The 60,948-nt window shown below is 42.7% G+C and overlaps 1 protein-coding gene and 1 pseudogene across 1 annotated transcript; both read left to right on the forward strand.

Annotated features, from left to right (window-relative positions):
* LOC8067372 (ripening-related protein 3) lies at window positions 23,525–24,427 on the forward strand. Its single transcript, XM_002464404.2, has one exon. The coding sequence runs from the start codon at window positions 23,564–23,566 to the stop codon at window positions 24,161–24,163; it is 600 nt and encodes a 199-aa protein (XP_002464449.1). The 5' UTR covers window positions 23,525–23,563; the 3' UTR covers window positions 24,164–24,427.
* LOC8067373 lies at window positions 36,835–59,139 on the forward strand (annotated as a pseudogene).

The raw sequence follows: 60,948 nt of genomic DNA on the forward strand, positions 1-60,948 counted from the left end.
AAACTTTTACATTTGTTTTACTACTGTTTGGTGTATTGCTCTAATTATATCTTGTTTGCTTCGTGTATGATTGTCTACATTGGAATGCGTGTTGTTGATTGATGATTGGGATTAGACGGTGAGCCGTACGTTGGTGACCAAGACCAAGCTTTTGAGGACCAGCAAGCTCAGGAGAGCTTTGAGCAAGGCAAGTATAGCATTTGGGTTTTATATTCTGTGACCATGATCCTGTGACTAGATTAATGTTAAGTAATAAATGATAAAAATGACTTTTTAGCCACTTGATGATTTATCTGTAAGTGATAACCGGGACAACAGTGCAACCATGAGGGCTATAATGGCTCTGGCTTTAGCTCAGTATGAAGACCTTTTCTAGCTTGTTAGAGGTTACCCGAAAGGGCGGAGGGGCTGAACCGTTTTGGGTATAGTGCGAGCCCCTGTCCTTATGTGTATAGGCTGCGCGTCATTGTGCCATTTGGAAGGGGGGTATCTATATCTGCGCGCAAAGGAAACCTTGCGGCCCTAACATGTTAGACGAACTTTTGAAAGACTTCATAGTGAACCCTGCCGGTTTTCCTTGGAAGTGAGCTAAGAGGTCGACGGGCCTCGGGCAAAAGGGTAAATCACGACTCATGGGTAAAGATGTACAACCTCTGCAGAGTGTTAAATCTGGTATACTAGCCGTGCCCACGGATACGGGCGGCCCGGAAAACTGACGGAATAAATGGACACTGATGAACGTGAATAATGATAATAAATGATGGCTTATTATGTTGTTTATATGTGTTATTCTTAATTCTTGTATACATTGATCATGTGGTTATGGGATTATTTATGCTACCTTGACAATTGCTATTTAATTATGAACATGCTATCCACTATTAAAAGCTAAATGCAGTCAAACCAGTGTCAGCTACTTGAGCCTCATGAACCCCTGGTTATACTTGTTGAGTACGATATGTGCTCACTCTTGCAATTTCCCAACACCTCAGGAAATGATAATGAAGATGACTGGAATGAGGATTATCGTTATGAGTACTAGGTTTGGAGTCAACCAGTCAACAGTGTCCCTGTGTGGAGCTTCCGTCGAGAGCGTTGTTTACTTTATGCTATCATTTATGTATAAGACTAGGTGGTTTTATTATATTCCGCTATGTAATAAACACTGCAATGGTACATTTGAGATTTGTCTACTTATGTGTGCGACTATTCCTGGGGCACATATGAGTCTTTTATGCATCCTATTTTGTTCTTAAAATATGGGTGTGACAAATTGGTATCAAAGCTTTGTTGACTGTAGGACGCAAACCTAGTTAGCAAAGGGTCAAAAATTTAGGTCCTTACTTTACTTACTTCATGCTTCCCACCATGGTCTTGTTATTTGCTAAAAGTTATGCTTCTCTATCTTGCTCTATTGTGAAATTATTGCATCCATCTGATCTATGTCTAAAAACTTTTTGTAGATGCCGCCTCGTACCCGCAGTGCTGCACGCATGGCTGCTGAGGAGTACCGTGCCATGTTCAACCTAGGAGGACAACGTGTGGATGGAGTTCCTGAGCTGGAGGATGAGGAATCAAGGGTGGAAGCTCAGGAGGAAGGACCTGAGGATGAGGAGATGCAAGATCTACCTCCACCACAGTCTGCTAATGCAAGGATGGGATGGACTACTGAGCTGTGGATTCCAGAAGCAGATCCCAAGGCCTTCTTCCATGAGAATTTGGTGTTAACATTGAAACACCATTACCCGGATTTGCAAGCCACACTGGAGTATAACTGCACTGAGCACAAACACCCGCTGAGGAGATCACTTTGGGATGCAGAGCTGATAGTCAAGACACTGGATGCCACCAAGGGGATTCGAAAGGTGGAATCAAAACACATCGCTCGAATCAGCCGGGACACGATGAGAGAGAGCATGGCAGATGCAGCTTACCAGGCCTTGGTCTTTTACCGTGGTAGACGTTTTGAGGATGTTCAGTATAATGCAACATACCACTATCCTCGCTTTGTACCAGAGAAGATGACTTGGGCCATAGAAGTTGCAGATGCTTCACAACCAAAGCTTCAAGCACAAGTGGAGTTGACTTATGAGCTGACACTCAAGGTGATAGAGTTGGAGAATGAACTACACCGTGAGAGGAAGCTGTTGGAGAAAGAGCAAAGGGAAGCGGATGACCTTCGAGCGGAGTTAGGCCGCCCCAAACTTCATAAGAGGCTGCATGTTGAACCCATCTTGAAGGATGCTGCACCCGAGGAATAGAAAAGAACCCATATGTAATAGGAACGTTAGTAGTTTACGAGTATTTCGAGTCTTTTGCTATTGTGGCGTGAACTTGGTGTGCTTGCTGATTTGTTATTATGAATATGTGTGATTTGGATTTTTGTAATGAGTGCTGGGACTTTGTGGGCATGTCCACAAGTTCCCTAGTTAAGAACCTTAAGTAAGAACATGAATAAATAGTGGGTTGGGGTCATATCCTGTTTCTGTCTTTTGCTGTTTTCTGGAGCAGTCTGCAATGATTCTGGAATAAATCAAATTCTGCTCGTGCAATGTTCATCAAATTTTTCTGGGAAAAAGTAGACTTTCATATATTTCCAATGCCGCAAGAATGACCATATTATCTATTATGAGCTGTGAGTTATGACTGTTTAAAGTTGAGGTTTCTGCGCAGTCTGGAATTCTGGAACAGTTTCGGTTGTACCCAGTTTTTGGTTAACCTCACGTTGGAATCTGGTAATATGATCTAAATGAAAGTTGTAGAAAATTTCTTTATCTTTCCAACGGTGTACAGCATGTATCCTTTTGAATTCTGGAACTCGAGATATTACTGATTTTCTGATCTGCTGATGTGGGATATTACCCAGAAAATTTCAGATTCGGTTAACTCTTGTAATTGTCATGTTGGACATTACTAAGATGTGTTTATATACCTTGGAATGCAGATGGCAGCAAGGGGAAGAGGCAGAGGCAGAGGCCGTGGCAATGGCAATGACAATGGCAATGGTGGCAATGCCCCAATCACCGTGGAGGAACTCATGCAAACCCAAAATCAGATGATGCACGTTTTCATGCAGCACCTGCAGCAACAACCTCCACCAACACCACCACCTGTTCATGTGAGGGACAAGCGTGGAGAGTTTATGAAGGGAAGACCTCCGGTATTTACACACTCAGCTGATCCCATGGAGGCAGATGATTGGTTACGTGCTGTGGAGAGGCAGCTAAACATAGCACAGTGCAATGACTTGGAGAAGGTGTTGTATGCTTCTGGACAGCTTCAAGGTGCAGCTCAGACATGGTGGGAGTCGTATCAAGCTGCTCGTCCCAACAATGCTCCTCCTGTCACATGGCTGGAATTCTGTAGGGACTTCAGAGCTCGACACATAAATGAGGGAATGATGGAGCTCAAACAGGAAGAATTCAGATCACTCCGGATGGGCTCCATGACAGTGGCAGAATATCATGACACGTTTGAACAGTTGGCTCGCTATGCCCCGAATGAAGTCAGGGAAGATGCTGATAAGCAGCGCTTGTTCATGAAAGGCTTGTACTATGAACTCAGGTTGCAGTTGGCAGGAAACACTTATCCTACCTTTCAAGCTCTTGTGAATCGTGCTATCGTGCTTGATAATATGCGGAAGAGTCAGGATAAGAAGAGAAGGATGCTGGTACAAGGATCTGGGAGCAACAACCGTCAGCGTTTCAGTTCTCATCAAGGCCATCAGCAGAGGTTCCAGGGACCAGTTAGTCAGTGGAACCGTAACCAGCAACCCCAGCGTTTCCAGAATCAGTCGCAGAGTGGGAACCAACGTCCTTCATTCCAACAACGTAACTACAATCAACAGCAGCATGGTCAGCAGACACCTCGCTCAGGAAACTCAAATGCCAACTCCACAAAAAGAAGTGCTTCTAACATTCCTACCAGGTGTTTCCGTTGTGGGAAAGAGGGACACATGTCATATGATTGCCCGGAGAAGCTCAACAAACCGAACAACAACCAGAAGACTGCTGCTTATGCGGCAACAGTGAATAATGTGGCTACAGAGACAGTTCAGGAGGGACCAGAGATCATGATGGGTACGTTCAGCATCAACTCTATCCCTGCTACAGTTTTATTTGATTCTGGAGCTTCGCATACATTCATATCACAAGCATTTGTTAGAGTTCATAGCCTTCCACTAGTTGCAATGAAAACTCCTATGCTAGTTAATTCACCGGGTGGGACTATACCAGTTTCTTTATGTTGCCCCTCCGCAAGTCTTTCTTTAAGGGGGGTAGATTTTCCTATCAGTCCCATGGTTATGAGAACTTCAGGCATAGATGTGATCTTGGGTTTGGATTGGATGAAGCAACATGCGACAAATATTAATTGCAAAGAGAGAGTAGTGGCTCTGACAACACCAAAGGGAGAAAGAATCAGTGTTGATGTAACAATGCAAGCACCACTCACAGCTAAAGTGAACCAACTGACTGATGATGTTGATCCTCCGAATCTGGTAGTGGATGAGTTTCCGGATGTCTTTCCAGATGAATTGCCAGGTATGCCACCTGACCGAGACATTGAATTTATTATTGAGTTACTACCTGGTACTGCACCCATAGCTAAAAGACCATATAGAATGGGGGTTAAAGAACTAGAAGAACTTAAGAAACAAATTAAGGAATTGCAAGATAAAGGGTTCATTCGTCCTAGTTCATCACCATGGGGTGCACCAGTTATCTTTGTTGATAAGAAGGATGGTAGTCAGAGGATGTGTGTTGATTATCGGTCACTTAATGAGGTCACTATCAAGAATAAATATCCATTGCCTAGGATTGATGACTTATTTGATCAGCTAAGAGGTGCTTGTGTGTTCTCTAAGATTGATCTGCGTTCTGGTTATCATCAATTGAAGATTCAGAATTCAGACATACCAAAGACAGCTTTCACAACAAGGTATGGGTTATATGAGTATACAGTTATGTCTTTTGGTTTGACCAATGCACCAGCTTACTTTATGTACATGATGAATAAAGTATTTATGGAGTATCTTGATAAGTTTGTGGTGGTCTTTATTGATGACATTCTGGTATTCTCTAAAACCAAGGAAGAACATGCTGAACATCTGAGATTGGTCTTACAAAAACTTAGAGAACATAAGTTGTATGCTAAGCGTAGTAAATGCGAGTTTTGGTTGGAGGAAGTTTCTTTTCTTGGCCATGTTGTCTCTAATGGTGGTATTGCAGTGGATCCTAGTAAGGTGAAAGATGTGTTGAATTGGAAACCACCTACAGATGTAAGCGAAATTCGCAGTTTTCTTGGTCTAGCTGGTTACTATCGTAGATTCATTGAAGGGTTCTCAAAACTTGCAAAGCCTATGACTGCTTTGTTGGAGAAGAATGCTAAGTTTGTATGGACTGATAAGTGTCAAGCTAGTTTTGAGGAGTTTAAGAAGAGATTGACTACTGCACCTGTGTTGGTATTGCCAGATCTGAGTAAGAGTTTCTCTATCTATTGTGATGCTTCTCGTCTGGGTTTGGGTTGTGTTCTTATGCAAGAAGGTAGAGTTGTTGCTTATGCATCCAGACAGTTGAGGAAACATGAACTGAATTATCCTACTCATGATTTGGAGTTAGCAGCTGTGGTTCATGCACTCAAGATTTGGAGACACTATTTGATTGGGCATAAAAGTGACATATATACTGATCATAAGAGTTTGAAGTATATCTTCACCCAGACCGACTTGAACTTGAGGCAACGAAGATGGTTGGAACTGATAAAGGATTATGATTTGGAAGTGCATTATCATCCTGGGAAGGCGAACGTCGTAGCCGATGCACTTAGCAGAAAGAAACATGCTAATGAGCTTCGGGCGACACCTGAATCTGAAGAGTTGTGTGCTGAATTTGCATATTTGAACTTGGGAATCGTAGTAAATGCTATGGAGATTGAGGTCACTCCTACTCTAGAGGAAGAGATATTGAAAGGACAGTTGGAAGATGAGAAACTGAAGGAGATAGCACAGAATGTGGTACTAGGCAAAGCACCAGGATTCAGAATAGATGACAATGGTGTACTATGGTTTGGAAAAAGGATATGCGTTCCAGAAGTGAAGGCTATTCGTGATATGATTCTGAGAGAGGCTCATGAGTCAGCATATTCCATTCATCCTGGTAGTACTAAGATGTATCTAGATCTGAAACAGAAGTACTGGTGGTATGGCTTAAAGAGAGATGTGGCCGAATATGTTGCTTTGTGTGATACTTGTCAGCGAGTGAAGGCTGAACACCAGAGGCCAGCTGGACTGTTGCAACCAATGAAGATTCCTGAGTGGAAGTGGGAAGAAGTAGGCATGGATTTCATAGTGGGTTTACCTCGTACACAGAGAGGATATGATTCAATATGGGTAATAGTGGATCGATTGACTAAAGTTGCTCACTTCTTGCCAGTCAAAACCACTGATTCAGGAGCTCGACTAGCAGAGTTGTACATGGAGCGGATAGTTTGTTTGCATGGAGTGCCTAAGAAGATTGTATCTGATAGAGGCACTCAGTTTACCTCTATTTTTTGGAAAGCAGTGCATGACTCATTGGGAACCAAGTTGAATTTCAGTACCGCGTATCATCCACAGACAGATGGACAGACTGAGAGGATCAATCAGATATTGGAAGATATGTTGAGAGCTTGTGCCTTGCAGTATGGGACTAGTTGGGATAAGAGTTTGCCATATGCAGAATTCTCCTACAATAACAGCTATCAACAAAGTCTTAAGATGGCACCGTTCGAGGCACTATATGGTCGGAAGTGCAGGACACCTTTGTTTTGGAATCAGACAGGAGAAACTCAGGTGTTTGGTACGGATGTGCTTAGACATGCAGAACAACAAGTGCGAACCATCCGGGATAATCTGAGAGTTGCTCAGTCTCGTCAGAAAAGTTATGCAGATACACGTAGGAGAGAACTAGCTTTCGAGGAAGGTGATTATGTCTATCTAAAAGTGTCACCTATGCGGAGTGTGAAGAGGTTTAATATGAAGGGAAAGCTAGCTCCAAGGTATGTTGGTCCGTTTAAAGTTTTGCAAAGGTGTGGAGAAGTAGCGTATCAGTTAGAGTTGCCTGAAAGTTTATCTGGCGTGCACGATGTGTTCCATGTGTCACAACTCAAGAAGTGTTTGCGTGTACCTGAGGAGCAATTACCATTGGAAGAACTTTCTGTTAAAGGTGATCTCACTTATGAGGAGTATCCGGTCAAAATATTGGAGACAGCTGAGAGAGTCACCAGAAGTCGGGTCATCAGAATGTGCAAAGTACAGTGGAATCGACATTCGGAAGCAGAGGCAACTTGGGAAAGAGAGGATGATCTGAGAAAATCGTATTCATATTTGTTTGAGTAAGTTCTGTTCAATCTCGAGGACGAGATTCTTTTAAGGGGGGTAGAGTTTGTAACACCCGAAATACTGATTTTCAGTTTATAGGATTTAATTTAATTTAATTAAGTGTTTTTGTGGGCATTTGAATCTAGCAAACAAATAATTTTGTGAAAATTAAAACTCCTCATAAGTTCAGAAACATGTTATGCATTCATGCTGGAGCATATTTAATTCTGTGCTTTTGGCTTTTTGGTTTGAATGAATTTGCTTCAAATTCACTTGTGAAAATGCTTTGGAAAATAAAATAAAAAAAAGAAAACCCAGCCAACCCCCTGGGCCTAATCCCTTTTCCCCGGCCCGCTTCCCTTTTCCCCCACCGCACCGCAGCGGCCCAAACGGCCCAGGCAGGTGCGCTCCCTCTCCTCTCTCACCGCCAACCGGGCCCCGCGCGTCAGTCTCCCCTATCCCACCTTCCTTCTTCTTCCCAGCTGTGTCGCGAGCAGGGGAAGCTTCTTTCCCGAGCCAAAACCGTAATCCCGCGATCCCTTGCCTTTTTTGAGGAATCAAACCTCTATAAAGTTCCTAAGCACCCCGAGAGACCCCTTTCGCATCCACGGAGTTCTATCCGAGCCCTAGCCGTCGCGTTCTTCGGAGTTTGGATCTCGCCGTGAACTCCTACCGCCGCCGCGCGCAACTGCTCCTTCCCGGGCCGAGCCGACCTCCGTGGTGAGCTCGCCATTCCTTTCTCTTCACTCCAGTGCCTTCGGTGTTGTTTTTGGTGAACCGCAGCGTCGCTTTGGTGAACTCCGGCGAGGAGGCCGGCCAGCCCCGCCCAGATCGAATACCAGCCGTCCGTTTGCAAATCGACGATCGTGATTAAAAGATACCCCTTCGGGGTGAAAACTCTTAAAGAGACCCTCGGCTTCCTCTTATTTAAACCCGCGGTCCTGGCGCCCTGGAGGAGTTTACGCTTTCCAGTTTCAAAAGCGTATTTCTGTCAGCTGAGTTTCAAAGGCGCTTTCCAGAAATTACAGAATTGCCACTAGATTTGTTTTGCTTATAAAATGCTCATTTTAACTCCGTTTTTGTCCATTCAAATTCCGTTGGATTCGTATTTACGATATCTACATGTTAGAAATATTAGTTTACTGTTTTGAAACTTTTTAATTTCCTGGTTCTATTTAATTAATTATTTCTCTATAGAAATCTTAGAAAATTCATAACTTCTACGTTTTAAATCCGATTTTCGTGAACTTTACGTTTGTGTGATCGTAGCGCTGCGTAGAATATTTTGATAAACTTTTACATTTGTTTTACTACTGTTTGGTGTATTGCTCTAATTATATCTTGTTTGCTTCGTGTATGATTGTCTACATTGGAATGCGTGTTGTTGATTGATGATTGGGATTAGACGGTGAGCCGTACGTTGGTGACCAAGACCAAGCTTTTGAGGACCAGCAAGCTCAGGAGAGCTTTGAGCAAGGCAAGTATAGCATTTGGGTTTTATATTCTGTGACCATGATCCTGTGACTAGATTAATGTTAAGTAATAAATGATAAAAATGACTTTTTAGCCACTTGATGATTTATCTGTAAGTGATAACCGGGACAACAGTGCAACCATGAGGGCTATAATGGCTCTGGCTTTAGCTCAGTATGAAGACCTTTTCTAGCTTGTTAGAGGTTACCCGAAAGGGCGGAGGGGCTGAACCGTTTTGGGTATAGTGCGAGCCCCTGTCCTTATGTGTATAGGCTGCGCGTCATTGTGCCATTTGGAAGGGGGGTATCTATATCTGCGCGCAAAGGAAACCTTGCGGCCCTAACATGTTAGACGAACTTTTGAAAGACTTCATAGTGAACCCTGCCGGTTTTCCTTGGAAGTGAGCTAAGAGGTCGACGGGCCTCGGGCAAAAGGGTAAATCACGACTCATGGGTAAAGATGTACAACCTCTGCAGAGTGTTAAATCTGGTATACTAGCCGTGCCCACGGATACGGGCGGCCCGGAAAACTGACGGAATAAATGGACACTGATGAACGTGAATAATGATAATAAATGATGGCTTATTATGTTGTTTATATGTGTTATTCTTAATTCTTGTATACATTGATCATGTGGTTATGGGATTATTTATGCTACCTTGACAATTGCTATTTAATTATGAACATGCTATCCACTATTAAAAGCTAAATGCAGTCAAACCAGTGTCAGCTACTTGAGCCTCATGAACCCCTGGTTATACTTGTTGAGTACGATATGTGCTCACTCTTGCAATTTCCCAACACCTCAGGAAATGATAATGAAGATGACTGGAATGAGGATTATCGTTATGAGTACTAGGTTTGGAGTCAACCAGTCAACAGTGTCCCTGTGTGGAGCTTCCGTCGAGAGCGTTGTTTACTTTATGCTATCATTTATGTATAAGACTAGGTGGTTTTATTATATTCCGCTATGTAATAAACACTGCAATGGTACATTTGAGATTTGTCTACTTATGTGTGCGACTATTCCTGGGGCACATATGAGTCTTTTATGCATCCTATTTTGTTCTTAAAATATGGGTGTGACACTCTTCAAGTAAGGTAACATCTTAAAGTACTTGACTATCACTTCTATAACCTTCTCCTTGGTTCTGGCGTTCACATGAATAAAAGAGACAAACATGTATGATCTACAACTCTAGATTAATCAACCCAATCGATTCAACATGTTTAGTCCTTCCACCTTTGTGATTCCACACTCCTAATCATATTAGCTAAAATGTTGCACACTCAATCTTTGGAAGATATAAACAAAACATATATATAGATAGATTATCTTTCCATAAGGTTGAGCAATCTAATCTGACAAATGTTAAATACTACACTCATGATTTTATTATCCATCAACTTTGTCTTGCTCACTATGCTTGAGGTTAGAGAAGAACAAATACACTTTTGGTTTTGTTGGTGTTTTCCACCAACAGGGCCCATGCACTTGATCTCTACCTTGTCTCTATGAGCAGGTACACTTCGAGCAAAATATGAAGGACTTTTATAACTCCCAGACTCCACCAAGTGAAGAACCTAGATCTACGAGCACAAACACACTGGAGATACTAGACACTCAGGCAATCACTGCCCTGAGATGCTTGAGGACGTAACTACTGGAGTAACCCTGTTGTGGAAGTAAATACTGACCTTCTGCCGGTCAAGAGATACAATCCAGGACGTCCCGTCATCCCGATCTCCATCGGCATGGTGGACTTCCTAGAAGCAGTCTGCAACTTTGGCTCCAGCGTCAACATTATGCTCAGGGTACTCTATGAAAAATTCTTTACACATCCTTTCCTAGAAACAACCATGTGTTTGCAGCTTGCAGATCAGACACTAAGTTTCCCAAAGGGAATATTGAAGAACCTCTACGTCCGAGTTGGTACCTTATACGCTCCAGCAGACTTCGTGGTGATAGAGACTGATACTGATGAGAGGGCACCCATCATCCTAGGGAGGCCATTCCTGAACACCTCGGGAGCTGTCATCTACGCTAGTGCTGCCAAGATCAGTTTCTACATCAGGGGAAGGACGGAGACGTTTTCCTTCAAGAACAAGACTACACAAATCTTAGAGCAATCCTGACATGAACCAAGGAAGGACCAACAGGAGGAACAGGAACAAGCAAATGTGGACCAAGTCAGCTAAGATGGTCACTGCAGTTCAAGGAGGTCAAGACCGTTGACTTAAGTCACCGTTCCTGACCAAAAAGACGACCTAGTCACCTATCAGCTCCTATTCGGAACTATGCCCCTGAAACCGACATACATTCAGCTCCAGATGGCAGATGAGACATTCCGAAAGATTGAAGACAAGTATGATCCACCCATCATCCTTGGAAGACCGTTCCTCAGCACCGTTAAAGCAATCATCTACATTGAAACCGAAGAAGTCCACATGCACTTCCCCTCTGAGAAGGTACGCCGCTATTTTACTGACCCTAACTATATAGTTGAAGACTCTAAGCAGGTCAGGACAAGAAGAAGACGACGCAACCGCAACCAGAGGAGGCAAATCATCAAGGATGGATGGGCAGACTACGAAGGAGAAGTAGTAAAGCCTGAAGACATACAGCTTGAACAGAACTGTCCTGAGGAGACCGTAGCACCAAGTCAGGTGTGTAGAGAGAAGATAGTTATACATGAAGAGCAGGCGCCGCCGGAACCACCGACTACGCCATCTAGCGAATCCCAGGACGACTGAGAAAACGGAGAGTCCCATTCAGAGGACTTAAAAACACCGAACGCCTTCCCAAGAGGTAAACTTGGTAGCTATCTTTTTCCTTTCAATTATTTTCAATAGTTTGCTTAGTTAATCAGGTTCATATCATCTTGAAAAGAAAATAAAAAATGTTAAAAATAGTAAGCCCCATGTGAGTATGCTCATGGCATAAAACCCATAAGTACATTCACTGTGGTGGCATAAAAATAAAATAAATATATTCCTGTCCTATAAAAATAAAATTATAAAAATAAATTTATGATCCTACTAAAGTAACATTTATTGAGGAGGCTCAACATGATAAAGGCTAGATATTTATGCTAACACTTAACTAGTTCCACAAAGCTTTGTTGTCTATTTGAGCTCCACAGAATTCAAGGATCAAAGAAGACTAGCAGACGGAGGACATCCTAATTGCTGTCAGGGTGCTGCCGACATTCAAATACACCTCCGTCACCTGCTAGCTACATCAGAAGAAATTGCGTCAAATCCAGCTTGGGGGAGAGCACCTCTATTTATCCAGCTAAGTGTTCTACTCACGTTTATACTTTACTCAAATAATAAAAAGATGCATAATCATAAAAACCCAAATAAAGATTTTGTGCTTATATATATATCTTTGCTTAGTTTGCTAAATGAATAAATAAATAAAGTTTGAACCCTCATGATAAGCTCTCACATGTAAATGATGAATAGTTGCTCTGCCATGATTAGTTCTAAAAAATTGAAATCTCTCTTAAGTTTAGGCATGACTGATATTAATTAAGATTTTCTCTAAACCTGAACTTGTGGGGAGAGTACTTGATCTAAAAGTCTAAGTCGTTAACGGATACGATATGGGAAGGTTGAGCTGTTGTTTATCTGTTCCTAGAGATGCTAGAATTCTGGAGAATTTTATCTTTGAAAATCTTTAAAATGTTGCATGATGAGTTCCTGTATGATGAGAGTTTAAATTCCTACCACAACCATATATACATGCTTGCTAGACTTTGAGCCACACATTTACTTTTTACTGCTTATGAGCATTGAGTGTGGTCAAGCTGTGTAGACCCTTAGGAGCTTGTCATGTGGTTAAGTCAAGATTCACTTGCACGTTCACTCACACATGCTGCTTCTACTCTGGAAGTACGCATCCACATATATCCACCCATTTCCATCTCCAGAACCACCAAAAAATATTCTACTCCTAATCAGGGAGAGAATAGCCAAAAATATTTCTGTTTTCCCATGTGAAATAAATGCTCAAGTTATCTTGGTTACTACCACTTGCTACATTATTTCAAGAGATGAGTGCTCTAAAAAAAGAGAGATACGAGGAAATAAAAAGGGGCAAGTGCCCGGAACCTCGAAAGAAAAGAAAAAGTGAGACGAGAGGTAAAAATGGACAAGTGTCCGACAGTAGAATTAGGGGAACAAGATACCCACCTGAGAGAAAAGAAAAAGAAAATATAGAGCATCTCATTCTCCTCAAAAAGTTTCAAAAGAGCAAGAAAGGTATGTACCCCCTCAAATGAGCAAAAGTAGAATTAGACTTTCACCATTGTTATCACCATCATCACCATACACCATTCATTCGCCACACATGCACATCTTGATTTGACTTATTGACTTGTTCTTCTGGATCCATGGTTTGACTATGCAATAAATATCTTGTAAGTATGTATTAGCTGTCTCCCACCTATGAGCTCCAGATATCAAAAGCCTTATTAGAGTAGGGTGAGAGAGAAGGCAATGTCACTATGCCTCATACCAAAAATACCACATACTTTGAGAGAAGGCATACACCTTTACTACCTTGGTAAGGATCTAGAAATACCACAAAAGAGAGACTAGAGAGAGTCATACAAGGAATCTCTGAGTTTTATTTGAAAATCTACAAAAACTCCAGAGCTATAGCTGATCTAGAATAAGAGACATGGTGCTTGACTAGACCGTTCTATCTTTTAACTGCTCAAGACACAAGTGACGGTTGCAAGCCCTATGGTGAAAGGTAATATGAGTAAGTTTTAAGTCTTAACAGTTTACCCTAACTCAGAGATGAGATCTTGTTTGAACGCATGTGTACGTTTAAGGCATGAAACCACTGCAGAAACTCTTGAGTCCATCTTTGCTCAGGGACGAGCAAAGGTTAAGCTTGGGAGAGCTTGTTGACGGTCCTTAATGCTCACATTTAACCATCAACTAATCAGGGAAAAGGATCCAAATGCAACTAACACCTAGACTTAGGGTTTTATCTAACAGAATTCCACAAGTTTTGGTGTTTGTCTATTTCTGCAGGGGGTTATCAGGAAATACGGAAGAAAGGCCCACATGTCGGGTTTACATAGGGATATTAACTTGACGCGCAATTATCTACCATCTAGAAGACTCTAGAAGCCACAGGACCGAACGGGAGACGTGACGGGGCCGGGCACTGGGCGCCCGCCCTCCCTTACTGGGCGCCCGCCCTCCCCCCTGGACCAATCAGGGTGAAGCTCGGGGATCGTGCTCCACCGACCTAATACTTCAAGGAAAACCACACGATCAATGTCGGTTTGATCCGACGGACCAGATTCACTTGAAGGGACTATAAAACCAGACCCCCTGGCCCCTAGAGATCATACCTCTTCTACAGAATCAAAGCTAGGGTTTCAATTCTTCATCCAAGTAGAGAGGATCCCTCTAGTTCTTCTAGTTCTACCTCTAGTTCATCTAGATCTAGTTCTAGTTCATCTAGTTCTAGTTCTAGTTCCTCTAGTTCTAGTTCTAGTTAGTTCTAGTTGTAATCTAGAAAATAGGAAGAGAGAAGAGGAGAGCGGAGGAGGAGCCAGATCTGTCGGATCTTCCTCAACATTATACTTTTGCAGCAACTGGTTCATTCTTCATCGTTCTCCAGGTTCTTCAATTCATAATCCTTGAGTTCTTTAATTACTTTTATTTACATTCAAGTTATTTATTGGATTCCCGCTTGCATCAAGTGCTCTAATCTTTGAAACATTAGAGTAGTAATTAATAGATTAGATGTGGTGTTTAGTCTTGCAATTACCTGGAATTGCACCCAATCCTGTGGATTGTTGTGGTAGCCTTAGGGTAGTGATAGCCCTATCGGTCGACGTATTCCACCTCGTTCGGATCGGTGTTTGTAGGACCGTAGTCGGAGCTTCCTAGCCCCCTTCTCATCTCTTTCTGTGGTTAGTGTTCTGATGTCCTGAAATAGATAATCTTGAAGTAATTCTTGATTTTTAGATCAACTAGAGAACTCTCAGGAAACTTCCTCTCTTCCCACCAAAAATAATCATATAGTTATCCTTGGGCGATCTTGGATCTTAATTAGTACACTCACGTTCCCTGTGGAAAATCGATACTCTGGAATACTCTCGGGTGAAGGCTACATCGGTATCCGTGCGCTTGCGGATTTTTCTGTTTACGTTTAAAATACCCAACAATGAACCCCTGGTTATACTTGTTGAGTATGATATGTGCTCACTCTTGCAATTTCGCAACACCTCAGGATATGATAATGAAGATGACTGGAATGAGGATTACCGTTATGAGTACTAGGTTTGGAGTCAACCAGTCAATGCTGTCCCTGTGTGGAGCTTCCGTCGAGAGCGTTGTTTACTTTATGCTATCATCTTTGTATGAGACTATGTGATATATTATATTCCGCTATATAATAAACACTGCAATGGTACATTTGAGATTTGTCTACTTATGTGTGCGACTGTTTCTGGGGCACATATGAGTCTTTTATGCATCCTATTTTGTTCTTAAAATATGGGTGTGACAAATTGGTATCAAAGCTTTGTTGACTGTCGGATGCAAGCCTAGTTAGAAATTGGTCGTCTTACGGTTTTGAAATTGCTACAAAATCCTTGTTCTATAAACCTTGATATTTTCTCTTATCCTATACCCTTTTCATTGCTATTCATCTTCACCTTGTTGCTTATTTTAAAGACTTGTTCTCATCCCCACTCCTTGCTTGATATGCTTTTAGAACCTTTTTCTTACCACCTTCTGGCGTCTTTGAAATAGGTGTTTCAGGATCTTACCCTTAATAGTAAGAGAACGATAGCACTGCAAGTTGAGTCAATGCTTGAAGTGTGAACCTTTGATGCTTGGTTTGGTTTGTTATTATGTTCATGATTGATTTGGATCTTTGTAATGAGTGTGATGATCTTGTGGATTTTCTCTACAATTTCATTTAGTTTATAGGCCTAAGGCATAAGGATTAATGAAATAAATAGTTGGGTTTGGTTAAAATCCTGTTTCTGTCCTTACTGTTTTTGGAGCGGTCTGCAATCAATCTGGTGTAATTCAAAATCTGTTCGTGCAATGTTCATCAAATTTTTCTGGGAACAAGTGGACTTTGATATCTTTCCAATGCCTCAAGAATGACAATATTATATGTTATGAGCTGTGAGTTATGGCTGTTCAAAGATGAGGTTTCTGCGCAGTCTTGAATTCTGGAACAATTTTGGTTATGCCCAGTTTTGACTAAATTAACCACAGAATCTGTTAATATGGTCTAAATGAAAGTTGTAGATAATTTCTTTATCTTTCCAACGGTGTACCGCATGTAACCTTTTGAATTTAGGAACTCGAGATATGGCTGATCTTCTGATCTGCTGATGTTGGATGTTACCCAGAAAATTTCAGATTCTGTTAACTTTTGTAATTGTCATGTTGGACGTTACTAAGACATGATTCTATACCTTGGAATGCAGATGGCAGCAAGGGGAAGAGGCAGAGGCAGAGGCCGTGGCAATGGCAATGGTGCCAATGATCCAATTACTGTGGAGGAACTTATGCAAACTCAAAATGAGATGATGCACGTTTTCATGCAGCACCTACAGCAGCAACCACCACCAACACCACCACCTGTTCATGTGAGAGATAAGCGGGGGGAGTTTATGAAGGGAAGACCCCCAGTCTTTACACACTCAGATGATCCCATGGAGGCAGATGATTGGTTACGTGCTGTGGAGAGGCAACTGAACATAGCACAGTGAATTGACTTGGAGAAGGTGTTGTATGCTTCTGGACAGCTTCAAGGGGCAGCTCAAACATGGTGGGAGTCATATCAAGCTGCTCGTCCCAACAATACTCCTCCTGTCACTTGGTTAGAGTTTTGCAGAGACTTTAGAGCACGGCATATCAATGAAGGAATGATGGAGCTCAAGCAGGAAGAATTCAGATATCTCAGGATGGGTTCTATGTCTGTGGCTGAGTATCATGACATGTTTGAGCAGTTGGCTCGCTATGCCCCAAACGAAGTTAGAGAGGATGCTGACAAACAACGTCTCTTCATAAAAGGTCTCTACTATGAACTTAGGTTGCAACTAGCTGGAAACACATATCCTACCTTCCAGGCTTTAGTGAACCGTGCTATTGTGTTGGATAACATGCGCAAAGGCCAGGATAAGAAGAGAAGAATGCTAGCACAAGGTTCTGGAGGCAACAACCGCCAACGTTTCAATTAACAGCAAGGCGATCAATAGAGGTTCTAGGGACCGGTTGGTCAATGGGATCGCAACCAACAACCTCAGCGTAATCCTAATCAACAGCAGAGTGGTCAGCAGATTCACCGCTCAGGAAATTCAAATGCCACCTCTATGAAGAGAAGTGCTCCAAATACCCCTACTAGGTGTTTTCGCTGTGGGAAAGAATGTCATATGTCATATGATTGCCCGGAGAGATTCAACCAGCAGAACAACAAGCAAAAGTCTAATTCTCATGGAGCAAAGGTGAACCATGTGGCTGCAGAGACAGTACAAGAGGGACAAGAGATTATGATGGGTACGTTCAGTATCAACTCTATCCCCGCTACAGTCTTATTTGATTCTGGAGCTTCGCATACATTCATATCACAAGCATTTGTTAGAGTTCATAGCATTCCACTAGTTGCCATGAAAACTCATATGCTAGTAAACTCACCGGGAGGGACTATACCAGTTTCTTATTGTTGCCCCTCAGCAAATCTTTCTTTAAGGGGGGTAGATTTCCCGGTTAGTCCTATGGTTATGAGAACCTCAGGCATAGATGTAATTTTGGGTTTGGATTGGATGAAGAAATTTGCTACGGAGATTAAGTGCAAGGAGAAAGTAGTAGTTGTGACAACACCCAAGGGAGAGAGAATCAGTGTGGATGTAGCAGTGCAGGCTCCACCCACAGCTACAGTGAATCAGCTGGCTGATGATGTTGATCTTCAGGACCGTGTTGTGAATAAGCTCCCAGATGAATTTTCAGACAAGTTGCCAGGTATGCTACCTGACTAGAGACATAGAGATTGCTAGTACAATGGAATTGGAATTTAGAGATAGAAGCAACTTGGGAAAAAGAGGATGGTTGGAGAGAATCATATCCACAATGGTTGTTTATGCACTGCTCAATCTCGAGGACGAGATTCTTTTAAGGGGGGTAGAATTTGTAACACCCAAAAATTTAATATTTAATTAATAGGATTTAATTTGAATTATTTATGAATTTTAGTGAGCATTTAATGTAGCAAATAAACAATTTTTGTGGAAATTAAAATTTATCATAAGCTTAGTAACATGATTTTGTGCATTCATGCTGAGACATATTTTATTTTGTGTTGATTGTATTTGGTTTGTATTTAATTGACCTCAAAATAATTTTTGAAAAAGGCTTTGAAAAAAAAAGAATAAAACAAAACAGAAAAGAAATTAGAAATAAAAAAAGAAAGCCCCTGGGATCCAGGCCGAGGCCCAGCTCCCCTCACCCCCCCCGGCCTGCTCCTTCTTCTCCCCTACCCCGCGCCTCGGCCCGCTAACGTGGCCCAGTTTTCCCCCGAGCCCAGCAACCCGGCCGCCCCACGCGCGCGCCTCCCCTCCCTTCCTCCTTCTCTCACCGCCAGTCGGGCCCCGCACGTCAGCCTCACCCTCACACCTTTCCTTCTTCTTCCCCGCCGTGACGCGCGCAGGGGGAGTTTCCTCCCCGATGTCGAACCCGAACCTTGCGATTTCCTTGCCGGTTTTGTGGAATTAAACCCCTATATATGCCTCAAGCTTCGCCCGCACCCGTTTTTCCCATCGCGCCGCAAAAACGAGCCCTAGTTTCGTTCATCCGTGACGCAGTGGATCTCTCCGAGCCGAGCGTGTTCCTCCGTCGCAAACCAAGTGTCTCGCCCTCTCTCGGCCCGAGCCAAGCCCCTAGGTACGTTCGCGGTGAGCTCCTCGTCCCTCCGGTGTTTTTCTTTCGGAGTTTGGTGCTGGGAATCGAGAAACCTGCGAACGCCGGCGAGTTTCACGGTGGTGGCCATGGCGCCACTGCACCGGCGCCTGCGTCCGGCCGGCCGCCGGCCCGCCGTTGCCCTGGGAGCGCCCTCGACCGTCGGATCAAGATCCTGCGGCCGAGATAGAAAGATACCCCTTGGGGGGTATTTACTACTGTTTGGTGTATTGTTCTAATTATATCTTGTTTGTTTCGTGTATGATTGTCTACATTGGATTGCGTGTTGTTGATTGATGTTTGGGAATAGACGGTGAGCCGTACGTTGGTGATCAAGACCAAGCCTTTGAAGACCAGTAGGCTCAGGAGAGCTTTGAGCAAGGCAAGTATAACTTGGGATCATCCTTGTTACCTATTCACTTATAATTACACATATATATCATATGCATGCTATCACCTTGTCGACCTTAGCAAAATCATAGATGATTGTTACCTGTATGCCTTGTTACCTACTTGATATGCATTTGGTGTAGATGTGCTAGTACTTGATATAATCCATGATCTTGTAAGATGATTAATAGCTATGCAATGAACGTTAAAAGATGACAAATAACTATATGAGATCTTGTCTGTAAGTGATCACCGGGACAACAGTGCAACCATGAGGGCTATAATGGCTCTGGCTGTAGCTCAGTATGGAGACCTTTTCTAGCTTGTTAGAGGTTACCCGAAAGGGCGGAGGGGCTGAACCGACATGGGTATAGTGCGAGCCCCTGTCCCTATGTGTATAGGCTGCGCGTCATTGTGCCATTCGGAAGGGGGGTATCTATATCTGCTCGCAAAGGAAACCTTGCGGCCCTAACATGTTAGACGAACTTTTGAAAGGCTTCATAGTGATCCTTGCCGACCTCTCTAGGAAGGGGGTTAAGAGATTAGCTACCTCGGGCGAAAGGTAAATCATGACTCATGGGTAAAGATGTACAAGCTCTGCAGAGTGTAAAACTGGTATACTAGCCGTGCTCACGGTTATGAGCGGCCTTGGGGGTTCTTGCTGCGCCGACGATGAGCTTATTAAGTTGTTATGTTCATTTGATTATCGTTTATGCTAAGAATTAATTATGCTTACACTTAATCATGGGATTAATGGATTATTTATGCTACCTTGACATTTGCTACTTAATTATGAATATGCTATCCACTATTAAAAGCTAAATGCAGTTAAACCAGTGTCAGCTATTTGAGCCTCATGAACCCCTGGTTATACTTGTTGAGTACGTTATGTGCTCACTCTTGCAATTTCCCAACACCTCAGGATATGATAATGAAGATGACTGGAATGAGGATACCGTTATGAGTACTAAGTGTGAGGTCAACCAGTCAATGGTGTCCCTGTGTGGAGCTTCCGTCGAGAGCGTTGTTTACTTTATGCTATCATCTTTGTATGAGACTATGTGATATATTATATTCCGCTATGTAATAAACACTGCAATGGTACATTTGAGATTTGTCTACTTATGTGTGCGACTGTTTCTGGGGCACATATGAGTCTTTTATGCATCCTATTTTGTTCTTCAAATATGGGTGTGACAACGCCCCTAATGTTTGAGCCCTATTGGGGATCTGTCTCAATCTATTTGTGTCTTTGATGAGATGGGATGTGATCAGAGGCATGACTAAAGAAGGTGCTTCTATGATTTTTGAAACCCGCAAACATGCTTCAAGAGACGTGTCTTGATATTGTAACCATTAGGCTCCATTGTTCTTTTCTGGCATAGTGTCATGTTGATGTGAGCTGATTTTGGTGCGTGGGATCTCCGTTGTAGCCCTGTCTCTCTCTATCTCTATTGTCCCACCACCTATCCCGGCAGCACTCCACCGTCCACCATACCAGCTGCTCTGATGTGTACTTCACCTATGTAGCTAGCAAACATGGTGTCACACCTCCGCCATCATGAGTGTGGAATGGATGCACAACAACTTATGCGTGTGGTCTGGTGACATATCTACATAGAACATTCTATCTGTGCACTCTTCTAGTTTCACCTCCAACTTCTCCGAATGATCTTCTATTGAGGTGAAACTTGTTTCATTGGACTCCTTGATGGATAACCAATCTCTCTAGACCATTTTTTAACCACCATGCACACTGAATACTTAGTCAACCTCCAAGCACTAACATCCCCTCCAAGTGATACTCAGATCTTGAAAAGATCTTCAATCTAGAGTATTCAATCGCAAAATTTGACTCTTTCGAGATCCCTTTGATCTTGAGTCCATGATTGTTGACTCTTGAATGTTCTTCATCTTCAATCTTGAGTTCTTAATCGCTTCTCGTCAACCCTTGGGGACATCTTTACCTCCATGCTTATGTGGCCTAATGTTATCACTTTTTTCTCCAAAACACATGTTAGACACACATGCAAAGTGGTCCTGATTCCTTTTGTTATATCAACATTTAAGGACACCTTCACCTTCATGTTTTGTGACATAATATAATATATGTTTCTTCAAAATATACATATTAGAGCTTGTTTGACACAGTTCAACTTCACCAGTATAGCTGTTTTTTTAGAAAATAGCTTCATGAGCAACTTTCTTGATGAAGCTGAGCTGTTTTGAAAAAAGTATTTGGTAAAATAGCTTCACCAACTACTTCATGTATAGTTGAGAGAGAGAGAGAAATGAGGAGAGAGCTGCAATAAGCTACTTTTTTCAGCTTCATCCCAACTACCAAACAGGCGCTTAGTGACAAAACAAGATTGTCGTTAACCAGCGAAACCTCTTACGGAGGGGCCTGGAAATTAAGATAACACACATGACATGTTTCAATCTCCAAAGTTACCACTATAATAAAGCAGCTTTAAACGATATCCAACATGGTCTTGTTTTGTGGTAGATCTCCTCATAAGAAAATGCAGCGGTGAAAACAGATTTGATTTGGACACCATTTGGCAAAGATATTGTTATTTTAATTGGAAGGATAAATAGAGTAAAGAACGATACCACCCCGCACACTACAAACCTCGTTCCTAGGAGAAAAATTAGGTGAGAGGTACCCATAAAGGCGTCGTGAGGACCTGCCGTGGATTCACGACACAAATCCACACACTAGCATCGAACATATAGGACTACAGTACAAGTTCAAGAGGAATAACTAAAAACAAAAAATACCGTATAAATTTAGAAGAATCTCAGATCTTTTAGACATTAGATTCTTGTGCATAGGCACATATCCAATGTCCTGAATGCACGGTAGCTAGACACAGAGCCTCCGTGGTGCATTCTCAGTTCTTTCTCTCTCTCAATTTTCGGTGGAAATGCTGCACTGAAAGCGGTTTTGTGCCCGAAAAGAAGAGAGCCTGACCCGTCGCGCGGGATATCTTCTTCTGCTAGCTTAGGAAAGCGAAAAAGATATGCCTGTTTAGATTGAGAACGAAATTTTTTTTTGTGTCACATCGGATGTGTCGGAAGGATGTCGGGAGGGGTTTTTAGAAACTAATAAAAAAACAAATTACATAGCTCGTCAGGAAACTGCAAAACAAATTTATTAAGCATAATTAATCTGCCATTAGCATATGTGGGTTACTGTAGCACTTAAGGTTAATCATGGAGTAACTAGGCTTAAAAGATTCGTCTCACGATTCTTAACTAAACTGTGTAATTAGTTTATTTTTTTATCTACATTTAATGTTCCATGCATGTGTCCAAAGATTCGATGGGATGGATGAAAAAATTTTGGGTAGGGAACTAAACAGAGCCTCATGAGGTGTTTCTAGGTAATTGACGAACATCTTATCAGGCATCAAAGTAAGTAGCCGATCGTCCAAACTGCCGTGCGTGTACCGCACGTTAGAGCACCAGATCAGGTCAATGGTCAAATTAATTGCTCAGATTTAGTTCCTGACGCGCAGCATATTGTTGAAACGTGTGTGTGCCGGTGTCCAACATGGCTGCATGGCTACTTGGCTGCCTGGCTAGCAGCTAGCTATAGTACAAGTTAACTAAAATCTGTGAGGACAATAAGGGCGTCCTTGTCTGTGACTACGAAGAGGTCAGAAGTCTAACTAGTAAGGCCTTGTTTAGTTTGCAAAAAGTTTCAAGATATTCCCCGTCACATCGAATCTTACGGCACATGTATAGAGTATTAAATTTAGACAAAAACAAAAACTAATTACACAATTTGCCTGTAAATCGCGAGATGAATCTTTAGACCCTAATTAGTCTATGATTGGACAATATTTACCATAAATAAACGAAATTGCTACAGTACCCAAAATCCAAAATTTTTGCCAACTAAACAAGGCCTAACTACTCATGGATTCTCTCAGTTGGAAGGAACCGATGAACCTTTCACAATCTAACCAGGGCAAGTGAGGCCTTGTTTAGTTCATCACAAAAACTCAAAACTTTTCAAGATTCTTCGTCACATCGAATCTTACGGGACATGCATGAAGTGTTAAATATAGATGAAAATAAAAACTAATTACACAATTTGTCTGTAAATCGCAAGACAAATCTTTTAAGCCTAGTTACTCTATAATTGAACAATATTTATCAAATAAAAACAAAAATGCTACCGTATCGTTTTCTCAAAATTGGGAACTAAACAAGGCCGAGCATGTCTCTACTGAGCAGTCAAGTCAACCATGGGCCAACTCTGACGAGCCCTGTGCCACACGTTCTCCCGTAGTTTCTTGTGGTTCTACTCCTATATAAAGTCGATGCCACAAGAGCATGGAGATCAAATCATATCGCCACTTCGCAATTGCTCGCCCGGCACAAAGCGCCATGGCTACCGTGAGGGGAATCCGTGCTCTCTATGCAGTTGTCGCGCTGCTACTTCTCATGGCCCTTCACACACCAGGCCGGCTGGCGCAGGCGGCCTTCCCATACCGTTCCCTGCTCCAGACCTGCCAGCCCAGCGGCTCCATCCCCGGCCGTTCCGGCAACTGCAACACGGAGAACGGCTCCGAGTGCTGCAAGAACGGGCAGAGCTACACCACCTACGACTGCTCGCCGCCCGTCACGGGTAGCACCGGCGCCCTACTCACGCTCAACAGCTTCGCCGAGGGCGGGGACGGCGGCGGTGCCGCCGCCTGCACGGGGGAGTTCTACGACGACAGCAAGAAGGTGGTCGCGCTGTCAACTGGCTGGTACAACGGCGGTAGCCGGTGTAGCAAGCACATCGTGATCCGCGCGACGAGCAACGGGAACACCGTGAGGGCGTTGGTCGTCGACGAGTGCGACTCCACCGTAGGCTGCGACAAGGACCACAACTTTGAGCCGCCGTGCCGGAACAACATCGTCGACGGGTCACCGGCGGTGTGGGACGCTCTGGGGCTCAACACGGACGACGGCCAGGCCCAGATCACCTGGTCCGACGAGTGAGCGACTGTGTAGCTAGCACCGCAGCTGCACCGCCCGGCACGTCTCGTGCTGCCAATATATATTAGTAGCCTAGCAGGGTACACCGAATAAAATCATGCATAGGAGCATGAGCATGCTATTTATGTCCCATAGCTAGTATTTGCAAAATTAAATAACTTCTGTTGGCCCTCACGACCTCAAGTTTCAGTTCACTAGTTGAATTACTACTACTACTATGTGTGTGCAAGTGCAAGTTGACCTCATGTTGCCTTTTCTATGTTAAATTTTCGCAGCCCTACAAATTAACTCTCATAGTACTAAGGCCAGTCTTAATGGCCAGTTTCATTCGACACTCAAATGAAACCATCTATGAAACAGTCTTAACAATGTAGGGGTTTCACTTTGGCGTTTCCAAGACTAAACAAAGCATTTAATCTCTACTATAATTGAAATCTTCTTCAAGTCACCTCCCTTCTTCAAGATCAACGGCTCAGAACACACTAACTAGGAATCCAACGTCTGAGATTAAGATGTTAGAAGCCGCTTCCAACTCGTCTGAGATTAAGATGCTGCTTCAACGCGCAACATCAGCGATCGAAACCTGTTGTACGCGAAAAAAAACAAAAAAAAAAGCGCCCAGGCACCTACTCCGTCAATGCAAAAAAAAAAAAAACTGCTGCTCGAACGCCACCAACTAGTAGATCGATCTCCTGCCGGCAGCCCTCGCCCAGACCCCCAACGACGTTGACGAGAGGCCGCCTGGCCGGAACTTCTGTCGGTCGCCGTCCGAACCCCGCCGCCAGACGCGGCCAGTCGTCGCAGCTCGCCCGGCCACGGTTCTTGGTGAGCGAGGGGCGGCTACGGCACCTGGCCGGGGGCTAGGGTTGCACAGAGCGACGTTTGTGCGGATCTCGGCAACGACACAGGCGGTCATGATCCAGCCTTCCTCTCCGCGCTTCTTCTCCTCGATGGCTGGGAGCCTGGGACCAACCCGGCCTCCCCGTACGGCCGCATTACCATCGCCGCCGGTCTCATCGCCGTGAAATGGGATCTGCAGAACTATCTCTGCCCCCAAGGATGCCGTCGTGATGCTCCACATGCGCCCCACCTCCATCCTCTGCGTCGTCGATTGGGGCTCCATCCCGTCCTCCATCGTTGACGAGGCTGACGCTGCCGAGGACGCCGCCACCACTGCCACCGTCGAGGGCGGCCCCTCGGAGGAGTTGCAGGAGAGAAGTCGTGCACCGGGTCTGCCCCTTCTCTTTTTCTTAACTATACATTTTTACATTATTAATGTTTTTTTTGAACATGTTTTACTTTATTAATGTGGATTGACGATTTTTCTATGTAGCTTTTTGTGCAACTGACTTAGTACGTAAGTTTCTGATGTGGAAGACAAATGTTAGTACATGACAGTTGATTCAGTATTTCAGTAAAACTTCCTCCAGTTATTTCATTACTTGTTAATCTTTGATCTTTTATAAAAACTTGTAGCGTCAACAACAAGCTGATAGCGTGGTTTGTTTCATGCCTTCAGGCTTATTTAAAGACCCATATATCTTTTTTGGGCAGACATTAGTTCACGTTAAATGAATTAACTTGCGTCAGGCTCTTGTAAACTGTGAAGAATACCTGATAGCATCTGCAAATGTACATGAAAGTAGGGTGAAATACATCTGCTGTTTCCGATTGCATATCTTCACCGTTGATATTGCATTTTTATTCATTATTGTTTAATTCAAGAATATGCAGTGCAACTTTCCTATGTATTATAATAGAGATTTGCTCGGTTATGATTTTAACGTATTTAGAGTAAACACAAGAAATTAATATTCAAGTGAACTTTGCCAATCAGAATTATAATATAACGTTGCATGTGGCTTTCTTATGCAGGGGTTGGGAGTGTTAAATGCTCAGTCATCTGTGCTTTGCCATAATATAACGTATATAGTGTTTGCAAGGGGCATGCTACAAAACTTTTGATGTGCCCTTACTACTGTGCCTTAACAGATTGTTGCATTTGTCTTGACAGTACTCTTTATTTTCTTTCCTCCTGTCTGGATGTTTTTCCCTACGTTAGGAATGTGCTATTTATGTATAATGTTGGCACAACAATGAAACAAAATTTTACTATAGGGAAGATAAAAAATATTAAAAGCTGCTTGCTTATATTTTTTAATCATCAATCATGATTTTTTTCTTTCCACTTGTCTGGATGTTTTTGCAAATACAGAAACCTGTGTCTACTAAAAATGTTCTATTTGTCAACGACATGGAAAATCTAGGTCCTGGAGTTCCTCTTCCAACTAGAGGAAGAAGAGGTTGAGTAGATCCTACACTCTCAACAGTGGCAAGGTCTTTCTTTTATTTTTGATTTTTTGTGAATGCAGTTAAAATCGTCCTTTTTTTAACACAATTTAGTTCAACTCTGATTCTTAGTTGTGTGGCATATATATACTGTGGTATCAGTTTTTAATAGCATGACTCACCTCCATCTTCAACCAAAGTGGCACAAAGTTCATGCGAGCTAGGACTCAGTCTTATTGGCCAAGGCTGCAGGTGAGCTCAATGTTTGTGATTTCTTATGTCTATAGCCCATGTGCTAACAACGACCAGAAAGATTGACTTGCACTGTATCAAATATCAGAGATTAACTCACATATTCACAAGTTAACAGTTCAAATAGATTCACTGACTCGGTGCTTTTGCTCTGTAAGATTGGCGGAGAGGCTATTGCCAATTTGCACTGAACTGAATTTTGCTGATGTCGGACTCAATGACCTGCTCATCAGTTCCTATGGCTGGGCAATTTTGCCCACATCCTATGATCTGTGCACCAGTACCAGGTATAAACATTTGTTTTTCTATGCTAGGTATAAGAACATTAGTAGTCATTTTCTTTCTTAGTTGTATTGCAAATGTTAGATCAGATACCTTGCTATCCATCGACAAATGCTGCTAAAGTTAATGCATTTAATGTGTTCTTCACATTGTGGTAAGTGTAAGATATCTTAATCTAATTTGTGTAAAATTGGATTGTATTAAGCACAGATAATTGGATACTACAACAAAAAAGTTCAATTAACTTACATTTTTTCTTTTATGCAACAGCTCATATAGTGGGATGTTCAGATGGACCACATTTTATATATAAAAAGGTCATTTATGGTTAATTGTTCAAGTTACCATAGGTGAGTCATACATACTTTACCCATTTCTTTTCATTTCTACATGTTTGTTGTTGCAGGCATATAGATTAGATTTGACAAGCACAAGACACATAGTATTATGCATCAGACATTCCAAAGCTGAAGAACTGTAGTAAATTTTATGAAATTTCTTCAATTCTGCTGCCTGAAGATGATTTCTTTTCGACCACTTGTCTGAAGATTAATCTAGGAGATAATTGTACAGAGAGAGATACTTTTCAAGAGCTGTAGTTCAGCGGATAGCTTGAACTTCATCTAAAATTCATTATGAAAGTTTACCTTGTGGCAAATATGTCTATGTTCGTCATATATGTCTGTTTGTCTTATTTAATGTTAGATATGCCAATGATCCATATGAGGTACTCATCATTTGGTGGTAAAAGACAGAACACTAAGGTTCGTGATTAGCAGATAGAAACATGTCAAGGGACAACAAACTCGCAGAGTAGTTATGCATGAGTGTTTTCCAGATTATATACATAGTTCTTGTTATAGAAAAAAAAAGATTATATACATGGCTCTATACGATTGTGTGAAACTTTCTATGTAAAAAGAATTCGCAGTTTGGTTGTTTTCATGCGTATCCCTAAAATGAAGCCGTGGCGTTAGCACGGGCAATGTACTAGTGATACAAGTTGTTGGGATCATATGTACCTATGTAGTCCTGTAGCCATTTCTCATCACGTCAGGTGCACACTCAACAACAACAAACCAACAGGCACCAGGTGCACATGCGTCAGGTCATGAGGTCTCAAGTACACACAAGCATCAGATTCAGTTTTCACATAGAGCAAGCATCAGATTCAATTTTCACATAGAGCATTTAACAATTTTCACATAGAGCACTTAACAGAGTAGATAGATAACTGATATGAATTATGTCTGGAACTAAGATAACTGCATATAGTTGGTTCCACTAGAATAGATAGACAACTAAGATAGATGCATAAAAAATTTCAGATAGCCTCTCTCGGTCACTTCTTCATTCAGGCCAAGAGCATAGGAAAGAATCATTTCAGAAAGCCTCTTTCAGTTCACTGCGTTCACCCTGCTGGACACTATCACTCCATGTAGTTGTTTTCATCCTGTACAAATAAAAGTAGTCAGCATGAACTCTCAGAGATAAACACAGTTGCAAATATATATAAACATTTAAAACGTATAAAACAAAAACTACATGTATTCTACCTCAAACTTCAGATATATGTGCACGACTACCAAACTTATTCCAAATATGTTCCACCAAATCATTTTTTTAGTCGGCGATGAGCCGATCGATCTCGAATAGAAGTATCTTTTTCTAAAACTCTCTCTAATGGAACAGACTGATCAGGAGAGACTTCTGGTTGTTGAACGGTTGCTGTACTAGGAGTCTCATTTAGATCTAGATTTTCTTCAATGTCCTGTTCCTTTTCATCCTCAACTATCATATTGTGAAGTATGATGCAAGCTAGCACAACATCACGGAGTACGCCTCGGTCATAGATACGGGCTGGTCGTTTTAAGATTTAAAATCGACACTGCAATACACGCTGCAAAGTCGACGGAGGGGCTGGAGGGGCCGACGGTGAAGGAGAGAGCGCCGTCTTCATTCCCAGGCGGCTGCCTCCGCGCCCTTTCTCTCCTTTGCCTCGCCGCCCCAAGCTAGCGCTGGAATCCATTGAAAGGTCCTAATATGGCTAAAGGGGGGTGAATAGCCTATTTAAAAATTCTACAAGCTCACTAGAGCAAGAGGTTAGTAAATAACAAAGCGAAGCTTTTTGCTCTAGCTCTAAAGGGGTGTTTGCAAGCCACCTACCTAATAATTCTAGTTGCTATGATCTCTATGCACACAAGAACTAAGTCTCTACAAGCTACACTAGAGAACTAAGCTACACAAGGCAAAGTAAGCAACTAATTAAACTAATTACACTAGTTTGCGGTAAGTAAAGATAAGATGAGATATTTATACCGCCGTGTAGGGGATGAACCAATCACCAATATAAACAATCAAGCACCGGGAGAATGCTAATCAAACACAATTGAGACGCCAATTTTTCTCCCGAGGTTCACGTGCTTGCCGGCACCTACGTCCCCGTTGTGTCGACCAATACTTGGTGGTTCGGTGGCTAAGAGGTGTAGCATGAACCTCGTCCTCACTAGGACATCACAAGAACCTACCCACAAGTGAGGTAACTCAATGACACGAGCACTTTACTAGAGTTACCTTTCGGCTCTCCGCCGGGGAAGGTACAAGACCCCTCACAATCATCGGGAGATGGCCACGAACAATCACCAACTCGTGCCAAAGTGAAACGACCTAGATTTTTCCACAAGGGGAAAAATCCCCAGATTCGAATTATAATGTGATAATTCAGAAATTGAGCCATCACATTATCATATATCAGCTGTTACCATAGTCATACATCGTGAAAAACAAGATTACAACACATTTACTTTACAACTCTTGATTAACAAGCCTATTACATCGTTTTTCTAGCGGAAACACACACGGATTTTTATCAGAGTCGATGTAGCGCGTCAGCGGTGAAGGCTCCTCCCTCACGGGCAATCATCAGAGTCAGCGTAGTTTATCAGCGGGCGTAGCCTTCATCTCCGAACCAAACTTGAGCGCAGGAGCGAGACCACCTAATCCTTCTATTCTCCGTAGTTATCATCATAGACCACGTTCAAACCTGCTAAACAATTTTGAGTACGATTTGTACTGGCCACTGGCTCCCACCCTATGCTTTTGCGTAAGCTTTGTGGTAAGTGGAATGCAAAGGGTAGATCAAGAGACCTATATATATGGCTGTAGTTTTTCCTATGCAAGTTCATCAATATTTGATAATAATAATTCATCAAGTTTTAATCCATCTCATCCACACATCCATCCATCCATCCCATCACACACACCTCACCACACTCTCACTCTCTAGGTGGAAAGTACGACTCCCGCTCGTGCCTTGCCTCAACGGCCAACGCCGAATCCAACACAAACCCAGGGGAAGATAGAAGGGACTTCTCTCACTAGTCAAGTGAAGCGGAAACATAGGAAAGGTCCATAGCCGAAAAGACGGCATATGTATCGATCGATCAACCAGAAACTCTGCAGAGGTTTGCACTAACCACAAGATCACCATCATCGGCGGTGCGCCCCACCTAGGCTGATGCCGGGCTGCCTTCCAACTAAGTACGATGCAACCCTACCACTCAGAACTGGGACCATACCGGAGTACCACCGGTACACTGAGATTGTGAGGCGTAGTACCGGGCCCCAAAGGTCACTACGCTATCTTAGGAGGGTGTGGGTCCTCATGCCCGTACCTCCCTACACTATCTACCAACAACCTAGTAGTAGTGGCACCGCCCTAACTGGTCGTACATCCATCACCTCCCCATAAGAGCGAGTGGGGTGCAAGGCTTCCTACGAACCGGTTCTCAGAACATCTCAGTCCTTAGGGTGACCAAACAGGACATCTTCACGAGGGGCCAACCGATGCCCCGCTCGACGGGACATCCGGTGCCCCGTGCTAAACAGCACCTCCCATCTGGACGCTTCGTCCCATGAAGACACTCCACTCCGGGACCTCTCCCTATCACATGTACCCGCCACAGGTATCTCTCATGGAGAACGCCCAGGTAGCGTCCTCCGGTAAGACTTGTCCCAAGACTCGTCGTAGATCCTGCTCGGTCGACTCAACCCTCACCACACACCCAAGACACACGCCAAGATCTCCCCAAATCCATTACCATCTCATTATCCATTTATTGGCACCACGTGCCTTATCCACTCACATCCAATCTCCCACATTGCATCACATCACAGATATAATGCATAGTAGAAGCAGTAGCAAGTAGTATGCAAGCATCTAACCTAACAGCGGGTGTGCGAGGGTTGTAGGTTGCAACAAGGCAATGGCTCACAAGAATTTCTACCATGCAACCTATCATAGTTAATTTGCATAAAATTAAAGCACTAGCATCTATAATATTGCATATCTAATAGGATTCTACGAGGTTGGGTGGGACGTGGCACCTGTCAAATGACATTTCCAAGATCATCAGTGCACTTGTAGTTGTTCTCATCCAAGATCCTCCTTTTCACATGCCCTTCCTTCAACTGGTCCCGGTCCGATCAACGCTAACCTCGAAGCGACTACCTCGAAAGCGACAATCAAGGCGAAACAGTCAAACCACTAGACCTCAAAAGACTGCGAAAAGAGACGACAGAACACTGAGGAACAACTACACTAAAGAGCAATGAAGGGAAAACGGCTTAGTCCTCTCGGCGGATGTCCGATCCCTGGGCTAAAAGAAACGGGAATGGTTGTTCACTAAGTACAAGCTTGAGTCTTAGCCTAGCCGGTACTTCCCGGGTTGACTGTGTCAACCTGTGCAGCTTTAATAAATGGCTTAGACTCTAACTCATTCTAAGCAAACACCACCGCTTACGGCCTTTCAATCCAAGTGTCATAGAGATCGACAGGAATCAAAAAGACTATGAGCACGAGAAGTTCCGATCTCTCTCAATCCATACGCCATTGTAGTTGGCGAGAGCCAAGAGAGGGTGGAACAAAGAGAGAAGAAAAAGAGAAGTGGTCTACTCCTTCCAATCCACTCGCCATGGTAAGAGACGGGGAAGCAAAAAGAGTGACACACAAGAACACGAGTGCTCAAACTACTTGTAGGGTACCACAACCTAGGTGCACTAAATACACTAAGACATCACCAGGGTTCTTAGCGGTGCGGTTGTCACCACGAGAACCAAAGAAATGCTACGGTCGAATAGGTACAAGCATACAAGAGTTTAAACACGAAGAACCAAAAGGCGGGAAAGGACACGGGATTCAACTTCCTTTGATCCACTTGCCATAGCAATGGCGGGAATCACGAAATTGGAAACAAAACATCAAACAAGCAAAAGGGGCTCAATCCACATCTTACTGGATCGACGGGGATTGAGAACAAGAGAGAAGAAGAATGGAGTCCACGTTCTTTCGACCCAACTCATCATGGAACGAACGACGGTTGGATAAAAAGTTATACGACCCCACGATCTATTCCAACTTATAACACTTCACGACCTAGGTGCTTCTGAATCGGCACAAGGTCATTCCTATAGTTCCAGGCGATGCGGTTGCCATCGCGGGAACTAGGGAAATGCCCGAGTCTAGGTGGCATAAGCATACGAGACAGATAAGATAAACACACACGAGAAAATGGGGTAAAGCCCGATGGTCATGGTGAGGCGACTCGCGGCCATGAGCTCCACCTATCGAGTTGGCTTTCATAAGTCCCACGATTGTCGTCCGCTAGCCTCCCACTAAACTAGGTCACAAGTGGCTCGCCAGGTGCGAGTAGGAGGCACACCGACAGCGAGTCCATGGTAACCACGCCTGTGGGTCGAAAAGGGTCGCTAACAATCATAGCACTAGAGAGTCAATTAAATGTGGGGAAACGAGTTATGTTCAGCATCACGATCACGGTGGGACGAACCCACGATCGAGATGATCAAACAAACTACCATTTCCCCAACCGGCTCGAAGGCTCGGTCCTCAAGCAAATAGCAAAAGAAAGAACAACGACTACACGAGAGAAGGGACATGCTTAGCATTACGACCATGGCAAGACGAACTCGCGATCGCAACACTCAAACATATCACTCTCTCAACCGGCTCGAAGGCACGGTCCACAGACGACGACAATCACACAAAGAATCATGACTCGACCACTAACAACACAAAGACACAATGACAACTCGGAGTAGCACATTTCCAATAGCACAAGATAGAGAGATAGATAAATAGATAGACCGGCGCGAAGGCACGGCACAGGCATGGATATAGATAAATCATATAACAAGTTTATACAAGATACAAGAAAGGACAAGGGTTTTGCCAACGTCAGAGGCGATGTCAGCTAGGTTCAAGGTTCGACCTTGCTGACCACGAGGAAGGGCGTAGATCAGCTGCAAGCCCTCTGCTGGCTGGCTATGGCTCGCTGCGGTTGGCCAGGATGTGCAGCAGGCATCGAGAAGGCTTCAAAAGCACGACGAGGCCACTGCTTCCCTGCAACAGTGGATGAAATGCGGCGCGAAGGCCGGTCTCAGCAAGGTGAACGCAAGAAGGGGAAAACTTCGGTCTTGGCGAGGCTCACCAGTGCTGACGGCGCCACGGGCTTGGCGAGATCGACGCGGCACGGTCATGCTTGTCACTACCAGTGCGGCGTCCGCGTTTGACGCCGGGGTTTTGTGCCTGAGGAAGGGGATCGAGGGAGAGCTCGTGGTGCTGGCCGCGACGCGGCCACAGCGAGGTCCAAGACGCGGGCGTGGCCTGCTGTTGCCCGCAGGCGTTGTCGTGACAAGGACAAAACAGGACGGGGCCAGCTCGACTCTGTGCAGGGGCTAGGTGCAGAGCGACACCGAGGGCGTGGTGACCGCGGTAGGGTCGGCGTCGAGGGCTTCGACGGCGTCGAGGCAGAAGCCCGATGAGGACGCGCTCCGGGGTCGCTGAGTCCTTGGGCGTCGAGGCGGGTTCCCGGGGTCGATGGAACTCCGAGCGGCGTCGCGAGCTCTGGGGGCGGAGCGGTCGGCGTTGGGGCTCTCCATGGCCGGCTCGACGGCGACGGGTGCGTGGGGTGGTGCCAAGGACGAGACGCTCTGGCGCCGTGGTTGCGGGCGACATCGCGGTGGCGATCGGCGGTGTCACGGTGGAGGGCTCGGAGCAGATCACGGTGAGGATGCAGCGTCGCGGCGTCGGGGCACGTCGTCGTGGCGGACAGGGTTGGGTTGGTGACCGCGGCGAGCTCGGAGCCGCGGTCGGCTTGGTGGCGAGGCTCGACGTAGAGGCAGGCCGGGGCGTCGAGGGTGGCCATGGCGAGGTCGCAGCAAGACGCCGACCAGGACGGAGCCAAGCTCGGAGAAGGGGCTCACGCTGGTGCGGGGGGGGGGGTGGGGGGGCTTGGCGCGCGGCGTCGATGGCTCCGGGGCGAGGTAGGTGATGGCGTGGCTCGGACGGGGCTTCGCACGGCCGACGGTGGTGAGGGACGGAGCTCCGGGTCTGCTATGGCGGCGGCGGTGCAGGGAAGAAGAAGGGCGAGCGGCTGCTGCTGCTTTTATACACGAGCGCTAGGGCTTCGGGGTGGAGGCGGCCATCTCTGACGTCCGTGCCACGAGCAGGACACGCGGCGTCGATCCGGGCATGCACGCCGAGGGGAGAGGGCAGGCGCGCGTGGGTGCTCGGGCGTGTGCGCGTCGCGGGCATCGGGGCGCTGGGGTGCGGCGTCTCAGGCGGTGGAGGCTGCTCCTGGCTGGGGTTGGGAGTGCCCCAACTAGGGTTGGAGGGGGCGCGACTGGGCCAGAAGGAGAACTGGGCTGCGGGGAGGGAGAGGACGGTTGGGCCTCTGCCTACTTTCGCATGGGCCAAAGCGAGGAGGAGATGCCAACGAGGCCTTAGTGCGCGGGATGGGCCTGGGGTGCGCGTGCAGGACTGGGCCGAGGGGGGTTGGGGAGGCCGACTGGGCCAGTTGGTCGGCTAGGCTGGCGGGCCGAGGCAGTGGAAACGTGTGGGCCGGTTGGGGAGCTGGGCCACGTGTTGTGCTGGTCTGCAGTGAAGATAAAGGAGAGGAAAAATAAGAGAGAAGTTTGGCCCAAGAGAGAAGGAGAGAGGGTTTTTCACTTCATAAAATGATTGGGAGGGAAGGGAAAAGATATTGAGATGAGTTACCACGAATTTAAGATAATGGAATTTTGAGAAGAGTTCAAAAGGATCAAAAGGAGTTTGAGACGTACTCCAACGAGAAGGTTGAGAAGGCATTTGCTTAGCCTTTTGAGATAGGCCCAACGGAGATCTGTGTAGACTTTGCTACAGATTTGTGCACTCCAAAAGAAACTCAAAACCCTAAACAAGACCCAACTTAAGACGACTCACGAACAAGGGCACTCGTCTACAAACAAATCTATATGTATGCCATGATTTATTAGCGGGTTAGGATCGAGTTAGACCTAAAAACTATATGATTCACACGATTACTGGAAAAATTTTAAAAAGCTCGTATTTTTGGTTTTCATAAAAATCTGGGATGTTACACAAAGCTCCTCCGCTGCTCTAACCCGTCTAGGTGACGGCAACCACCAAGAGTAACAAGAAAACCATAGCTAGAACGATCCCCAAGTGCCACTAGATGCAATCACTCAAGCGAATGCACTTGGAATCACTCCCAATCTCACAAATATGTTTAATCTATGAAGGAGATGAGTGGGAGGTGTTTTCTTAGGCTCACAAGGATGTCTAGTAGTCAAGAATGCCAAGAGGGTGAGCCCTAAATCGGCCAACAACTATTTATAAGCCCCTCAAACAAATAGAGCCGTTGGCTCTTTTCACTGGGCAAAACTCGGGGTCACCGGACGCTCTTTAGAGGGCATCGGACGCTCAACCCCTGCGTCCGGTGCTCTAGAAACGGCCACGTGTCACCTTTTGAATCTCTCGCGTCAGAGTCTAACGGTAACCTGCAGAGCACCGGACGCTGAGCAAGTTGCCACTGGACGCGTCCGGTGTACACCGGTCCTAAACACAGAGAGGTCTGCAGAAACACAGGGTCACCGGACGCTGAGCACCGGACCGTCCGGTGCTCACCTGACTTAAACTCAGAGAGCTCTGCAAAACGCGCAGGCCACCGGACGCACACCATCGGACGCTCCCTGAGCGTCCGGTGCTTCCAGTCAAACACCCCGACCAAAGTCAGATAGCACCGGACGCATGAACAGGAGCTACCCTAGGTCAGATGCTCACCATCCGGTGCTTAACCCTAGCACCACAGCACACCGGACGCACAACCTCTGCGTCCGGTGCCTCAACGGCCAGCGTCCGGTGAGTATTTCTCACCGAGGAACACTCCTGCGACTTCTCCAAATTTCCTACTGGCGCAATAGAAAATATGCACTTTATTTTCTCAAAAAGCGCCGAATCCTGCCTCACAAGCTCGGTGGGAGGGGGAGAGGAACCCATCCTCTCTCTACTCTTCAAACTCCACCTCCTTCTGAAAGTGTGCCAACACCATAAAGTGTGTCCCAAAAAGTGCACTTGTGTTAGCATTTTCACGATCATTTTCTTCGAAGGAGTTAAGTTAGCTCACTAGGTTCTAAATGCATGCACATGAACAATGACACCTAGTGGCACTTGATAACCGCTTAGCCAAAGAATTCCCCTCTTTATAGTACGGCTATCTATCCTAAATGTGATCACACCATCTATGGTGTCTTGATCACCAAAACCAAAACCCTAAGCAATACCTTTGCCTTGATCTCCATAGAGTTTTGTTTTTCTCTTTCTTCTTTTCCAAGTTGAGCACTTGATCATCTTGTGGTCATCACCATCATCACCATGATCATCACTTGCTCCATCACTTGGCATGTACCAACCTCATTAAGTCTACACACACTTAGTATAGAGGTTAGTACTAGGGTTTCATCAATTATCCAAAACCAAACTAGGGCTTTCGTCCATGGCGCTGGATCTAGAAGCCGCAGGCGGGGAAGGAAATGAAGGCGGCGCACACGATTGGGAACGCGAAGAAGGCGCGCACGGGAAGGAGATGAAGCCGCGGGCGGGGAAAGCAGAAATCGCGCGCATGGCGGGAGGAATCGCGCGCGTGGCGGTGGGAGGGATTGGATCTTCACGCGTGGAGCAGGGGATCAGTGTGATGAAACTCTCCCCCTCAATGCGGGTGTCATACGGTTACCGAGAGGTTGGAAACAGAGCTTGCGAGTGTCGTAGCCATGAAACGAATTTGTTCTCTCTCCTCACCATTTCATGCAAAAACTCCTTTTGTGCTGATGTGTCACCCTAATTAATGTGCATGACACTCCCATGACACCCCCATTGAGACTGGCTTTAAGCACCTAGATAAAATCAAGTATGTCAGTCTCAATGCATAGTTTTATGACACAGTTACCAAGACTATAAACTAGGTAACCGAGCCATATACTTCCTCCATACCTATAATACTTGATGTTCTGGACCAAGAATCAGTTTTCAGAAAAAATGACGTTGTGGCCACAAGAGGCTTAAACATGACGCGTTTGCCCCTGCGCTGCGTGCCTCTTCGGCTGCCGCAAGGCTCGCTGCCTGCACATTAAAGGCCCACGCCTCTCACTGCTGGCCGCAAAAATTGCTGCGTTGATTGGGTTTGAACTCTGCACCCTGCACAACAGGACTCACAGGCTGCTGCTCAAGCCACTTGGATTCAACAACTTTCTTCTTTGAAGAGCAGTCATAACTCTATTTAATAGGGGTAGAGATGGAAAAATACCCCTAATTAATCACTCCTTGGTAAGCACAATCATGTCCTAAACGTCAAGAATTTCAGGTATGGAGGGAGTAAGTTTCATGGGGATGAAACTTCTCCCTCATCTAATGGAACTCCTTTTAGTGACTCTACCAAATCAACAATTTTGCTTATGTGGCACCCTATTTAATGTGCATGACACTCTCATGAAACATGCTTTGAGACTAGCCTAAGAGTATAGCTGTATGATCTGTCTCTAAAATTGATTTCTAAAAGTTAAAAATAGGTCTAAACATTAGCACAAAAAAAATACAGGATCCAAGTCATAAGTCAATTATTATCCCGATGATATTCTTTTGTATGAACTTGTAGAATTTTTTTAATAAAAATACTTAGGGATCAAAATGATATCAAATAAAATAAATCAACTACAAATAAGTTATAGATCTCGTAAAGTTAGTACAACATGGATATACAACATCTTTTTAACCAAGGTTGTTTGAAAAAAAATCAAAGATTTGAATATTAAATTAAAAACTGAAAAATTAAAATGTATATTTAGGCCCCAAAATGATTTAAAATAAAAAAGTTATCTAATATCTCATTCAAAACAATTATGAATTTATCTGACACGACACCTAGTTCTTGGAGCCACGGGCGAAGCTACGTTGAGAGGGCTGGATGCCCAGGCACCCACGGGAAAATCAAAACTACATTATAGGGAACAGATTCTCACCCTTTGTGCACCCCCCCTTGGGCCAAAACAAGGCACCCACGAGTCCCCATCAGCCCAATTGTGTATGTTGATCCCCGACAGCCTAGAAAAAATCAGGAATTACATACAAGCATCACTATGAAGTGGATTGTTATAATGATGTTATTGATTGGCTAGTTCAAGAGCTTGATAGCCGCTTTAGTGAGACAAGCTCTCAATTGCTTGTTTGCTCGGCTACTTTGGACCCAAGGGATCAATTTCATGCTTTTGATGTGGAGACTTTGATGAGCTTAGCAAAACTATATCCTGATGAGTTGAGCGAACTAAGCCATGATCTTTGCCTTTACATTGCTGATGTGCGAGAAGATGCTAGATTCTCCAACATGAACACTATTGGTGAGCTCTCTCAAAGGATGGTTGGGCTAGGGAAACATCGTCGTTATCCGTTGGTATATCGACTTTTGAAGCTTGTACTGGTACTGCCTGTCGCTAATGCAATAGTAGAGAGATGCTTTTCTGGAATGAAGTTTGTCAAAACAAGTTTGTCTAATCGCATGGGTGATCAACACTTGAGTCATAGACTTATTTGCTATCTAGAGAAAGAAGAAATGAAGAAAGTGAGCAACGAGGCTGTGGTTCGTCGTTTCATGACCATGGAAGGAAAAGGGCGTAAATATGATATTTGATAGGTAATTCAATTCATCTACTTGTAAGTTTTGGTCGATAACTCTACACTTTATTTGCTAAAAAATTGATATGTTTGTTCTCTTTTCTTTTAGGTTAGTGGATCTTCATTATGGTCTCCTGGATCCAAGATTTTGGCATTTTATCAATGGATACACTTCTTTTTTAAAAAAATGGTTAGTGTTATGTTTTGACCAAAATCCTATCTCTACTGCTACAAGTCAAATTTCGTATTAAAATATTTTTGTTGCACATTAGTTATGTCATTTTTATAGAACATCATATCTGTCAGTGTCGTTAAGAATTAAGTGGTGCACCCCCCATCATTGCGCTCTAGATTCGCCACTGCTTGGAGCGATCGCTTACCAACATAGTTGAAAATTGATTTATAATTATAATTTAACATCTACCAGTTCTAGAAACAGAGTTATTTTCTAGGGCAGTTGGAAACACCAACCATCCTTGGAAATGCCTTTATATCGAGTGGCAGTGAATGTTACCAACTGTTGGTATAAATCAATTTTCCAGTTGTGGTCTCTCTGTAACTTTTTTAGGTACCGTTAGAATTATAATCACCTCTAAAAAATAGAAGTGTTCTCTAACGCCCTGTTTAGATTTGAAATTTTTTAGCTAAGGTGGTAAATTTTTTTTGTGGTCAGAACTTTAGCTTAGAAGTCTGACGCGCGTGAAAATTTTTAGATGTTTAGTTTGACAAATTTTTTTCTGACACAACTTGGGCTGCATGCAGTTGCAGTTGTCATTGGTGGGCTTTCATGGGAGTGCGTGTATAGTTGCAGCCCAAAATTTTGGCTCCAAAATTTTTTGGCCCCGTTTAGTTCCCAGGCCCTAATTCTAGAAAAATTTTTCTCTTTGGGCCAAAAAATTTGAAATCTAAACAGGCCTAAAAAAAGACTTGAAGTGCCTTTTTTTTGCGTAGCAGTATACCTAGGGATGGCAATGGGTAATTACCCGCTGGGTATGTGTTACCATACCCTTACCCACGAGAAAATATTTTACCCGCTAATTTACCCATACCCGTGCACGGGTAAGAGTTTTTTCCCATACCCGTACCCATGCGGGTAACGGGTAACCTATGGGTTATCTTTACCCATGATTTTAAGAATATTTGCTATGAAAAAATACATGTTTTAATATATTAGACTCCCAAATTTAACCAAAATATCATAAATCATTAATAAACTCTTCAAATATACAAGCTACATGAACACACAAACAAATGATCTAATGGATAAATCCATCATTACTAGATAACAAGTAAAAAAATCCACAAGTTACATGATTCTAGTATAATTTATCGGGTTCAATTTACCCATGGGTTAACGGGTATGGGCAATGCAGTCCCATACCCTTACCCGCTTTACCCGCTGGGTAAAGCTTTTTTCCCATTATCTTACCCATGGGTACAAAAATAGCCATACTCTTGCCTTAATGAGGTAATTAGTTTCGGGTTTCGGGTAAAAATTGCCATCTTTTAAGTATACCTCGACCGTGTATCTATTTGCCTGCACTGCATGCACGTCAGGGTACTGGATCCAATCAATTCCCAAATAAATGCTTCCTGTATTATGCACCTTGGAAACTTCCTCATTGATAGTCCAGCCCTCCTCTGCTCGAAAAAAAAGTCCAGCCCTCGGCTGGCAGCATATATATGCCAAGTGACAAATTTCAAATTTCCACATGTACAACAAGGATATAATAGTACTCAATCCATTCCAAATTGTAAGTCGTTTGACTTTTTTAATATCAAGTTTGACCATTCATTTTATTCAAAGTTTTGTACAAAATATCACTTTTTTTGTTATGTATTGGTTTATTAATAAAAGTTCTTCAAGAATGACTTAAATTTGACTATATTTGCACAAATTTTTGGATAAGACGAGTGGTCAAATTTGGGATAAAAAAAGTCAAATGACTTACAATTTGGGATGGAGGGAGTACAAGACTACAATGTCTAAGTACCCTTTGGCCCATCGAAACCGAATCTAAGCTGAATGGATGTGCAGCGCAGATCTAAGCTGGTTATGAAGCACACGCACACATAGCTCAACTGACTCACCTGCCACATCACTCTAGTCTGCTGTCAATGTATTTTTGGTACCCAAAATCACAATTAAAATCCAAAGTAAGTTTTAAATCATGTAGGTAAGTTATTTAACAAAACCTTCTATATTGTGCACCTTTTAAAATCATGTTTCCAATTAGTTGGTTTCTTTGAGCCTAAGATGCAGTAATAAGAATATTTCTTAAAAATTCTAAATTATAGTAGTACTATCTATTACAAATTGTTCTCCAATTCAAATATATATTTCAAGTGTTCTCATTCAAACCAATCCAAATTGTTTTTTCCTCTTGTGGAGGAAGGAGAGAGGGGGTGTCACTATGGGGTGAGAGAGGAAAGAGATGATGGCAAAGAAGAACGCTGTGCAGGCACTGTCAACAAGGATGAGGACATTAGCATTCCTTATTAGAGGCAGCGGTCCTCTGACAAAGATGCTCCTAAGGAGAAGGGGGATGAGCAAGGGGGAGGCAACAAGGAGCATGGGAGTAGACATGGAGGAAGGATACTAGAGCAGTAGGAGGGGAGCTAAGGTGGGAGGAAAGGGGAGAATGGAATGTTGGGAGCGAGGACAAGATTTTTTTGTTATATAGTGGTAGGGCTTCACTATTGGTGAAAACAAAACCTAACAATGATGCCCTTGTAACACTGCTTGAATTTCCCTGACCCGACAATGATCCATGAACATCACTTCCATGTTGTCCTTGACCCTACAATGACATGTGGCCACCACTCTCGAGTTTCTATGACTCGACACTAATCTATGAACATCATTGTTGGGTTGTCCTTACTAGTGACCCATTGCTAGAAAATTTATTTTAATCTTTGTTTATTGTGAAAAATGTTATAAATGTTAGCCCTATTCAATAAAATGGTAGAAAATGAGAGGTATGCTCCATGTGATATGGCTATCTATGAAAAATATGAATGCATGCTAAATTTTCTTGTTACATACATTGCATCATTTAGCTGACTCTTGTGTCGTTGGATGACCTACCCAAAGTAGACGAGTCTTCAATCGTCGGATCCAACAACCTTCTGACACAACCTTATAAATAGGACACACGGTGAAGCTTGACATCGATGAAGCCTAGTAGAGAGTAGCATGGCCATCCTCCTCAAGACCCCTGGGAAGGAGCCCTTGTTTTCGGAAAAGGTTTTGCAGGGGCATTCTCCCACCATCTCTAGCAGAAGAGCTACTGCACATCAAAGGCACTAGAAGAATGCTCGTCGAGATAAGGCCATGCTGAATCCAGGGCTCATTGCACTGTTGCTCGGGCTGCCTATAGATGGTTCTTGGGGTGTCTGGAGTTTTAGGTGGATATACCATGTTGTCCTTGACATGGCATAAAATTTATTTTAATTGTTGCTTCTCATAAAAAAAATAAGGTTGCATGTTATATGTTATGTCTAGGAAAATTATGATTGCATGTTGTACACCTATGTTTGTGTCCCTTCTCTATATATTTTCGATACGTAGGCAACATTCATTTAAATTATGGATAGTAAAATCTTTCCAAATTAGTTTGGAACCACATATTTTCTTAACATATCGTAAATATAAGGTTGTGCCAAAATTTGAGGTGCATACGAGTTCCACATTGATTTGAGGTGTGCAAACTTCAAAGTTTGATTTGAGTTACCTAAAAATATGTATGAGCTGCATCCATTTTATGAATAGTGAATGGCCCCCTTTATTAAAATCCATTGAAAATTTTGTGGCAATCACACCCAAAATAAACTTCCATGCTATTTTTCATATTTTAATTGACTACTTTTACGTATATTATTAGAACTATTTTGTGGCTATCTTGAGATTGAAGGTCGAGTTATATCCCCTACAATTCAATTAATTTTTTCACCTTTTTCCATGACAAGGGCTTGAATGGACCATATATATGATCATATATATATGATTAATTTTAACATATTCTTTAATCTTATCGGTTACAGTTTAATTTTGAATTTGTTTTGATAGACACGTAAAAAATCATTTTAACAATAGAAAATAACGATTCATTTCCACAAAACGCTGAAACTCTTGGACAACAACATATATGTCATCTATTGCATCTAAATAAAATTTTAGGGTAGATAAGACAAATGTTTTATAAAGTATATGATAACGACAAAAGACATCCAAAGACAACTGCATATATAGAAAGAGACACATCATTTTTCGCAATAGGCCAATGTTAATGTTGAAATCTATCAAATACATTAACCTCACCACAGGGGGAAGGTTCCTGTATACCTCTATATGGGTTATGTAAAATTGCAGCGAGACTGGAATGGACATCTCGCAAACCTTAGTTTCTTCAGGTACTTTGGGTGAGGTCTCATAGGTCTCCAGATCTGGTTGGTTCTTGGGCAAAGTGTAGTTTCGGATGTTTAGGGCCTTATCCGATAGTGATATTCCCCTATATGATTGCTGGGTCATTGCTAAACCCAACAATAAGAGTGAGCTTCCCCGTTGAGTCAATTGAATCCCCAATCGTCATCCTAATTAATCCTAGGCTTATGACTTCGTAGTGAAGCCGGCTTAGCAGCACTCAACAAAGATTATGTTCTAGTCCTACATGAGTAGTTTATGAGTTAGCTGTTGTTGGACTTGCCCATATATAGCCTGGTGAACTCATCATGTGGACAAGGCGTACGTTTTCAACTATGCAAGGCGCACACGTCGGCTCAGTTCTTCCGCACATTAGATAAACTGGCTCGCGCTACAACACTACCGGAGACACGCTCTTTGCCGAGAGGTCGCATGACTATAAGAAACTTGTTAATCCGTGACGATTTTTTGGTGACAAATTTATATATCGTCACTGATTAACGCAATCTGTGACGATAATTTTTATTTCGTCATGGATATGCCCAATGGATATTTTCAGCCTGCTATCTCATGACGATTTTATCAGAATCGTCACGGTGTATGATTTTAAATTCGTCATATCATAATTAGCCCAAAACAATAGGACCGATATCATATGTTTATGGCAAAGAAAAAATAAAAATATGTTTGCAAAAACATTCAAACCCAAAAGATACAAAAGTTGTAGATCTTGAAAAAACATTTAAATTTATAAATGACCTCGGATGGAGAGACTACCAATACAAAAGTTGTAGATCTTGAAAAGTTATGAAACTTTGTAGTTGACAACTTTTTCATTGGAATCCGTTTAGGGCCTCAAATAATCAATATATGCTCGGTTTAGGATAATATGTGGGAAACTAAACTCTAATATAGACACAATTGAGTGATAGGTGGAGTGGTAGAGGAGGCTACGCGCGAGGGCAAGGTCTCAGGTTCGAATCCTAGCAGCCGCGTAGCGCGCGATTTTACGCGAAAAAATACGCGACTTGCGACTTGCGACGGAGACGGGCGGGCTTCCTAGTTGGATGCACGCCACTCCAAAATATTTCATAGTCTGAATTGACCTTACTACCCAAAGTTGCATACATACTTCTATCAGAAAACTTATGGGCACCTTGGTAATTATCAAACCATCTTCAAGCCGCCGCCAGCCCCATCTCCAAGCCGTACATCCCCACACCCGCCGCCACCCATCTTCCAAAACCCTAGCCAGCCCCATCACCAACCTCCTCGTCGCTGAGACCTCGACCCCGAGCAAGCCCAGGAGGACCGTGTTGACACTTGCTAACACCACTTGAATACTAGGTTGTCATCCCCAGCATGGCACTAGAGTGTACTATGGTATTTATACGCACACAGATAAATCCGCAAGCGCACGGATACCGTTGTAGCTTTTACCTGGTTAAAGGTTTTATCGTATCCACAGGGAAACGGGAGAACTGATCTACGCTCTAACTTAACCTAGATAGATAGGTAGGTGTAAATAGGAAAGATGGTAGAATTGAATAAGAACAATATTAAAGGTAAGATGATAATGGGGGAATATAGAGTAGAACAATCTAATATATGGGCGATAATAGGATAATAGAGAGGATAACTAGGGTTTCTCTACTTCAAAGGGGTATGTCTATGTCTAGGACGAACCACGTGATAAGAATACACCACAAAGGATGCTTATCCATAGGCCGATAAACCCTACCAGTCCTGCTAACGGGAGGTGGACTACAGAGGACCAACGTAGCTATCACATACGCGGCCTACCACACGATCTGGCTAGACAGGGGATATCCACAAGTAATCTAGGTCTAAGCACCACGCTTACACCTATACTACAACTCTCACCTATAGCGTCCAATAGATTAAAGTACTCAAAAGAGTTGTGAACCAGAACATACATGGATAGTAATTGCATAATGAAATAGAAGTAGATTACCAGAGTCATCCCATGAGCAAGCTTGATTAGAGCTTGATCGTGGCGAAGTACAGCCGGAGCAAGAACCGACAGGCCGACCTCTCCTCCAATCCTCCCCGCTCTCCATCTCGCTACTATCTAGATCTACTCTAGTTTAGAGATGAGAGGAGAGCTCTCATCTCGAAACCCTAGCTTTTGCTCTGTCCATGAATAATGAATAGGGATCGAAGAGGTGCCTCCTCTAGGGGCCAGGGGGTCTGCTTATATAGCCCCTCGAAATGAATGTGGGCCGTCGGATCAAACCGACCTTAATCGCATGATTTTCCTTGATCCTTTAGGTCGGTGGAGCATAATCCGCGAGGCGGAGCCTGATTGGTCCAGATGACAGGGCGGGCACCCAAGGGGGGAGGGCGGGCGCCCTGCCCCCGGGCCCGCTCGGCTACCCGTTCATTCTCATGGCTTATAGAGTCTTCTAGATGATAGAAAATTGGCGCACACGTTAATATCTCTATGTAAACCCGACATGTGGGCCTTTCCTCCATATTTTCTGATAACCCCCTACAGAAATAGACAAACACCAAAACTCGTGGAAATCTGTTAGATAAAACCTTAAGTCTGGGTGTTGGTTGCATTTGAATCCTTTTCTTTATTTATTTGATGATTATATTTGGTACTTAAGGACCGTCAACAACTCCCCCAAACTTACCTTTTGCTCGTCCCTGAGCAAGGATGGACTCAAGAGTTTCTGCAGTGGTTTCATGCCTTAAAGGTACACATGCGTTCAAACAAGATCTCATCTCTAGGTTAGGGTAAACTGTTAAGATTTAAACTTACTCATTTTACCTTTCACCATGGGGCTTGCAACCGTCACTTGTGTCTTGAGCAGTTAAAAGATAGAACGGTCAAGTCAAGCGCCATGTCTCTTGTTTTTGATCAACTATAGCTCTGGAGTTTTTGCAGATTTTCAAATAAAACTCAGAGATTCCTTGTATGACTCTCTCAATTCTATCTTTTGTGGTATTTCTGGATCCTCACCAAGGCAGTGATGATATATGCCTTCTCTCAAAGTATGTAGTATTTGTGGTATGAGGCATAGTGAGATTGCCTTCTCTCTCATCCTACTCTAATAAGGTTTTGATATCTGGAGCTCATAGGTGGGAGACAGCTAATACATACTTACAAGACATTTATTGCATAGTCAAACCATGGATCCAGAGAAACAAGTCAATAAGTCAAATCAAGATGTGTATGTGTGGCGAATGACTGGTGTATGGTGATGAAAACAATGGTGAAAGTCTAATTCTACTTTTGCTCTTTTGAGGGGATACATACCTTTCTTGCACTTTGAAGCTTTTTGAGGGGGGAATGAGATGCTCTATATTTTCTTTTTCTTTTCTCTCAGGTGGGTATCTTGTACCCCTAATTCTACTGTCGGACACTCCATTTTTACCTCTCGTCTCACTTTTTCTTTTCTTCGAGGTTCCGGGCACTTGCCCCTTTTTATTTCCTCGTTTTTTTTCTTTTTTCTTCTTCTTCTCTCTCTTTTTTTAGAGCACTCACCCTCCTGGAATAATGTAGCAAGTGGTAGTAACTAAAATATCTCGAGCATTTATTTCACTGGGAAAAGCAGGAATGGGATAATGTTTTTGCCTATTCTCTCCTGGATAGGAGTAGAATAATTTTGGGTGAATCTGGAGATGAAAATAAGTGGATGTATATGGATGCATACTTCCGGAGTAGAAGCAGCATGTATCAGTGAACGTGCAAGTGAATCTTGATTTTAACCGCATGATAAGCTCCTAAGGGTCTACACAGCTTGACCACACTCAATGCTCATAAGCAGTAAAAAGTAAATGTATGATTCATAGTCTAATAAGCATGTATATATGGCTGTGGTAGGATTTTAAACTCTCATCATAAAGGAACTCATCATGCAACATTTTAAAGATTTTCAAAGATAAAATTCTCCAGAATTCTAGCATCTCTAGGAACAAATAAACAACAGCTCAACCTTTCCATATCGTATCCGTTAACGACTTAGACTTTAGATCAAGTACTCTTCCTACAAGTTCAGGTTTAGAGCAAATCTTAATTCATAACAGTCATGCCTAAACTTGAGAGAGAATTTAATTTTGAGAACTAGTCATGGTAGAGCAACTATTCATCATTTCCATGTGAGAGCTTATCATGAGGGTTCATAGAAAATTTTATTTATTTATTTAGCAAACTAAGCAAAAAAATATATATATATATAAACATAAAATCTTTATTTAGGTTTTTATGATTGTGCATCTTTTTATTGTTTGAGTAAAGTATAAACATGAGTAGAAACACTTAGCTGGATAAATGGGGGTGCTCTCCCCCAAGCTGGATTTTAACGTAATTTCTTCTGATGTAGCTAGCAGGTGGCGGAGGTGTATTTGAATGTCGGCAGCACCCTGACAGCGATTGGGATGTCCTCCGTCTGCTAGTCTTCTTTGATCCTTGAATTCTGTAGAGCTCAAATAGACAACAAAGCTTTGTGGAACTAGTTAAGTGTTAGCATAAATATCTAGCCTTTATCATGTTGAGCCTCCTCAATAAATGTTACTCTCTTTAGTACGATCACAAATTTATTTTTATATTTTCATTTTTATAGGAAAGGAATATTTTTATTTTTACGCCACCACAGTGAATGTACTTATGGGTTTTATGCCACGAGCATACTCACATGGGGCTTACTGTTTTTAATATTTTTATTTTCTTTTCAAGATAGCATGATTAACTAACAAGCGATTAAGGAAAGTCAATAATTTGAGGGAAAAAGGAAATCCAGAAAGGATAAATATGGATAACTACCGATTTTACCTTTCGGCGAGGGTTCAATGCTTTAAGTCTTCTGAACAAGACTTCTCACCGTGTTCATTCTTTAGGTGCGTCATTTGATTCAGGTGTGGACCTTGACGTCTGCACCTCTTGATACGGTGTCACCTATGTTCTTCGTTTGCCCAGCAGTTCGAAGTGTGGCGTTGGCAGTATCTTGCTCAGTGTGTTTGTGCTCGTAGATCCAGGTCCTTCACTTGGTAGAGTCTGAGACTTGAAAAATCCTCCATGTTTCTCAAAATGTGTCATGCTCATAGAGACAAGGTAGAGATCAAGTGCATGGGTCCTGTTGGTGGAAGACACCAACAGAACCAAAAGTATATTTATTATTCTCTATCCTTAAGCATAGGGAGCAAGACAAAGTTGATAGGTGATAAGTTCATGAGTGTAGCATTTAAAACAATTGTCAGATCAGATCGCTCAACCTAATGGAAAGCTATTCTATCTGTGTATATGTCTTATTCTTTATATCTTCCCAGAGATTGAATGTGCAATATTTTAGCTCATATGATTAGGAGTGTGGGATCATGGAGGTAGTACTAGGAACAAAGATTAAAGGACTAAACATGCTAAATCAATTGGGTTGGTTAATTTGGAGTTATAAATCATACATGTTTGTCTCTTTATTTATGTGAACGCCAGAACCAAGGAGAAGCTTATAAAAGTGATAGTCACATATGTTAAGATGTTACCTTAATTGAAGAGTGATAGTACCATCTCACCTTGTGGAAGCTTCCCATTCGTAATGGTTGTGTATCTTGTTTATGTACTTTGTCTCCTTCCATGGATCATCTCTGTATGATGAATGAGCTATGTCCTTCTTGTGCAAATTGTTAAACTTCATGTGTCTCTCTCTTTATATCTGATGTGAGTTTATCTCAGGACTTCCCAAATCGATATTGAAAGTTTTTCTGCATGGGTTAGTCCGACAAAATATACCAATGTCAACACAAACAATTTTTAGTTCAATAACCGAACTAGACTCCATGTCTAATCAGACTAAGGAAGCTGTTTAACCTAAGCCATGCTTAATTTAAAAGCCAATAGAAGTATGTGCAGTACTTCCAAACTAACACTTACTAGGATAAACAAAGGTAGCGTGATGGCTTTTATAGAGATCTACTCAAGTGGAGATGAAGTAGTGTGATTAGTATTTAACAAATTGAGCTTGTCTCAAAGGTAGGGACAACCAACATAGCAACAAGGCAAAGGATGTTTTTATGTAAGGTACTCCCCCGAGCTTGAATTTTGCAAAGTTCAAGTTTGGATGAATTTAATTCAGTGTTGCATGATGATTGGTTGGATATACCTTGTGCTTTTCATTCATCCAATCTTCTTGCTCGAATCCTGGAAAGGTTAGTGACAAGAATACCCGAAGGAATATTTTTACAATTATCCTTATATGCTCAATGCACAAGGCAATGTTGCAAATAATTAAAAGCTCATGTTACGATCTGATCAGTGCTTATTTTAGGACACTAAGCTTGTCCTTGGGAAACCATCAGTTTATGTTGGCGAAGTGGTTTCCCCTCCGACGCCAACCTTTGTATATCAAGATTAGCTCAACGAGATCTGCAATATTTATTATAGACATATGCATCGACAACCGCCCTTTTAAAGTTTTTGTAAATAGAAAGGAAGAGGGGGTTGGAGATCTCGAATGTGGTGATGTTGGAGCGACCAATAGATTGGGAAGATGTTGCATATGAGCATGGAGTAAACGAAGTGGCTATGAAATAAATTCTATGCTCATTAATGTTATCTTCGTCTCTAATCTGAATATTTAGAGTTTCTCTTGGATTGGTCCCGTCTATGTCCTCTTCTATAGAAGGGTGAATCTCATATTCAAGGGGAGTTAAAGACTCAACATCTGAAATTGAGCCAAGGTCAGAATCCATTAAGGCTTCTTCCTTGTCCTTCCATTCTACACATTCCAGCCATTTAGAATTTGTGATCAAGACAAGGGAGCTGATAGAATCTTCTATATGGCTTAGCTCTCCTTCTATGGCATTACATGTCATGCCATCCTTATGGTCTTCATGACTCCTATGGTTTGGTCGTCTTGGTGAATTGCTAGGATCCTCATGAGACTGGAAAGGAGAGGGATAAGAGGGATCTCTAAGGTCAAGGATGGATTTAGAACTTGTGAACATAGAAGGGGAGCAGATAGAATTTTCTATATGGCTTAGCTCTCCTTCACTTGATATGTCATCCTCGACTTCTTCATAATAGGAACCAGGACATTCTCTAAGAGAACCACCATTGCAAGGATTTGAATTATCTATGCTTGAAAGTCTCTTATGGAACCAGAAGTCTAAACCATCAGCGTCTGAAAGATTTAAGGTTGGAATTCCCTCCTCCCTTAGAGAATTTTGGGGTATTTATGGGTTAGGATCGATAGCTAAAGTTTGGAATTGAAGTGGTTGTGATCTGGCTATTGAAACTTCTTCTTCTTGTCTAGGAACTGATTCTTTCTCTTTCTCAGGGATATAAAAGCTAGGAGACTTTCCGCTCATTAAATCAATCAAATTCCAAGCTTCACTAGCGGACAGGTGGTGGAAAGATCCTCCAGAGGCCGCATGAAGGGTTTGCTTCTTTTCCCTACTAAGGCCCTTAAAAAAGTGAATTAGAAGAACTTCTTCTGGAATAGAAAGCTTTGGGCCAGTGAGAGTAAGTCAATAAAGCGGTCTCATGATTCGCCAAGAGATTCTTCTTCTAATTGTCTAAAAGAAAGAATCACGAGCTGAAGATCCGCCACTTTGGAGATCGGAAAATATTTAGAGAGAAAACTGTAACACCCAAAATTTTGATTTCAATTAATAGGAATTAATTTGATTATTTAAGTATATTTGTGGGCATATAAATCTAGCAACTAAATAATTTTGTGGGAATTAAAATTCATCATAGGTTTAGCAACCTTGATTGTGCATTCATGCTAGAGCATCTTTATTTATTTGTGCTGCTGACATTTGTTGGAATTTATTTGCTCTCAAAATCCTATTTAAAAAGGCTTTAGAAAATAAAGGAAAAAAGAAAAAGAAAAGAAAAGAACCAGCCGGACTCGGCTTGGTGGCCAGCTGGCCGTGAGGCCCAACCAAACCCCCCACCCCGGCCCAGTTTCCCCCGCAGCCCGAGTGGCCCAGCTCGCCAGGCAGCGGCGCCCCCCTCTCTTCCCTCCTCTCTGGCCGACTGCCGCGGCCCGCACGTCAGTGTAATGCTCCTGTTTCCTTTCTTCCTCGCGCCGTTACCAAACGGGACTCGGTGGAAACCACCGAGGCAATCCCGGCTTCCGCGGAGTCTTTCCTTTCTACGCGGTTTTGGAGCCCTATAAAGCCCCTAGTTCAACCCCGCGGCCTCCTCTTTGCCTTTAGGCTGCCAAACCGAGCTCTAGAAGCCCTAAGCCGTCGCGTTTGGATCTCACCATGCCGAGCTTCTCCGTTTGCCGCGACCCGAGCCTTCCATTCGCTTTTGGCCTGAGAAAACCCCGTGGGTGAGTTCGCCGCACTCTCCTCCACTCACCCATGTGCTCGGTTCGAGTTTTGGTGCACAGAACTGCGAGTTTGGACGAGGCCGGCGAGCTTCTAAGCTGCGTCCATGGCGCCGCCGTGAAGGAGGTCGCCGGCGGCGGCCGGATTTTGTCTCAAGCACTCCCAGCCTTTGGATCGAGAATCGGTGGCCGAGATTAGAAGATACCCTTCGAGGTAGTTTTTGTTAAAGAGACCCTCGGCTTCCTCTTAATCGAACCCGCGGTCCCTGGCGCCCTGGAGGAGATTACGTTTTCTAAGTTTAAAAGTGTATTTTCTGCCGGTTGAAGATATAATACGTTTTCCATTATTTACAGAAATGCCATTGATTTTGTTTTGCTTATAAAATGCTCATATTAACTCCGTTTTTGTCCATTCAAATTTCGATAGATTCGTATTTACGAGCTCTACATGTTAGAATTATTTATTCTCTGTTTTGAAACTTTTTAATTTCCTGGTACTATTTAATTAATTATTTCTCTATAGGAAATCTTAGAAAATTCATATCTTCCACGTTTTAATTCCGATTTTCGTGAACTTTACGTTTGTGTGATTGTAGCGCTGCGTAGAATTTTTTCATAAACTTTTTTCTTTGATTTCTCACTGTTGGTGTAATGTTCTAATTATAGCTTGTTTGCTTTGTGTATGATTGACTACATTGGATTGCGTGTTGTTGATTGATGTTTGGGAATAGACGGTGAGCCGTACGTTGGTGATCAAGACCAAGCTTTTGAAGACCAGCAGACTCAGGAGAGCTTTGATCAAGGCAAGTATAACTTGGGATCATCCTTGTTACCTATTCACTTATAACTACACATATATATCATATGCATGCTATCACCTTGTCGACCTTAGCAAAATCATAGATGATTGTACCTGGATTCCTTGTTACCTACTTGATATGCATTTGGTGTAGATGTGCTAGTGCTTGATATAATCCATGATCTTGTAAGATGATTAATAGCATGCAATGAACGTTAAATGATGACAAATAACTATATGAGATCTTGTCTGTAAGTGATCACCGGAACAATAGTGCAACCATGAGGGCTATAATGGCTCTGGCTTTAGCTCAGTATGAAGACCTTTTCTAGCTTGTTAGAGGTTACCCGAAAGGGCGGAAGGGCTGAACCATTTTGGGTATAGTGTGGCCTCTGTCTATATGTGTATAGGCTGCGAGTCATTGTGCCATCGGAAGGGGGGCTCTATATCTGCGCGCAAAGGAAATCTTGCGGCCCTAACATGTTAGACGAACTTTTGAAAGGCTTCATAGTGATCCCTGCCAACCTCCCTAGGAAGGGGGTTAAGAGATTAGCTACCTCGGGCGAAAGGGTAAATCATGACTCATGGGTAAAGATGTACAACCTCTACAGAGTGTTAAAACTAGTATACTAGTCGTGCTCACGGTTAAGAGCGGCCTTGGGGGTTCTTGCTGCGACGATGATGAACTTGTTAAGTTGTTATGTTCATTTGATTATCGTTTATGCTATGAATTAATTATGCTTACACTTGATCATGTGGTTAATGGATTATTTATGCTACCTTGACATTTGCTATTCAATTATGAACATGCTATCCACTATTAAAAGCTAAATGCAGTCAAACCAGTGTCAGCTATTTGAGCCTCATGAACCCCTGGTTATACTTGTTGAGTATGATATGTACTCACTCTTGCAATTTCCCAACACCCCAGGTTATGCTAACGATGATGATTGGAATGAGGATTATCGCTATGAGTACTAGGTTTGAAGTCAACCAGTCAATGTTGTCCCTGTGTGGAGCTTCCGTCGAGAGCGTTGTTTACTTTATGTTATCATCTTTGTATGAGACTATGTGATTTATTATTGTTCCGCTATGTAATAAACACTGCAATGATACATTTGAGATTTGTCTACTTATGTGTGCGACTGTTTCTGGGGCACATATGAGTCTTTTATGCATCCTATTTTGTTCTTAAAATATGGGTGTGACAAAAACTATTGTATAGCTCCTTCCAATCTCCATGAGCACTTCCTATGTTGAGTTTATACCAATGTCTAGCTTTCCCGTTAAAGAGAATGGAAAGAGCTTCCATTTAAAGGTCTCATCAGACATGCCTTCAATGTGAAGGAGGTCACAGACTCGATAAAACTCTCATAGGTGTGTGTATGGGTTTTCCTCACCTTGTCCTCAGAAAGGTTGTTTTTGAAGAAATTCTATGTATTCCGGGCTTATCTCAAAACTAGATGTCATGATAGGCTTTGAAGATTTTGGTGGTTCGAGATGTGTGCCCGTAGGTCTCTTAAACTGATAGATAGACATGTTTGCATTCATGATAGACCAGAAATCAAGGATTAGATAAGAAGAAAGAATAGCAGAGATGAGGCAAAGGATAAAAGGTAATATATATATATATATATTTATTTATTTTAGAAAATGATTAAGCTAGTTGGTAGTCAACTCAGCAACCGTCTCCCCGACAGCGGGGCCAAAAATGCTTGTTGACACTTGCTAACACCACTTGAATACTAGGTTGTCATCCCCAGCATAGCACTAGAGTGTACTATGGTATTTATACGCACACGATCCGGCTAAATAGGGGATATCCACAAGTAATCTAGGTCTAAGCACCACGCTTACACCTATACTACAACTCTCACCTATAGCGTCCTATAGATTAAAGTACTCAAAAGAGTTGTGAACCAGAACATACATGGATAGTAATTGCATAATGAAATAGAAGTAGATTACCACACATCCCATGAGCAAGCTTGATTAGAGCTTGATCGTGGCGAAGTACAGCCGGAGGAAGAACCGACAGGCCGGCCTCTCCTCCAATCCTCCCTCGCTCTCCATCTCGCTACTATCTAGATCTACTCTAGTTTAGAGATGAGAGGTGAGCTCTCATTTCAAACCCTAGCTTTTGCTCTGTCTATGAATAATGAATAGGGACCGAAGAGGTGCCTCCTCTAGGGGCGAGGGGGTCTGCTTATATAGCGCCTCCAAATGAATGTGGGTCGTCGGATCAAGGCCTTGTTTACTTCCCAAAAAATTTTGCAAAATTTTTCAGATTCTCCGTCACATCGAATCTTTAGACGCATGCATGGAGTATTAAATATAGATAAAAATAAAAACTAATTGCATAGTTTGGTCGGAATTGATGAGATGAATCTTTTGAGCCTAGTTAATCCATGATTGGACAATATTTGTCACAAACAAACGAAAGTGCTACAGTACCTGTTTTGCAAAATTTTTTGGAACTAAACAAGGCCCAAACCGACTTTAATCGCACGGTTTTCCTTGATCCCTTAGGTCGGTGGAGCATAATCCGCGAGGCGGAGCCTGATTGGTCTAGATGATAGGGCGGGCGCCCAAGGGGGAGGGCGGGCCCTCTGCCCCCGGGCCCGCTCGGCTTCCTGTTCGTTCTCGTGGCTTTTGGAGTCTTCTAGATGATAGAAAATTCGCGCACACGTTAATATCTCTATGTAAACCCGACATGTGGGCCTTTCCTCCATATTTCCTGATAACCCCCTGCTGAAATAGACAAACACCGAAACTCGTGGAATTCTGTCAGATAAAACCCTAAGTGTGGGTGTCGGTTGCATTTGAATCCTTTTCTTTATTTATTTGATAATTATATTTGGTACTTAAGGACCGTCAACAGACCGCATGCGAGGCCATCCCCATGCCCTCCGATGTCTCCGTGGTCTCCTCTGCCTGCTCCTCCTCCGCCTCGGTTACGCCCGCGCGCAAGCCTTCCTTTGCCACCCGCGCCCAAGCCTTCCTCCACTACCGGTGAGTGAAGCTATTGCACCGATTCGTGCTCAATCCACTGCAAATGCGGGCTGGGATTTCTAATCCTAGTACCTCCTCTTTGTTTGCAGTCACGAGGAGCGCAGTGTGCTCAAAACGCTGTTATGTGGTGAATAAATTGAGGGAGCTCCTGAAAATGTAAAAATGACTGTTTAGTTCAGTTTAGGAGTGCTATTTTGGTCATGAACTATCTAATATTATTAATATGTTTGTCATGTTCTTTGTCATCTCAGAAACGACATTTAATCCATATGAAATGGTGCGCTTGAGAGAGAATTCATGAAGAACAGTGCAAGACTGAAGGAACTTGGACTTCCTGATCAGTACTATAGCCGAGTTGTGGCAGAAGATGTTGCTCTTCACTCTAACAAGAATCAAAGTAAAGACGTTCATTCTGACAAGTATCAAAGTGGAGGCTCTGAGTCTGAGTATGATCCTTTATAGGATGATACTGGTGTAGGAGATTTGAATGATGATGACAAGGCTAAGGTGCTAATTCCTCCATCTTGTCAAGTCTTAATTTGTTTTACTTCCTAATTCAATGTAACTCTAATACTATCTTGACTAATCCGTGTTTTAATTTCTAGCAGTGCTCTAAGGCGAAGACTCGCAAGAATGGTAGCAACCAAACTTCAAGCATGCACCCTAGTGAATTCAAGTTTCGGTCTCGCAACAGAGTATTTGCAGAACAATCGACTCCTAGAGCTACAAGGTCAAAAAAAAAGCATTGCCCAGCAAGATGCAAGTTTGACACCAAGTGACATTTGTGTGCCACCTCCATTGCAAGCTAATGAGAGCCACACTGGAGAACTCATTGGCAACTTAGATGACCACACACAAGCTGCTGTGGAAGGCCAGTTCTATTTTCACATTACTTGGTTTCATTCCATTACCATGACTCAGCTAAGGAAAATGTTTAACTTGCTGTTTGAAGTTTATCTAGCTGTTGTACCTATTTATCTAAACCTATTTATCTAAGTTTTTTGCTTGTTTAGCTTGTGTGTTAGGTATCAAAAATTAATGAAACCAATCTTCATAGTTTTCTGGTACCATGTTACATCTAGTAATTTTTTGAAATGTGTTGTTTGACACTAAAAAGGTGGGCCTAGCCTATTTAAGTGGGTCTAAAACTGTTTGTTTGTCCTTTTCATATGACATTTTATATGTCCAAATCTAACGTAATTTATGCAGTGTGCTATTTACAGCATGTATGTGCTGTTGTATTTGTCTGGGCACTAGATTTGTACAGCAGAAAACCTTTTCCTTTTTGTGCCTTGTTTACTAGGTAACATGGTGAACTCACCCTTATTAATTATTGCCATTAATTTTAGGTGATACCTCTGCCCTACTTGATAGCACTCACATGACTGCTGTGGTTGATGTAACTGACTGTCCTAATCAGAACAACCAAATGGACGATGGAGGTGATGGATTCTTATAATTTCTGTTTGCATGAATGCTTTCTTACTTGCTACCCTTTTTAGATGGCTTCACCTAGCCTGATGACAACACCCTTGTGGCTAACGTAGCTAATGGCATTACCCAACGTGTTGACCACAACCAGATTACCAACAGAGGTGATAGTTTGTTCATCTATTTTCCATATTTCATATTGTCTAAGTTGCATGCAAAGCTTTAAATTCATGATCAACTTGGATCATTGTTTGCTTGACCTCACTAATTCTAATTTCAATGTACATTTCCAACTAGGGGAAGTGGAAAGAAGGGACCGAGGACAAAATATGGGACATGGTCTCTGCAGGTTTTAAATCGAGCGCGCCGTGGCAAGCTACAAGTTGTCATAACCGAAGGGAATATAAGGCAAGTGGTTCCTCTTGTTGCTGCAAAGTATGCATCTGAATGCAACATCATAGTTAGGAACCATGTGCCTATACTCACGCACTGGAAGCTATACAAGGAAAAACCTGCAATTGCATTTGTTGACCTATTCCTAGGAAAAAGTACAGGTACACACATTCTTAAATCCTTTCCACAAAGTTTGGGTGAAAACCAGTTTTCATGGATTAATTTTTGTATTGGGCCTATTTTGTTTGGGAGAAACAGCCTGAGTAATCTGGTGGGCTACTTGGGTTTGGGTTAGCAGTTATAGTCGATGTCCATGAAATGGTTCATCTAGGATTACGTTCATGTAAGCTAAGTTACTCAATTGATATTTTATTTTTATTCATGTTCTTCCATTTGATTAGGCAAAGTTTGACATAAACACAAAGGATGAGACCATTAAAAAGGCTTGTATTGCGATGATGAAGTTTGCAGTTCGCCAACAAAGATATAGGCTGAAGCAAGAATATTTTGATCCTTTTCCACTACATTTGGTTACAAAAACTTCTCCTCTCAAATGCATGAGTAATGAGCAGTGGATTCAACTTTTAGAATCATGGAAGAGTCCCAAAAAAATGGTATGATTTCTCTAAAAAATAGATTGTTGTGTTGTACAGGTTAATCTATCACCAACCTTATATGTGTTGTCTTTGATGTAGGAGACATGTCAAAAGAACAGAGGCAACCGAGAGAATGTTAAGTTCCATCATACAACTGGCTCCCGTGCCTACATGGTTCATGTTGAAAATTTGGTAAGTGCCTACATGGCTCCCGTGCCTAGATGGTCCATTTGTGTTGCTGCACATATATGAAAGGCAAAACTGTGTTATGTAAATTAAGTTATGTAATGATGATTCGTGGCATATGTTACTAAAAAGGAATGCATGCATGATGTAATGATGATAGTATAGATAAGATATGTCTTTTGTTTTAAACAGTAAATCAATGAGTTATCTGAGTTTTCTGTATCTTCGTTAACTGAAATGAAATGAAATTAAGTTCACTTGTTTCTTCTTATCATGTCTATGTTATCAACTTCCTGGATCCTAGCCCACATGAAACTGGAAGGCATTCCATGAAAATGTTTCCTGAAAAGCTGCTGCTATTTATTAATTCAGTTGAACAGTACTCTATGTGTGTGCATGATTCTGTTCTGATTTTTATAACCCCTAATTCATGCTGGATCTGATGCATATAAATGTTGTTTTTAGGGAGACAAATACAATGAGGAAGAACCTAATGCATTTGATTTGTTCAAGGAGTGCCACTATAGCAAGAAAAAAAATGCTATGCCCCTGCTGTACAGGAGGCTATTGTAAGATAACTTTCAGATTCTCTTTGTAATGCTTGTTTTTAATTCTCTCATCATCAACCATGTTTGTTACTTGTTTGTTAGACTCAAATGGAAAACAAGCTGTCCACAACAGGAGAAGGTGAAGGACTCAAGTCTGCAGCTGAGGTTGTCGATGATGTGCTTGCTCAGAACACCAAGAATAATAAGTTTTTGAAGAATGTGGGGTTGCAAAATGTTTGGCCTAGATCTAGGGGGTGAACACGGAGGTAGAGCTAGAAGCGGAGAAAAGGGCCAATGCTCAGCTTCGTGTGCAGGTGGCTGATTTGTCAAAGAAGGTGCAAGAATCTGAGGAGGCAAGGATGATGGACCGAGTGGAGATGAAGAGGACTCAATCTGAGATGGCAGCAAAACTTGATCGTTTACTCAGTCAAGTTCATCGAAGTTAAGACATGCATGTGCTATATCTTTTGCTGCTGCTGGTGGTTTAGTTTTGCCGCTGCTGCTGGACATTGCATTTTGCTGCTGCTGGACCGGCATTTTGTGGCGGCTGGACCTTACATTTTGTCACTGCTAGACCTTGCATTTTGCCGTTGCCGCTGTTGCATTTTGTTGTCGCCGCTGCTGCATGCAATCATTATGCTATTGTTGTATGCATTAGATAGAGTTATATGTATTCTGTTTGCTGTAAACTACGAATGAGATGTTGGATGGAAACTTGTGTAACCTGACCTGATGTCTGATGATAATTTATGTGATATGTGTGGACAACTGTTGGTACTTGCATTTATGGGCTGTGCATATATGTTGTGTATGTGGGCAATATTTGTGATAATGGGCTGCATATATGGGCCATGTGTGCTGTAGCAGTGGGTTCAACAATGGGCTAAATATTGAAGACAAAATTGAGCTGCAAAAATGCCTGAAAAAAGCAGCGAAAATGGCTAAAACTAGGCTAAAAATCAGCCCATCTTTGATTTTGGCCTATTAATAAATAGGTTGATGTGTCCACGTCATCATCCATGTAAGCATCCATGATGATGATGTGGCAATTCATCCGTGACGATTATGTTTCGTCACAGGAAATGGACTTAGGCCGGGTTAACTAGGCCTCGGGCTCTTCCGTGATGATTTATGATCGTCACATATTACGTTAGTCCGTGATGAATTTGGACAAATCGTCACGAAGGTTAATCCATGACGATATCTAAAATCATCACAGATAATATTTGGTGACGATTTGTTGGTAATCTGTGACGAAAAATTTTCATCATGGATTAGCAGGTTTCTTGTAGTTGCTGAGTGTGGCACTCGACAAACGGTTGACCAAGTGTTTTTTTGCTATTTGTCGAGTGCTGTAGACATTAGACAAAGTCTACAATTTCAATAGTGCTAGCAGCACCTTTGATCATCCACGTAGGGTATATATACGTTTGTATGAAACTAGAGGGTCTTGCACCCCTAAAAGAAATTTATTAAAGAAAAATCAGTCTCAAATAATTAAGAGACGACGAAGGAGTGAAAGAAAATAAAACAAAACAGATAAATTGGCCCTCAAGGACAATAGATTGAACGCTTTTCTGAACACTTCTATGGCCAATAGGACATCTGGATGAATGTTCCTGAAGATGAAGTCACTTCGAACAGTGCAAAGAGCCCAGGTCACTAGAATACCAATCAACATGAAGAAATGAGGGTGGGACTAAGACCTTATTTCCTTTTGGAAAGCTTGAACTATTTTAATTTTTTTAAAACATAAACAGGAGGAGAGCTTCGCCGCCAAATTTCATTCAAAAAGCCTCCAGCTAACTGGAGGGAGTAGCATAGTTACAGGTGAGGAGCTAGTTGTGCCAGCCATGTTTCTAGTGCATAGTCGATCCTTAAGAAGCAGCCAAAAGAAAAACTTGTTCTTTGGCTGACAAAAGCAATTCCAAAGCCATTTATAAGCTTGATGAACTTCTTTGTGCCCAATCAAGAATGTATAGGTCTTTGAACTTGAGTAAGTGTCCCAATTTGAAGCCCAACTGTCCTGCTGTTCTGTTAGGGGAAGTGATCTCTTAGTGACTGAACACTCTGAAGCTGAATAAAAGCTTCAGTTGACAGAGGTGAGTTAAATAGTTCTGGAATTGGTTCCTGTAGATATAGTTTGTGAAATGAGATCATTCTGTTCTAAGAGCAACTCCAAGAGACTCTCTAAATCCTTCCTAAATACTAGGAATAGAGATTTTGGTAAAAAAAATTATCCTCCAACAGCTTGT

This window comes from Sorghum bicolor, chromosome 1 (assembly GCF_000003195.3).
Source record: "Sorghum bicolor cultivar BTx623 chromosome 1, Sorghum_bicolor_NCBIv3, whole genome shotgun sequence".
NCBI classification, from domain to species: domain Eukaryota; kingdom Viridiplantae; phylum Streptophyta; class Magnoliopsida; order Poales; family Poaceae; genus Sorghum; species Sorghum bicolor.

Excerpts from the sequence above, each read along its gene's own strand:
- LOC8067372 (XM_002464404.2), top strand. The coding sequence starts at position 23,564 with ATGGCTACCGTGAGGGGAATCCGTGCTCTCTATGCAGTTGTCGCGCTG.